Consider the following 71,859-nt stretch of genomic DNA (forward strand, 5'->3'; position numbering starts at 1 on the left):
CTGGAGAGCTGGAGAGCAGGAGAGCTGGAGAGCTGGTGGCAGTGGGTGGCCTTCCAGAGGGAGGGAACAGAGGAACAGGGCACGTTTGACAACAGCAGAGACAAAAACATTCTACCTATGACGGAAGGGTGGGAAGTCTGCCTCCGTGTAACCCCCAAACTCCAACAGTGACCAAGCCACCCAAGCACCTAGCAGGGCATCTGCCTTGCCCCCCGAGCTGGGCCGAGTGAACCTAAGCCCCCTTTGGTGGGGCAGCAGGAGGGCTGGGTCCCCTTTCTGGTCTGGAAAGGTCAGGCTCACACATTATGCCTGTTGTCCTCCCCAAGCGGAATGTCCCCTGCGACCCGGCCACCTCATGCTGCCCCCCCGGCCCGTTGCTGAGCGTCCCCAGGCCTCCGTGGTGGAGCGGGCCTCGAACGCAGCACAGACGTTAATTCCGACCACTCTGACACAAAGCAGTCAACTTGACATCATCACAGGCTTCGGCTGAAGTGCCGACCTGGGGCTTCGGCGGATGGGCCAGGTGTCTGCAGTCACGGAAGGCGGTTCCCTGCAGCCAGTGCTCCTGTCCTGCCAGGGGCCCCGGGCCACCTCCACCCGCATACGGGCGGCGTCTCAGGCTGCGCCACGATGGCCTCCTCCCTTACCCAGCCAGACACGGCCCTGCCTGCTCCTTCCGCCACCTGAGTAGTAAGTAAGCCCTGCTGGGGGCTCATTCGGCCAGCCCCACAGACACTCCATACAGCCGCACCCCTGCAACACCTCCCATCCCCGAGGGACGACAGCTTAGACTTGGCCAAACGTTCCGTGTGCACACGCGTGTGTGTGCGACGGTGTGTGGGGTCGCACCTGCCCTGGTTTCTTCTCTTTATCCAAGATGCTGAAATGCTCCTAAAAAATGACTGCAAGAAATTATGCTGAGTGAAATAAGTCAAGCAGAGAGAGTCAAGTATCATATGGTCTCACTTATTTGTGGAGCATAACAAATAACATGGAGGACATGGGGAGATGGAGAGGAGAGGGAGTTGAGGGAAACTGGAAGGGGAGATGAACCATGAGAGACTATGGACTCTGTAAAACAACCAGAGGGTTTTGAAGGGGTGGGGGGGGCTGGGAGGTTGAGGAACCAGGTGGTGGGTAATAGGGAGGGCATGTACTACATGGAGCACTGCGTGTGATGCCAAAACAATGAACACTGTTATGCTGTAAATAAACAAATAAACAAATTTAAAAAAAAAATGATACCTGCTCTCGAAATCCCTGCCAGCGGTCTCCACCCAGGCGGGCCTCGCAGGACAGCACTCCCCTCTCCACACACAAGTTTGGCCTCGCCCAAAAATACAGACTCCCTGGCGCAGAGGAGGGGCTGAGGCTTTGTTTCCAGAGAGGCTGGGCAGGACGGTGGGGGAAGGGAAAGAGCCTCATATCCGTGTGGCGATAAGCACTGAGGTCACAGGCTTGTCCTGGAGTAGCGGGTGTCTGAGACCACAGGGTGGGGCCCAGGAGGGCTGTGGCCACCGCAGGGAGAGAGAGGGACAGCCCCAGCCCATCTCTTGCCATGAGATGCTTGAGTGAAGAGCCCGGGGCTTCACAGAGGGAGGGGCCGCCTGCCAGAGTCCCCGCATTAGCACGGATGGAGCCCATGTGCAGGCTGAGCCCTGGGGCATCCCCACGGCAGAGGGAAGCCAGTCTGAGGGCACACAGCCCAGCAGATGACGCTGAGACCCACGATGGCTGCTGGCCCCTGGGACACATCAAGAACCACCTCACCCCCCCAAATTGCAGTCAGAGAGGATGAAGAATGCGGAGGTACCCACCTCTTGGCTCAGAGGGTCCCATGGGATGGCTGCAATGGGGACTCTGACCCCACGCAGGTGGGCTCAGTGCTCTGCACCCCTCCCCCCATATCAGGATCCCCGCCTGGTGGGCTGGCATCACGGGAAGCCTTGGGTTCTCTACAGACACAGCCAGCCCCAGTGGCTCTGAGCCCACAGCCACGGGGCAGCTCAGTGCCTGGAAATGTGGGATTTTCCTCCGCTACTTCGCTGACTTGGCTCTGCACTCCGACCTCTCCCCAGGGAGGCCCTAAGACATGCCTACATTCCAGCAGGCTCTGAGGCACTCAGAACAGTAATGGCAGCACGTGGGAAGGTCTTGTCCCTGTTCAGCATGGATGGCATAGTTTCTGGGTGTGTCTGTGTTACCACCGAGGACCGGCCTCTGCCCATCAGGGAAGAGCTTCTTGGGGCCGACTAGTGCCCGGCCCCTGACCTGGCTCTGCAGATACATGGCAGGAAAGCAGACAGACACCAGCACGGTCCCATGTGGGGCCTACAGTCTCGGCTCTCTTGGAAGAGTTTATGCCTGCCCTCGAGAAATGCTGACCAAGGGCCCCTCTAGCCAGACACCGCTAAGGATGACAGCCAGGCCTCGAGGTCCAGGCGGGGAGAGAAATAGTGAAGCCAGATGGTTTCAGATGTAGATTAGTACTAGAAGATATGAAAACAGCAAAAGGGCTGACACCAGGCCTCACCCCGGGGGTGGGCATGGGCCGAGATATGGACGACAAAAGGACAAAAGGCAGCCGTGGCCAGAGTTGGGGAGAATATTCCAGCTCCTGGGGACAAGCTGGACAAGTGTGAGGAATAGACAGGACCAGGTGGGGGGCACGAAGAGACTGGGGAAACGTGCTGGGGCCAGGCCAGATGGTGAGGGTGTGCCTGGGTTTGCCAAGCGCAATGGAGCCAGGTCGGACAGGAACACCAGAAGATTCATGCTTTTTAAATGGTCCCTGGGACTGCTGTGGGCAATGGACTCGGGCAGCGGTGGGGGCGTGAGGTCGTCCCAGCGGAGGGGAAGACAGGAGGAGGAGGAGGAGGAGGAGAAGGAGGACTCTGGGGATGGTGTAGAAGCGGTCATGGCAGGGTGCACCCGGACCAAGCATGGGGGGACGGAGGCATAGAGCCCTCCCCACCGCCCAGCCGGCAGAGATCTCTCCTGCAGCGAGGGTCAGGAGCGGATGTTTTTGATGGCCACTGACAACGTCCACCAGGGTGGAAAATGCACACAGCCTTGGACCCAGCCATTCTGACTCTGGGAATGGATTCTGCGGATACACTCCTGGATGCCCCAGGTCATCCCCACTAGGAAACTCCCACTCCCTGTGCCCTCTCTGGCGGGAGCTGCTATAGCCAAGTACTGAGACCCACAGGGCAAGACACCAGCAGCCACTAAATGCAACAAGGCGTTACTCTATGAACGGCCGTGGAACTTCGATCAATAACTAATCTTAAGTGAAAAAAGCAAATTCACAAGGCATTGCACGTGGTGACCCTGATCATGGGGACGGGGGCGTCCTGCCAGGGCGTGCGTGTGCCGTACCCACACGGGTTTGTCCAGGCAGCACCATGGGGCCACAGCACAGCCGTGGCACCCCCGCCGGTGTGGCAAGTGACAATGCCCTGGGGCACTGGGGTGGGGCTGTGGGATGAGACTCTCTTCCTGTCACTGCAGCCAGAGCTCGGCTGCTCTGGTGACACACAGTCCAAAGCGACCATCCAGGGTCGGCCGATGTGAGTGAGGATCTCCGGGAGGCAAACACACCCCCACCTCTGATGCCTTCACAGGGACTGGCACAGGGGAGAGACGGTGGACGTGGGAGAAGGGGGGGCTCTAGTCTCATCGCACCCGAGAGCGAGGGGTGGACTGCCTCATGACCACCTCCGCTCATGGTCTTGCGGACACTGCAGCTGTGCATGCCCAGGGGGGCCGGGAAGCACATCGCCCGCCTGCCCACCCCTCAAGCTCTAGGCCACCCAGCATGTCGTGACCCACACGGGCGTGAATCAAAACGCATGAGGCACGTGACTATTTCCACTACTTACAGAGTATAACGGGACTTCAGGCCACCGCCGGCACCGCCTAGAAAAGCCTCACTTCCTCCTTCAGCAAACTGCTGTTTAAATTAGCAATTTCATTAAAAACCAATTCAGAGTCACGTAAACCGTCTAAGGTAGGAAGTAAACACCCCCTTCTCATCCGGCTCCCCACCCCTGCTCCACAGAGGCGTGTCAGCTTCTCTTATACCCTCTGAAAACGCTCCATGGACATATACAAGCACAGACACCAGCCAAGAGAGTCCCCAACAAATACACATCTTGCGAATTTGCTTTTTCACATGACATGAACAACTAGTCAAAATCCCACAGCGGCTCATAAGATCCCACCCCCTCAAACCATGAAGGCCACCTGGCTTCCTGCTCCGTACGAGCTGAGACTATTCTTTTTTTTTTTAAATATTTTATTTATTTATTTGACAGAAAGAGATCACAACAAGGCAGAGAGGCAGGCAGAGAGAGAGAGAGAGAAGGAAGAAGGCTCCCAGCGGAGCAGAGAGCCCAATGCGGGGCTTGATCCCAGGACTCTGGGACCATGACCTGAGCTGAAGGCAGAGGCTTAACCCACCGAGCCACCCAGGTGCCCCGAGCTGAGACTGTTCTTGGCAGATGAACACTGGTCTCGTCTCCAGTTCCAGTGATCAGAACCCGCTGGTGAAGACGGCTGCCTGGGAGCACCTGCGGGGTAAGTTTCTGGAGGTGCTGTGGGACCACGGGCTGTGTCCACAGCACCATAGCCGACGCTGTCAAATGACCTCTGGAATTTTGACCGTAAACCTCCACCAGCCACCTGCACAAGGGCCAACAGCCCCACACCTCCGCATCCCGCACCCCCTTTTCCTCCCTGCCAACCCAGTTAGAGAAAGGGTGCATCACGGTTTTCATCGGCGTCGTGGTGCACGTGAGCACCTTTGGAAGTCGGCTCAAGCAGCTAAAACCCTTCTCCGTGAACCGCGGGTGCCTGAAGCCATTGCTTCTTCAACTACCCCTCCCCGCCGTCTGCACCAATATGAGCCCCTGGTCTCCTCTCATTGATTCTAAAAAGAACTTTACTTATTAAAGCACTGTCCAATATAGTAAAGACATTTTCCCCAAGTGCCTATTTTTTTCTGGAAAACTTGAGTGGTACGCTTTCGACAGTCAGGAACATTAAGTGTCACACGGTCAAATGTCACGGTCTTTCCTCACGTGGCTTCTGGGCACATGGATCTCTCAGATAAACTAGACTTCCAGCGGACGGGGCCAGGCAGCACCCCCAGGGCCCGAAGGGCCACCCCCTCCCCCTCTGTGGCGGGACCCCTGAGGGAGAGAAGGAGCAGGATGGCCACTCTCATCTGGCCACGGCGAGTCCCAAGCCTTCCAGGTGGTGAAGCCGCAGTGGACAAACCAGTCATCTGGAAATAACACACAGGAAGGCGGCAGCAGGAACGGCCAGGTCGTTGCCGCCGGCCATTTCTCGGTCCTTCATATGCTGGTGGATTACTGCGATGACAAGTCATAAGAAGCAACATGCCTTGTGTCTGGTGACATCTTCTTGCCACTGAAAACCAAATAAATTTTTCTTGCAAGGAAGTGAAAAGCCACTCATTTTTTTGTGACTGATTCATGTGACCTAATACGTAAAATGCTCTCACCCCAGAACGCTCCGGGAAGAAGTCCGCTCACCCCGTACGCAGCAACGCCGAGCCCACAGCCTGCTCCCTGGGCAGCCACGGCACCTTCCAGGATTCCTAGAAGCCTTCTGGGCCAAGGAGACAAGTTTTATAGTCAGTGTAATTTTAATACTGATTACACTTCCTTATGCGGAATCGTAGGAAGATGGTCATTTACTCCATATATTGTGACATGCTCGGGCGCCCACCCACCCCCTCCAACTGGCCCAGACAACAAACAGGCTTGCATTTCCATGGCGCTCGGAAACCACATGGCACATTGGAGAGAGAATTGTGTATTTCATGAGAATAATCCTTTTTTTTTCTCATCTAGCTTTCTGTTATGCATGCAGTTTTACATGAGTGAGCCAATATAGTTCAAAACTTGTCACTCACTCATTTATGTTTCTGATACATATTCACGGAAACCTTCCACACGCTCAACTTTGGGCAAAGCCCTTCCTAAAACAAGTCACTCATGGGAGGGGTCTGGAAGGGACCCTCACGACCACCTACACAAAGATTTCACGAGAGGAATGGAAAGGGGTGACCTCGTCCCTTCACTGTATCTGTCCCCTCAAGTTGCTGTCTGGAAACAGAAGGGGATGGCATCGTTACAGCAAGTCCCCCCTGCTCGGTGTCCCTCTGGGGTCTGTCTGGATCTTCAGAAAAGCAGCCACTTGATGTCTGACGGGCTGGCAATGGCGCCATCACCATGGGGCAGTGGGCGTGTGGGGACACGGCGTTGTGTGGACCAGGCACCACAGTGGAAAAGTAGGTTCAAGCTGTCCGATGAAACAGCTGTGACAGCAGCAAAGGCCTTGTCGAGGTTTTCTGGTAATTTCCTGACCAAGACAGTTGACACTCACAGAGGCAGCCCTACAGAGCTCATGGCTGCGGCTGCTTCACGGAAAGAGCCGCATGGAGCAGAGAAGACCAGCACCTGCATCTCTTCATACACCCAGGACGCGCCTGTGGACAGAGCACGGCACCCGCCTTCCTGTGCATGCCTCTCCCCAACCTGAGCCAGCGCTCCCGGGCCTTTGCACTTAGTGCGAGACACAAACTCTATCTCTCCACACCTGCTCCTTCGGTCCCAGACACACTGACACCATAGGCCGCTGCCAGTCCGAACTTCCTATCCCTCCTGAAACACACACGACCCCCCCACCGATGCTGCACAGTCTTACTCCTCATTCACCTTTTGTCAGAAAAGAGAAATTCCGAGGCACTGCGGTCTGCAGGTAAGGGAACATTCACGGGATTTAAAAGAGCAGCTTCACACGTGATGGGAAGTGTGTCTGTGGGTTTTCCTCATGCGGATGTGATGTGGACCCTGGGAACGTCGGGGTCCCCTGATCAGCTTCAAGAGACTCCGTGTGAGGAACACGAAAGCCAAGGCTGCTCTTTTCAGTGACCCCCCTTATTTGTGACCCACACAGGACAGTGTGTGATCTACACAGGAGTGATCCACACAGGAGTGATGCCAGGAGGCCCCCGAACCCCCAAGCCCACTGTCCTCTTTTCTGCTGGCTGACTCTGCCTGAAAACGGGCACAGCTCCTGTCCGCCTGTCTCCTTGAGGTTCTGCAGAGGCCCGGGGGGAGGGGCACAGAGCTCCTGCGGCTGATCTGAGGCCCCGGCAGACTCTGGCCCTGCCCGTGCCCCGTGAGCCCAGTGTCAGAAGCCAGGACTCACTGAGCTGCTTCCTCTACATTGAAGAGAAAAGCTCACCGGTGATCCCGTATCTCCCTATTTGATGGCCTTCTAGAGAGATCCATGGCCCAAAGCTCTCAGAGAACGAAAGGGTACACCTTCTCTGGGTGCCAGCCACTCTCCCTCTGCTCCCCTTCCACATGCAGGGAGGGGCAGGACGCTGTGTTAACAACATCTCCCCAGGTTCAGGTCCATCTGGAAGTTCAGGACGTCCGTCCTCTGCAAATATGGTCCTTGTGGATGTGACCGAATGAAGAGGAGGCCGCACCAGGTTAGGGTGGGCCACACCAGGTTAGGGTGGGCCGCGCCAGGTTAGGGTGGGCCGTGCCAGGTTAGGGTGGGCCCCAATCCAGTGAGCGGTGCCCCCGTGAGAAGAGGGAAATCTGGAGGCAGTGTCCTCTCAGCCATGGGGAGGAGGTCGCGTGCTGAGGGATGTGGGGGCCCAAGGGAAGGTCACCAGGCCAAGGGGTCGCCAGGGCCTCTGGCTGTCCCTGAAGCTGGAGAGGCAGGAAGGACCCTCCCCCGTGACTTCCAGAGGGAGCACAGCCCCGCCCACACCTTGACTTCCCAGAGTCGAAGAGCCTCCAGAGTCACAGGACAGACCACATCTGTCGTTGAAGCCACCCAACACACGGTGATGTGTTAGAGCAGCCTGGAGATGCCCATGCACTCAGTCCCAATTTGGCATCCCAGCTCCTCCAGGAAGGTCTCCCGGGCCTACGGCACAGACAGAGCCTCCATCACGGATCCCCCAAGCCTCAGGGCACCATGATCCCTCCAAAACCATCCTCCAGGACTGGCACCTGCAGGCCCGGGGACATCTGGCTATCCTGAAGCCTGTCCAGCATCTCGCACATTGTCCCAGGGAAGCGGCAGTGGGCAAGGACAAATGGGTTTTCCCACAGAGGTAAGTGGAACACGTGCTGGGTCAGGTTCCAGCTATAAACGCCTCTGTGGTCTCCCTCCAGGTGCTGACAGCAGAGCGACCATCATCCCGTGACCTCAGGAAAGCAGGCCCTGGCTAGGGGTGGGGCACACTGTGAGCTCCTCTCTCTCCCTCCATGTCTCGAGTTCGCTATTTCCCCAACAGAGAGGAATTAATTGCAATGAGCCTCTTTGAAATGCCCCAAAGATCTATGGCAGACGTAGTCTGCATATACCAAAGGTCACGAGGCTTGGGTACTCATGTGGCAGGTGTTAGGGTCCGTGATCAAAGGAACGAGACTGATACAAAGCGAAAATCAAGCAAAGTTTTATTTCGCGCCATGCATCAGAAACCAAACTGCATCAGAAACCAAACTGCATCAGAAACCAAACTGCATCAGAAACCAAACTGCATCAGAAACCAAACTGCATCAGAAACCAAACTGCATCAGAAACCAAACTGCATCAGAAACCAAACTGCATCAGAAACCAAACTGCATCAGAAACCAAACTGCATCAGAAACCAACCTGCATCAGAAACCAAACTGCATCAGAAACCAAACTGCATCAGAAACCAACCTGCATTAGAAACCAACCTGCATTAGAAACCAAACTGACCGGTAGGTGCCCGAGTCTTGCTGGGGACCACCGCCTCCCAGTCGCTGGGGTCCCTCCTGGAGGCTCCCTACCTCACCCTCACCATACCACAGACCCACTCCCGGTGTGGCTGCACCGTTGGCTCCTGAGAGGCTGCTCCTGATGGCGGCGCTGCCCGAGGTGGCGTGGCTGCTTGCGGCGGCGCTGCTGCTGTTGCTGCTGCTGATGCTCTGGCTCAGGGCGGCGTCACTGGCAGCGGCGCCGGCCACTGCTGCTGCTGCTCTGGGCGGTGCACGGGGCGGCGCCGCTTGTGGTGGCGCCGCTGCTCTTGCTAAAAAAAAAAAAACCTCCCCACTCCAGCCTCACAGACCATCTTTTATAGTGGTGGTGGAGCCCGGCCCACACACAGGTGGCCAATCGGATTTCAACCTACCACAGTTAATATATGCACACCCCTCTGACTGAATAGGGCTATCTGGCCTGGCCCGCCCCTATATCCGGGGTTTTCAAGTAACTTCTTTTTGCTAACCAGGCCCCTACACAGGCAGGCCACTCGTCTGCCCCACAGCCTCGCTGGGGACCAGGACCCAGGACAGCCACAGTCCATGTGACGCATGGTCCCCATTCAGGAATCTAGAATGAGCTCAGATGGCCTGGTGGAGCTGGTGGCTCGACCCACGTGCACACCGGCTGGTTCAGCTAGTCACCGCCTCTGGGCACAGGGGCTGTTGGGCCCGGGACACACAACAGCGTCAAGGGGACCCAAACATCAGAATCAGCGTGTTGCTGTATTCTGTGTTCAACGCACTGCTGTTCCGGTGCTCAGACTCACCCCACTGCACAGGTCTCTCCCCACAAATCCGCAAATGTGGAGGGCGTGGGCACTTGAGGCCATCCCTGCACAAGGAGCCTCCAAACCTTCATCATGTCAGGCTGACACAGGAATGCTGGAGAGTTCCAGCAGAGGCCAAGCCGAGGAGGGGGACTGACCCTGCCTTTTCCCCAGCACCCCAGAATCATGCCAGGGATCATTCTCAACGTGGACAGCAGGACACCTGGGCAATTCCGGTCCATTCCCAGACAGCTCAATGTCGCGGGGAACCCTGCCCACTCCTGGCACCCACCTGCCTCTACCAACCTTTATTAACATTCGGATGCTGGGAGGCGAGGGGCATGCTGGGCAGCAGGCGTGGGTGGACACGTGGGGCTCCCCAGGTGGACTTGAACCCACCTCTCGCCCTCATGGGTCAACCCCACACGCGCTGGGGCCCAGTGTCTGTATCTGAGGGATGCACCTAGGTGACCCGACCTCCCGACAGCCTGGCCAGCGCATCAAGGGGACGACACTGACTCATGTTGCGTCCTGCCCTGCACACGGAGCTCACCAGATATGTGCTCAGGAAGAGCATGTTCCGTGGAGACAAGCCTCCACGTCTCGCCTCCCCAGCCTCCACGTCTCGCCTCCCCAGCCTTCACGTCTCACCTCCCCAGCCTCCCTCCAGCCTCCAGCCTCCTCCCCGCACTTGAAACACAGCTGGGCCGCCTCCTCCTCGTGCTTTCCTGTCTCGCTCTGTGGGTGAGTGCTCTGTCCGGAACCCTACCCTGAGGAGAGGCAGGGGGGAAGGCACCGCACTGTGTGGCTGGCACGCGCCCCCGTCCGGAAGGGGTGTGGGACTCTGGGAACGAAGCTACTCAGTGCACAGCTGCGTCTTGCCTCAGCCCATACCAGGGCCTCACCTACTGCAGGGACACACAGGACGGGGTCCCAAGTATGGAAGAGGGGGCCTATCATGAACCCCAGGACTCATCCTGAGGGGCACACCATGTCACCATGTGACATTTCACGTGGACCAGCCTTTGTCAAGGGACACCAGTGTGCGGCTGTACCATCCAGTCGTGGCAATAGCCAGACGCAACAGAGCCAGGAGCCCTGTGTTCTCCACACGGTCTGCGTGGAGGTGTCAGCGTGCAGCATGGTCAAGAGTCAGGAAGTCACACAGCGTCTCCCAGATCAACTCGCTCTGGGTAGAAATCCCCACGTTCGCACACATATATGCACATGCACACACACACACATGCATGCAAATGCGCACACACATTCACATGTATGCACACGTGTATGCACACGCAGTAACATACATGCACACAACCACACTTGCATACACACATGCAAACACACAACATGCACGCACACACATGCCCACATGCACCTACATGCGCATACATACACATGTGCATGCAAATGTATGTACGTGCACTTGCACACATGTGCATACATTCGCATTTATGCAGACGTGTACATATGCACGTCTACGCATGTGCATGCATATGTGCATGTATGCAATTATCTGTGCAGATGCACACACAGGTATGCACACGTGTGTGTACACACAGCCACAGGCACACGTGCAACCACATGCACACCGACACACACACACTTGCCTGCACATGCACACACATAAGCACATACATGCATGCACGCACACACACATGCACACGTACAACTGTTCATATTTCTAAATCTGCTAAGAGAATCTTAGCACCATCAGCATTTCAAAGTCCTACATTTTAGAAGACCTGGAAAAAGAGAAAAGCAAAATGGCTGCGATGACTGTGGCATTTTTGGTGAAAAAGTGATCACCTTCAGAATTCACGGGATCAGCTGTGCTTCCGCTCTGTGCTCCCCAGGGAAGCTGCAGTTCCCTAGGTTGTCGAGCAGACTAGATTCGTTTCCCAGGACACTAACAGGTGTAATTTGCAGAGTTAAATAAATGTCAGAGATCTCCGACCTCAATCAACCCCCGTTGAGACCACAGAGCCCTCACCCCGCCCCGCCCCCACCCCACACCTCTCTCTCTGAGAATATGCAGTGAGGCTAGTTGTAGTTTTTAACCAGCCAGGTCACACTGCCTCATGGAGGACGCTGGTGTCTGGGACCTTGGAGGAACCAGTGAGTACGAAGCTGGGGGCCGACAAGGCAAGCGCACCGGCCAGACCAGAGGCCACTCCCCAAAGTCTCCCACCCACATGTCCCTTTCTCAAAGCACGGTGCCCACCCCTCCAGCCACATGGCCATTTTTCCAGTTCCTGTTCAGCCATGTTCCCCCCACCACAGGACCTTGGCATGGGAAACTTGCTTCCCTCTTCGTGTACTTGGTTCCTATTCATCTTTTGGAACTCAGCTAAAGCCGGGCTTTCTGAAGCTCTGCACGAGGAACACGTTGTGCGGATAATTCTGTATTGAGGCATCCTGGTACTGTAGTATGTTGGCCAGCATCCCTGGCCTCCACCCACAGGATGCACACAGGACCCCGCCCCCAGTCTGACTCGAGGAGTTACCAAGTGTCCCCGCCCCAGCCCCTGGAAGAGGCCAGAGCCTCCAGGTTGACCCTGTCTCCTGTCCATCCCAGCCCTGCGGTCTTCATGGTACCCTCGCCAAGCTCAAGTTCTCCCTTCACGGGCGAGGGCTCTTCCGGCCCCGGGCTTCGAGCTCCCAGGACAGGAAGCACCACGTTAGTCCCTGTGAGAGCGACGTCTAACGCTAAGAAGCTCGAAAATGCTGAATGACTGTCTGAGTGTCCATGGAGCCAACACCAGAACCAAACAAGGAACCAGAAGGACACACACGCTCAGCCCCCGAGAGGCTCGGGAGCCCTCTCCTGGGAACCCTCTGGTGGCCGAATCAGCCACGCAGAGCCCCAATCCATCCCGGCCTTCACCTCGGCCCACCCCGAGGCACTGCAAAAACAGCTTTTTATAACTGCAGAAAGAACGCGCAGCAGGAGACCTATTCTCCCACCAAGTTCCAGGTGCCCAGCCGCGCCGACTGCAGCGCCTGGTGGCAGAGCCCTGGAACACAGTCGTCCTGCACCACCGCAGCTCCGCTCCCGCAGACGGCACCTCCCCACTCCCCACTCCAGCCGCCGGCGGCCACCACTGACCACAGCATCCAGCAATCCCACTTCCAGTACTTCTCCAAAATAATGGAAATCGGGATCTCAAAGACATCCACACTCCCAGGTCCACCGCGGCGCTGTTCACTACAGCCAGGACCCAGAAAGAACCCAGAGTCCGCCGATGGATGAACGGCAGGTGCGATGTCAGTCGGCCGGGGTGACACACACTGACGGCGTGATCTGGCCCTACCTCCTGGCACAGCGGTGAAAGAAATCGGCAACAGCCCAACCATCCGACTTGGGAAGCATGAGAAATGTCCATGTGTCCTGCTGCCCCGAACACGTGCCTGCACCCGTCAGCAGGACCTGCAGTGAGACCAGTGACGGTAGCCAACGAGGGGGCTTCTGCTCATCCCCCAACCCCCACCCACGTCCAGGGGCAGGCACAGGACAAGCAGACGTGTGCTGCATGAGTACATGAGTGAGTACAGGAAACATTGCACACTGTAAACTCGACGTGATTCAGTGAACATCTGGGGCCTTCGTCCCTATCCCAAACGCACACTAGTAACTGATCACCTAAAGGAAAACAGGCTGGGCTCGTTTCTGGGCATTACGGAACTCACAATCTCCTCGCTGGGTGCTGGGCACCAAGCAGGTGCCCCAACTCAATCATCACAGACCCCCATCTTCCCGGGCTGGAGGCATGTCTCTGGCTCTGCCGGGTCCCATACACAGCACATTCCCACCCTGCCAACATGCACCCAGCGGCCCACTCGCCACCCAGGAATAAAGCTACTGGAGGGACAGGCTTCCTTGGGAGACATACAACATGAGTTCCAAGAGATAAGCCTAGGGACAAAGGCAAAGGGAATGCGAGTAATTTTCACACACTTAGTTTTTTTTTTTTTTTTTTTAAAGATTTATTTATTTATTTGACAGAGAGAGATCACAAGTAGATAGAGAGGCAGGCAGAGAGAGAGAGAGAGGGAAGCAGGCTCCCTGCTGAGCAGAGAGCCCAATGCGGGACTCGATCCCAGGACCCTGAGATCATGACCTGAGCCGAAGGCAGCGGCTTAACCCACTGAGCCACCCAGGCGCCCCACACACTTAGGTTTTTAAATCATCCATAGCACATCTGGGTGGATCCCAACAAGGGACAAGACTGCTTCCCTTGTGGGGACCACGGTCATCTCCACGCTAAGTCCCGGAGCTTCACCCTGATGGAGAGAGACACACACGAAGGCAGACGATGGAACCAGGGCCAGTATTCTTACTGTCTTCAGGGTGTCCAGGGCTGGTTTTTGAAGACATTGCGCAGATGCAGAGAGCCAAGCATACACGCCTCGCCCCTCACGTGAGGTCCAGATAAAACCATCTGCAGCCCAGATGGTGGGACTCTTTCAGGGCAGCACCCTCGAGGGGCAGCACCCGTCCCCTCAGGCTCGCTGGGAACCAACCCGCCAGCAAAGTGCTCCCAATGCCTCCCCTTGCAGGCACAACTGGGACATTCTCTTTTTTCCCCCAAATGCCACGGGCATTCCACTTTTATGCGACTTTCAGACCTATCCCCTCATAGAAAGCCAGCAGACTGCCCCCTGCCTGGCGGGACAGACACCCACGAGGAGACTCAAACATGTTCCTCCCTGGTCGGCTGTCGCGAGGGGGTCCCCTAGAGCCATCGCCCGCCAGCTGACCCCCGGGCAACGGAGGCCCAGGAAACGGAGGCCCCTCACCCCTCCGCTGCCCCTGGGCGGCGGCGCTGCCCAGCCTCCCTCCCCACCCCCCATCTGGAGCTTCCCAAGGACTCAGCCTGAACAGGGCGTGTGGCCCTGAGACCACGTGGGCCGAACAGTGGCCAAGCTCAGTCCAGGCCTCTCTGCAAACTCAAGGTTCTGCAGGCAGGGCAGGCCCTCCTCGTCTCCCGGCCACCCACGCCGGGCCTCACAAGGCAGCGCCCCCGCTTCTTTACCGGCACCTACCTACGCTTTCCTTGCTTTTTGTGGATGGGGCCAGTTTCCGAACCAACACCAGCCCTGTATCTAGAGCTGCAGTTCTTGGCCAAAGAAATACCTGCCCCCAGGTGACCCTGGGCCATGTCTGGAGGCGTGTTTGGTTGTCACAACTGGGGAAGGGGCTGACACTGGCACGGAGTGAGCAGAGACCGAGGACGATGCTGGGCATCCTGCAGAGACACCCTAAACCAGAATTATCCAGTGCTCGTAGGCTGAGAAACCCAGTCTTGAGCCAAGACGGGGCCTCTGGCCGCGTGGGTCGGCCAGCAGAAGGCACAGCGGCTGCAGCCCCCTTCCCACGGGGTGGGAGGTCCGGCCTCACTCACCCACACGCCAGGTGAGGCACGGTCTGACAGAATGTACAGCCCAGGTGCTCAGGGACCCTGCTGCCTGGGCATCCAGTTCTGGAAATAACGGAGCCTCCAGAGACGTCCAGCTGTTCTCTGCAGGAGGCTGGGAACGTGCAGGTGAGATGCCGTGCTCACCCAAGGGGGACCCTGAGGACCCGCATCTAGACCTCGGGGGACTGCTGGGACCCACGTCCAGCATGAGCTCACAGAACCCCGCCCCATGGAGCCAAGCGAGGGCATGTGGTGCCAGGTTCTTTCATGCCCTTGTCGGGTCAACGTGCACCCAGCATCAATTAGCCCGCCTGTCGGATCCCACCCCACTCCCGGCAGTCAGCAACACCGTGGCCTCCTACTCAGTTAATTGCACTGAGAAATGTCCACTTTTCCTTTAACAGATGATGCGATGCTGGCTCAGAAGACGCCGCATACGGTGCACGGGCGCGGGTGAGAGGCCGCGAGACCTGGTAAGGCCGCGGACGGCTCGTTCTCCCTTCCAGCCGAAGCTTTCCTCTGTGCCGCTGGGACAACACATTTGTTTTGCTCCTGAGTCTGGTTTAGGACTTTCTCAAACTCCGCTTAGCCTTCGGATTATCGACTTCACGACCGGCGGTCCCCATCTGCGAGGAGCAGGGTCTTTTCCACCCCTGATGTTCCAGAAAACCAGATTTTTCTTTTTGTAACCTCTCCTGATGGAACAGATTTTGAAAAAATGCAGATGCATCAGAAACCTTACCTGGAAACACCCTTCCGCTTGGAAGCTGAGCTTCCACTTCTCTTCTCATGGCTTCCCTGCCACGCACCCGTCCCCGCCCTCATAGACCGGCTGGTACCGGGAGGGAGTGGAGCAGCACGCTTGTCCTCCACCCGCAAGAACCCCTCGCCACCGAGGCCTCTGAAGGAGCATCTTTCCACGGAAACGCTCAGCCTTCCCTGGGGACTGACCACGACGTCCTAGATAACGGGTCCAGCCCGGGGCTCCTTCACCCGCCTCCCCCTGCCTGGCCCCGGGCAGGTGCTGGACTCCTTCACTGCTCATGCCCTGCACCTGTTTCTGCAGTACGAGATTGGAAACTGGAACCCAGCCTGCTTCCGCTGACTCGGTGTGCTTCTGAGAACCCAGACCTGGGCCAGCTTCTACCCGCTGTGACCCCTGTCGCTGGGACCTGCTTTCTCTCTCAGCTCTGAGCTCTGTGCTCCCTAAAGCATCACTTCCAGGGGCCAGACAGGAGGAGCTTCGGGCCCAGGCATCTGGAAGCTGAACCCCCTCACGGCCTGGTCCGATCACAGGCCCGCCCCCATGCCATGTCCATGTCCCAGAAAGACAGGTGCTGCTGGACCAGGCAGCATCCCACATGGGCACCTGAGCTATGCGGACCCTCCACAGGGCACGTGGGCTGGGAGAGGCCACCCTCAGACACGCGTCAAAGCTCTGGGACCAAAGATTGGCAAATGGGCAAGGAATGAATGAACCCCCAGTTCCTAAGGAGCGGATCAAATTCCTCGGAGCACAAGGGGTACATCCACGGCCACCATGCCCTAGGCATTGACACCTCTTGGTTCCCTCCCTCTGTGGTCTTTCTTGTCAGCCAAAGAAAATCAGAGCCTGTTACGTTTGCAAGGGAGTTCTTTGGGGCTCCCAGCGCAAAGGCCCTTCTCCCACACACAGGTAGTCAGCTGCCACTCATCACTTCCTATGTCTGGAAGAAAAAGGCTCATCGGTTTAAAAAAAGAAAACAGACAAAACCACTTCCCGGATAGCCCACAGGCCAGGCGGTAGATCGTCCTGGCTGTCTCACTTGGCCGCAAACAGCTCTCCCTTAAATTGCACATGAAATTAACAGCTCCCTCTGTCTGGCCCTAAAAACATGATCACACAGGTTTATGCACCATGAGGAGTGACTGGGAGCTTCCCAACAGGGTCTGTCTACGCTGGAAACACTGTGCCAAGGGCAATCCAGGGGCAAGCGAACACATCAGAGGGAAGGATGCCTTGGATGAAGGCGATCATGCAGCTGCCCCGGCAGGGCTCCTGGCAGCCACCTGGGGCTCCCCCTTAAACCCACTCCCCAGCCCAGCCCCAAGGCTCCCGGCATTGTGGGCAGCAGGCGAGTTGCCGCCAAGCATCAGGCATGATGATCGCTTAGCAGGTCCCTTATCTGACACTCGGGCTGAGCCAGTCGCCGGCAGTACGGGGTTAAGAAGGATGAAATAAAGACTTTAAACACAGCTGGGCCTCGGTAAGTCAGTACATGAAAGTCACCCCGAGCAGGGCCAGCCTGTGAGATGGCTTTTCCTCCGCACCTGGTGAGTCATGTCCGTCGTGCACGGGCCCCACTTCAGTCCTGCACTCAGTGTGGGTGAAGTGGGGACGGGAGCACGGCGGGTGGGAAAGACCAGCAGGTGCAGGCCCAGCAGGGCTGGGGCACCAGAGAGGCCGGGCCCACGCCCTCCCCACTGCACAACCAGTAAGACCCCGTCCACGTTCCCGTTTCTCCGTTCACGGAGGGCTGGACCTGGAATTCCTGAGTGAAAGCACAGAATAGTTGCTCTGGTGCTTGACGGATTTCGTCAACTTCCTCTGTGTCTCCTTATAGCACGTCTCCAGACCACGTAAAAATGCCAGCTCGCCAGGTACTGGGCCAGTGGTCGGTAAGGTCGCTTACAAGGGGAAGAAAACAGTTTGTTTCACTGGTTCGACAAAAGTGGAAAATTACCATTTTCAGGTCATTCCCCTGGTTACCCATAAAACTGAACGTTTTCCCCATTAGTTAATATCTGCTGTTTGTTAAGTTTCCTTTCTCGCTCTGGCCCCTCTTCTCACCCACCGACATCATCTCCTTGTATTTAAAGTTGAGAAATTCTCCGTTGTGTTTATCACAGTTCTTTTTCCCAATCTGTTTACCTTTCAGTGGAAAAACATTTCTTTAATCAAAAGGTTTTTTAATCTTTACTTTTTCCCAATCCAAATGTCTTTTCCTTTCTGATTTCACTCCAGGCTTTTCTGTTCAGCAAACACTTCCTACCCCTACTCAGAATCCAGACAAACACACATCCCTCCTGTTTTCTGGGGTTTGTTTTATAATGGGCTACCTCTAAGTGTCTGTGTAGGGAGGCTCTGTCCCATCCCTGGTGGGTGGCCAGAGAAGCATTGTGGGCTTCTCAGATGCTGCCTTGTTCCCTGCCGTACTCAGGGCCTGGCACTTGGCACACGTTGGGGAAATATTTGTGGGATGCGTGAACAGAGCAATCCACAAATTAATCTTTCTGCTACTGCAGCTGCCAGATAGTGTCAGTAAGGTCATGGGTTCCCTTCCAGCTCGTAGTGTTTCTGAATGTTTTGTAAGGTCTACAAATCGTTGCCCTTCCTTTCCTGGCTGTTACATTTCTTTGTTTTACTTTGCCTCCAAAGTGTTGCCTTGTTCATGACAGCCTGCCCACCCCTCCCTAAAGCCCCTCCAACAAAGGTCCAGAGGAGAGCAAGGTGGGGCCCACCCCCAGGGCCGCTGGAGAGAGGAGAGGACAGCCCTGCCCTGTGTGACTAGTGCTGGGAGCCCCACAATCATTTCTCGCAGTTCAGGAGAAGCGTTGGCAGATGCCCATGCCTGAGCTCCCTGGCACCCCGTCCCCAGCCAGAAGATCCAAGGAGAGCCAAGGGTCTCCTGGGCCCTGGCCGGCCCTCACATGGCCGGGCTCAAGACTGTGCACTGAGCTCGGTTCAAGGCTCTGCCATCTTGAAACTCCTCATCATTATATAACTAGGGACCCCAAATTTATCACCAGGCCCTCCAGTTTGCAGCCAATCCTGCTCCAGCCAAGAGCTGTCTGATGGGAGCAGTCCGGGCACTTGCCCAGCTGTCAGAACCCAGATCCAGCAGGGATCAACTCTCCTGCCAGTTGCGGGCCGCCAGCCTGCTCGCCTGGCCCAGCCTCTGATCAGTTCTGAGAGGATTCAGATGTGTGCGGGGGCTATTTCGGGCACAGGGACGGGTTTCTGGCAGCAAAGCCTGACCTCCAGAAGCCAGAGCACCAGTCGCTCCTCCACCAGCCATCAGCAAATGCACTTTTAAGGCAAGACCTTGGGGAGCTGCCCGAACGGGTTCCCATTATGCAATGCAAGCCAGGCCCCCGGTAACAGGATGCGCTGCCCGTTTTATCTGGCTCGTGCCAAACAGTGAGCCCTGGCTCTCCCCACCGCCACCGAGCCCCCGGCTCAAGCGATTATTCCAATGAACAAAAGTGGCAGAAAATTCTCAAGACGCTGCCGGCGTGTCTGACTTTTGCCAGGATTTGCAGGTGGACAAAGATTAATTGCGCAGCTTTCCACATAATGGGGCAGGAAGGAGGGTGTCGCAGAGGCCACCACTCTCCGCCTTCCCCTCCCCACAGAGGACAGTGGATCCCACTAATTCAGTCTCCGCCAAACCAGTCCCACTCCCGAACCTTGCGACTCAGGGTGGTTTCGTGACAGCTTTGGTTAAGTGTGTGTATGCATACAGTGTTTAATATTAAAGGCAGCCTCTGCAGAGCCCTTGGAAACCACACGCCCCTAGTGTGGTCCAGATGTGTGGGAAAATACTCCACATACACTTAAAAGCAAGAGGCTGAAGAGGCAGCAGGCAAAAGAGGCAGAAGCTGCGTCCTCCCCGGCACTGAAGCTCAACGCTGACACACCCCATGGTCGCCGCTGCGATGTGCACTCTGCTTCCGGAGTCCCGGCCACTCTGTTGATGCAGGGAATGTGTTCCCAAGGGCCACTGCAGAGGCGTGGCACAAGGCTGGGCCGTGGGCCCCACGTGCCATCACCTGCCATGGCACTGCCCATGGAGACGGGGCAGAAGGGCGTGGCGCCTCTGCAGGAAGGCAGGCTCCACAGGAGGAGGGGACCCAGAACACACAGAAGCCGTCATCTCGGTGATCCCGAGGGACCAGAGAAGCCAGATGCAGGAGAGTCGAGGCCAGGGGCCTCCAGTGACCTGAAGTTCAAAATCAGGCCACACGCAGGTGGCGCAGACCCTCCAGGAGGGGAGACTCTGGAGAAGGGCCTGGAGGGTGGGTCCCACTCTGCCCCTTAATACGTCGGTGCTGGTTACACGGTGTGCTCAGGTGGTGAGGTTTTGTAGTCCAGACACTTGGGACGTGCCCCCCGCCCTTTTGTCTTGCATATAGCAATACATCAGTCCAAAGTTTTAAAAACTCTGTGACATCATGGCCACATGGCCAATCAACCACTTCCTGTAACTGGAAGTTTCCAAGGAACCCGGGATGTTTTTGCCAACCATGTTCTAAGGCTACTTGTTGAGTCCAGATTCATGATCATTGCCCCTCCCAGCATGCTCTGCAAGGCTCTTAAATTCAATAGGCAGAATGAAACCCAAGCAATGAAAATACCACAAGCTCTCAAACTTCTGACGAGTGACAGCGAGGGACAGAGCAGACGCACAGTCTCCTCCTGCTTGGACCTGGAGGCATAGCAGCGTGGCCAGCCACATCCTTAAACCATGAACAGACCAGAGAATGGCAGGATGGCGCCGTTAGAGGACCCATGGGGCTCAGGAGGAATGGCAGGCCCGTCTACTTACGACCCCGTGGGATCAGTCTGTGCCCGTGCCCACACTTGAAGCCAGATGCAGCCACACATGAGCTCGGAGTGCCCACACGTCTCCCTGCAGGTCCCTGCTGAAGTGTGTGCCGAGCCCTGGGGACGCGGACACATCCTTCATTCCGTCTTTGGCCTCTTCTTGACCTGTGGGAAATGACGATGCCAAGTCTTGATGGCTTGTTCTCATCTTTATGTAACACCAGCCACGCTGTTGGTTCTGAGCGATCAGACCGCCCTCCAAAGAGGGTGCGGTACCTTCATTCAGACCAATGGGGAGAGAGAAACTGAAGGCCAGAGAATCAGAAGGAGTCGGGGGTGGTTACAGTCTCGCGGGAATTGACACAGGGACTTGGAATGATGCCAGGAGGTTCACAACTGCGGGTGGCACCTTCCAGATCCCTGCGGCCTAAAGGGGGCTCCCCACCCAGCAGCAGCGGGCGGTACAGACCCTCAGGCCCTGGCCCAGAACCTCGGAGTCAGAATCAGCGTCTTAACTGGATTCTGATAGGATCTGTAGACATTTAACCTTAGAAATTAAGGTTGTGGCAACGGATCCAAAGGCCTGTGTTGCACTCAGCCCTGCAACACTCACTCCGGATACAAAGTTTCTTTCTCCCCGAGATGGAGGGAAACATCACAGATGCAAAGACAAGATGTAAAGCACGGAATATGTACACAGGGATTGTCCGGCTCAACCTCAGATGTCGCCGGAAAATACAGACACAGAAACACACTCATAGAACACACACACACCTGCACACACACCTGCGTGCACACACCTGCACACACACACCTGCGCGTGCACACACACACACATCTCCTGTCCTCCAGCAGCTCAAGGTTTCAGGAGAAGACGGGGAAGCATAAGGTGTAAATCTAAGATAATAGAACGTCACAGAAAACCAGTTTCAGAATGAATGAAAGTGACAAATATTGAACAGGTCAGTTGTGACCTGGGCCAGACACCCAGCCCCAGATGTTCGCCACAAATCAAGGCCCAAAGGGATGATGCTGGCCAATCTCACCCAGATTTCAAAGGGCCACCGACACTTCCCGCAGGCCGCTGTTTGGGGCTTTAGTCCCTGCACAGAATGTGCTATGACGAAGCTCCCGCCAGGCGGGGTGCGGAGGAACCAAACCAAGGAGATGAGGGTGGAGTGCTGTGAGTGTCCGGGAGGCTCTGGGGGATGACATGCCTCTTGTGGGGCCACCAGGAAACCCAGAGATTCCGGACACAAGGCCCGCTGCCTGGACGGGGCAGCTGCTCCATCTCAGAGTGAGCGGGGACAGAGCACACCCCCCACCCCCCCGGCAGACGGTCCCTTCTCACTGAGACGGGACGTCAGCAGCACACAGGAGGACCAACACCTTCGTGCTTGGCTTTCCAGTGCACCCATGACTGAAACACCGCCACGGACACGGCAGCTTAAAGCAGAACGTACCATTCCCAGCTCTGGAGGCCGGAAGCCAAGTTGGGCCTATTCTCTCTGACACCTGTGGCAGGGTCCCGCCCACTCCTTCGAGGGAACCCCCTGCTCCCCTGTTTGCAGACGCCTCACTCCAGTCTTGGCGTCCACTGTGACCCGCCAGACCACTGGAGGTAACGTCCTTTCTCGTAGACGCCGCTCATGGGTGTAGAGACCGTCCTAATCCAGGAGTACCTCATGTTAACTTAAATAAATTTGCATAGACCCTTCTCTCCCCAAATAAAGCTACACCCCAGGCGGGGAAGACAGCAGCACATCTGTCTAGGAGACTCCGTTCGGCCCGTTATACTCCGTGACGTTCTCACCGCAATCTCTGCCACCAGGGCTATGAGTCCGCAATTGTCAGAACCCGCTCTGCCCGTCCTGAGCCTGTGTCAGCTGCAGACTCAGGAGCACTGTCCTGTTCAGGGCACACTCACACACACACTGGCACACTGTCCTGTTCAGCGCACACTCACACACACACGCACACACACCGGCACACTGTCCTGTTCAGCACACACTCACACGTACCCCGGCACACTATCCTGTTCAATGCACACTCACAAACACCAGCACACTGTCCTGTGCAGTGCACACTCACACACACACACGGGGTGTCCCTGTGACATCACGCTGCAGTGGAAAGGGACAGGGCTCAGGGCTCACAGCCCCGTCAGTGTCCATCATGGTCTTCATTTTCAAGACGAGCTCCTGCAGGCTGAGTGAGGACCGCCTGTCCCTGGGTGTGTGGCAAGGTCACGGGCATGCACCCACTCGCACACACTCGCACACATGTGCACACATATTCTCATGCACACACACATGACTTTGACTTCTGGACACCGAGAGCACTGCGACCCCTGAGAAGGCCGACTCATGGAGGGAACTCGGTGCCAGGGCCATGAGTGGGGAGCAGGGACCCCACGTCTGCATCCCACCTGGAACGACTGTTTTACACCAAGCCTGATGTTTCAAGAAGCACAGTTAAGGAGTGTGACGTCAGCCGTGTGTAAAATGACGTGGGCCGGCCGTTCTGGTGTCAGCACTGCCATCCTTCCACCTGGACCCCTGACCACGACTCCTGGGCTGATATCAGTCCCACTGCGCCCCAGGAAGTGGGCCCAGAAGATGGCTGCGTGTTCCTGGAGAAGTAACAGATGCAGCTCTGAAATCTGCTCAGCGAAAATGAACCTGTCAGCGATTCGGGGGTTCTTCGCTGCAAGCTGGCACACACATCCCTCCTCATTGTTTTATTTTCGGTTCTCAGTGTCTTGTGAACCAGACCAACATGCAGGGGTGTTGAGAAGCGTTTCTGCAGCCATATGTTTATTTTCACGATGTTGCCGAGCAGAAGTGTTTGTTCATAATTTCTCTCCTTGAGTAAAAGCATTAGCTACCAAACACTCTTGGCTTCTGAACTGCCACCAGCAGCTCCCCGCCCTCCGTCTCAAGTCATGCGAGAAGAACACGCCAGCTTCAGTCACTTGATCTGGAAGGTTCTATCCAGTCCTGTGCAGAATGGCTAAAAAACCTGGACTCCTAAAGTCCTGTTGTGGGACGAGTGTGGTGCTGGAAGGGGGGGGGGTGCAGTGCTCCTCCCTCACACCCTTGCAGCACAGCTGGGGGCCTGGCTTTGGAGGAGGGTGCCCACCCCAGCTGCCTATGGAACAGAGCCCAGGCGGCTTCCCCCCCTCAGCTCTCTGCACAAGGGTGTGGGGAAGGAGAGGACCCAGCTGCATGCAATTTAGTCAACACGCCATCAACCCAAACGCTTGTCCCCTCATCTCTCAGTGCCCTGCCAGGAAAGCGGGAATGGGCAGTGCCAACACCCACCGCCACAGGTCTGGGGTGCCCCCCACCCCACCCCCCCCGCCAGCCCACGCCACCTTGCTGGCCGGGAGGGAAGGGATGCTTGGGCGTGGGAAGGAGGAGTGGCGGGAAGGGTCTAGGGCCCTGGAGAGGAGCTGGCTTCCAGCACCGGGGGACAACCTCCCTGTGAAGGCTCCCATGCCCCCACGAGCAGCCCCCACTCCGAGCAGGTGAGCTGCGCGACATCACCCCCATGGTGCAGGCTTTCAGAGGAGTCGCGCCCGCGTCTCTAACGAGGCAGAACATTGACATTTGGATCACACGACTGTGGAGTAATCCTTTCATTTCCTTACCTGGGATGAACAGAGCAAAAAGGATGTGAGAAATTGGTTCATTCTTAACCCTGGATTTGCAGTTGCAGATCATTAAATTGGAAACTGAATACACTATCCATCAGTGGTTAATAATGTTCCATTTCCTTTCTCTCACTGTTCCAGCGCCGTTAGGGGTCTGCCCAACACGAAGCACCTTGGCAGGGCTGGAGGGGCCTGGCCGGGCTCGGGGTGGCTCCGTGTCTGCGTGTCCTCGTGTCCTCCAAGGCCCCTCCAGCCGGCTCAGGCCTTGGGGGACACACACTATGGCCTCTGGCCCCAAGACCAGACCCCGCTCTGAGCCACACTTTCCACGGGCAGCCATGGTTCCTCATGACCTTGGCCACGTCCTCCCAGCTTGCTGGTCTCAGCTTCCTCATCTGTCGAATGGGACTGAAAACACCAAGCTTCAGGTGGTGGCTAGGAAGACCGAAGAATGAGGCCTTTGGGGCACGAGGTCCTGGCCAGGGGCCCTTCTCTCCACGTGTCCAGGAGAAAGGAAAGTGAAAACAGGAGGGTCTGGCAGGAAAGCAGGAAGAGGGGACTCTGTGTCATGTCGGGTCCAGTCCCTGGCCTGGAGATGTGGATAACGTTTCCCTGGAACAGAGCCACCTTTCCTTACCACCTGTCCACGGCTGGTTTTGTGCCACAAGAGCAGTCGTGTGGGTCCTCCAACATCCGGACAGCAGAGCCTGAAAGAATGACCATCAGGCCCTCTCCAGAACACTTGGGCCACCGGGTCCCGTGGCTGGTTAAACTCTCAGCTCCGGGCCTTAGGGAGCGACACTGCCTTTCACAGAACCTGTGGAGGGGCTCCAGCCGGTCCGGATGGGTTTTGCTTACTTATTAATACAAACAAAGGGTCTGGATGAGAGAGATCCATCAACCACCCGCTGCAGCACCTCTGAGCCGGGTGCACACGAAGCCCACGTCGGCACACACTAAGCAACCAGGGCAGATGAAGAATGCACTGAGACTAGCCGAGTAAGAGACCACAGGACCCCCCTGAGGAATGCCAGTGACAAGGGGCTCCCAGAAATGCAAGCGTGTTTGCAGCCTAAAGACAGAGGTCGGGTTTCCCCAAAGGAATCCCTACATCCGTGTCAGCCACGCCCAACACCCCACAGTCACCTGCAGCGGGAATAGGAACAAATGCGGACGTGCCATTTTGAAAAAGAAAGAGGAGGGAAAAACAGACTTTCTGAATGGCCAGCCTCTCCACTGACTAAGCAAATGCAGGGCAGTTGATGCCACCCCTGTCACTCTGGTCACACCGGTCACATCGGTCACACCGGGACACAGTTTTAAAAGAGTGGTCCCACTAGTGCATGGACACACACGTCCCCAGCGTCCTCCCCAGGAACACAGATCAGCACCAAGTCTCGTCTTTTAACCAAGTGCGTCCTGGACGGTGTCACAAACACAGGCTCTAACCAGAAACTCTGAATTCTCTTCCTAATGACCTGTCGCGAAGAAACGAGAGCCGTGCCGTAAAAGGAGTTTGCAAAGATCTTCGCTGCAGCGTCAAGTCTGGCCGCAAAGACCTGGGAACATCCTGTCCCACCACATGCAGGCCGTACATGCGTGTGGCAAGCCATGCGTGTGCACACTCAACCACACCACGCGTACACATGTTTGTGAGCACCACACACAGCACCCACATCTTCGCACACACGCTAACACGTTCGAGCCCACGAACACACCACAGAGGCACTCCCATGCACAAAACACATGCGTGTGTGTCTGTGCACACACACGTGGAAACAGGAACATGCCGGTCACATGAAAACTTGCACACACAGCACACATGCACCTACGACACATCCCAACTGTGCAAGTCTGTGCACACACACGCGCACACATACACACGCATGCACACATACGACACGCCAAATGAGAAAGTGCTTTCTTCAGGCGTGGGAGATAAAGTTACGCTGAATTTTCTTTGTATTTTTCTCTTTTTCAAGTTTCCAAAAAATTTTTTTGGCATTTTAAAAATACAAAGTGTTATGTTAATATAAAAGGGAGAGATGAAAGGCACTTTTTAAACGAAACTGTCTTCTCCGAAGTGTGTTATGTTCATTCTTGCCTTACTTCATCCTCCGTCCCACTCCTGCCGGGCCGCCTGCTCCATGCCCCTCCCCCATCCCGGAGCAGTGGGGGTTTTCAAAGAAAGGTTCAAATAGGTGGGAAGTGTGGACAGAACCTGCGGGGTCTGCAGAGGCCGAGCGTTCTCCCGTGTTTATCATGTGGGCGGTCGGGCTGGGAGAGTCGACGGGGGGCCCGTGATGAACGCACAGGTCTGGGGTCTATCCCCTGACATGGTTACAAGCACGTGTCCCCTCCGGCTTTGGGGTCGGCTGCGTGGACAACCCTGCCATGGTTCGTGGTGCTGTCATCGAGGGGGTGACACGTGCACATGGGGCCACACGCCACTGCCTGGATCCCGGCATGCAAGGGGGAGCCCTGCCCACCACAAACTTTGGGTCAGAGCAGGTGGACTGCTCAGAGCCACGTGTCCAGGCGGAGAGAGCATCATGTGCCCTGGATTCCAGCCGAGGGAGAGACCCTCGGAACCATCATCCCTCCTATTCTCTTTAGCACTCGTGACTTGCATGGGGAACACCTCATCCCCATGGGAAATCAGCCACGGGGGCTCACCACCAAGAGCATGGAGACGGAACAGAGCTGGGAGGCTGCCGCCTGCTCACCCGTGCAAGGTCAGACCCCTGGGGAGGTCATCCAGGGCCCCAGCCCCACCAGGGTGGCAAGCACGCACGTCATACATGGACGCCACGCCCTGCGGTCCCCCCACGTCCCCTCTCAAGTTGGACCCTGCTTCTGTTCTCAGGGACCGCTCAGCGTACGGAAGTACGTGTGTTCAACAGGGAGATTTATAACAATGCCTGATCTGCTCTTACACAAGCCCGGTAAAAGCAAAAAACACCATTAAATCTGTGCTGCACACCTGGCCCCACTCTCTCCATGAGAAATCAGGTTTGCAGGAATCAGGACGTGCAGACGCTGTCCTCAACGCTGGGAGAGAAGATGGGGGTCTCCGTCACTGGAGGACCCCGTCCCTGGCACTGCAGGCATTGTGGGCACTATGACAGTCCCCCAGCTGTGCCACAGGCCCCACACGCAGACCTGATGCTTGGGGGCCTTCAGGCGCCAACAGCCTGGGTTTGAACTACACTTGTTCAAAGTGTAGTTCAAACCCACTTTTCCTCCTTCATGGTAATTTAACACCAAAATAAGGTTCCTACTCTTGCTATCTACCTGCACCCCTGCCCCTGCTTTCTCTGCACCAGGCTTCTCCCCTCACCTCCTTCTCACGTGCAGCCCCAGGGAACAGCCACCTCAGCCCAGCCATCCCCAGCAGCGAAGGCTCACGGCTAGTGGTGGGGGGTGTCCCCAGAGCATGTCACAGGTCCAGGGCACAGTGGGGGGCTACGATCAGTGTGGATGTCTATTCAATGACCCCAGGCCTGGACTCTACCCACTGGAGGAGGGTTTCTGCCTTGCAATCATGGCCCTAAGATATCCCCTTCTCTCCAGTTACCTGTCTTCAAGACCAGAGTCAGAGCCTCCCATTGGTGCTGGCCTCCACACAGCCACTGTGTTACTGGAAACAGAGCTGGACCCACAATCATATGTGGAGGCCTGCAACTTGGCCAGCGACCTGCTGGGGGCTTGACTCCCAGAACATCACAGGCTAGAGATGTTCACATCAGGGTTCACATCAGGGTTCGCTCTGCTCACAATCCCTGGGCATTGGGAGCTCAGGCTACATCTGTGTTCCCCCACAGGGCCTGGCGAGGGCACTACCTCGGAGGGGATGCTCCCGTTCCCAGACCTCCCCCTCTGTCTCCCTCCAGCCGTGGGTGACCAGCCCCACAGGGGCTCGATGGTGGGGGGCGGGAAAAGGAAGAGTGGGCCCCTGACCTCCCCAGGCTGCGCCCCAAGGAGGCCCCACCACAGCAGAGGAGCCCTCTCCACAGGTGTGGGGAGGGGGTCCTGGCCACCGGCGGGGGCCGGGGCTCTGGAGCAGACTTGACACCAGAGACTAGGCGAGGTGGGAACTCCCCAGGGAAGAGCAGAGAAAAGGAATGAAGGGCCGAGAGAGCGTGCAGGGGTCAGGGAAGCAGGGATGTGCACACAAACCCCGCTGGGGAGCACAGGCCCCATCACCCGCTCAGCCATCAGCCCTGACTGGCTGTCCCCGTGGGCTCAGCCTGCTTCAGGCTGGGGTGCAGCCAGAAGTGGGTGTGTGTCTCTGGGAGACCATGTCACGGTGCAGGGAGGGTGACAGGTGACGGGCTCTGAACAGCAACCCTGCCGCATGGGTGTGGGGGCCGAGGGGGCGGAGCACAGCTCTGAGCAGAGGCACAGGGTGCCTGGCTGGGATGTGGTCCCAGCAGAGGCCCCCACACAATATGAAGCAGGAACCAGGAAAGCACCGGGAGCTCGGTGTCGCAGAGAGCCTGACGGAGCAGGGAGAGGGTGCGTGGGGCCTGCGGCAGCACGCCACAAGTGCCCCTGGAACCCACTCCAGCTCGGCCTCCGAAGCCTCTTCTGGCTGCACCTGACAGTGAGAGCCAACAGGCGGCAAGATGCTGTGAGGACACCATGAGCTAGCAGGACGTGTCTGCCTATGCCAGCCCCGGCCCACCTTCTAGAATGTTCCTGGCTGCACTCTCTGCTTTGGAGGGATGGCTCTTGGGAATGGCAGTCATGGCCACGTGGCTTCTCAACCTGGAAGTAAAGGAATGCAGGGCGGCCCCGGGAGGGAGGAGGGGGCCAGCACAGAGACCTCCACCCCAGGCCTCAGCCCTCGACCCTTGCAAGTCTCAGTATTTCTGCTGCAACAGAGGCTCTGACCATCTGTCTCAAAACGTCCACCAGTAAGGAATGATCCCTCCGCTGGGACATGAAGCCAGCCCCCACTTGGGAAGTGAGTGCATCAATTCAGCATTGATCAGTGACTGTGAGTGCCTGGGGCGCTGTCCTTTTTCGGAGGCCTCTCAGACTCCACAGGCCATCATCAGAGACCCAGCAGAGCCTGGACTCCATCCTTCTACAGCAGAGAGAACATGCTTCCTGGCACTCCCACTCCCCTCCACATTGCCTGTCTCTCGTGCCTTCTGAACTTGTCTCCTGGGAAAAGCAAGTGAGCCCTGGGCAGACGTGCTCCTGTGGGCTGAGCACCAGGATGGGACGCTGCCCCAGCCCAGCGGCCACCATGCAAGGCAACTGTAGACAGTACACAAACACATCCTTGATGCAGAAGGAACACGCTTCAGTATCTAGAATGAGTGTGTGCATAGCGCTGAAACACCACATCACTGCCTCATCTCAGTAGGCCTCTGGCTCGACAAGCCCAGGAGAGGGAACGGATTGATGAAATGGGGTCAGTCAAGCAGCTTGACTCCTGTACATGCAGACACACAGGTGTCTCCAGATCTCCACTCCCTGAGACCGACATCGCTTGGCAGAACTACCGCATCCTCCAGAGAAGTGCTACCCGCAGACAGGGCCACGGTGGCAGGCAGGATGAAGAGTCAGGTAACTAAAAACCTAAGGCAGAGATCAACAGGTGGGCCTCCTTGGCACCCTGACCCTCAGATGTGGAACTTTCTGCTTTGCCGACATCCAGACCAGCCAAGTAACCCAGCAGGAAAAGTTTACCAAATGGCAGCCCGTGTGCTTTATAGCTGGGTCACAGCACAGGCCCCGAGTTGGAGAAAGGCACTGGGGCCTGAAATGTGAAGACTCTGTCAGGCTTCTGGCCGGCACCTACCCTGGGGTTCTAAGTCGGAACCGGAGCTGGAAAAGTCAGCCTCGTGTACTGCGTTGTGTGGATAAAGGGTGGGGCGGTCTGGCCCGAAGACCACGTAATAACCACCGCTGTTATCCAGTTATGCTCTGGACACCTGCAGCTAACACAGCCCACAGAGGGGCAAGTTCATTAGACAAAGACCCACTTGTCTTACTTGGCTTTGATAATGGCTTAATAAATACACTGAATGAGCCCTAACACAGAGGTGCAAAATGAAAAACACTTTTGACTTTTCCACTCGATGCCCACCCTTCTCTAATGATCATGCTCTCACATTTTCTTGCTTATCAATTCCAGCCTCTGCCCCTCCAAGAGGTGCGAGAAAGCTCGTCTCCTTTTCCTGCAAAGAATCCTTCCTGGGAGGGAGGCTTCGTAGGTGATCTGGGGAACTGGCACCGCTCTCCAGCTCCCTAGCACACCTCCTCCCACACATCTGTAGCTCTAATGCCACACACATACATGTGCACACACACTCACATTCATAGCATGACCACAATTCTGTCAGACGTGGAGGAGAACCCAAGAAACTCCACATCATCACATACTTTAATAAAGCTATGAAACAACGGAGGTGAAAATAATTAATCTCACTTAGCTCAGGCAGAGGGACAGGAGAAGGCAGCAGAATGGGGCTCCATGGAGAAATGGGATTGGAGGCAGCAGCCCTGGAAGGTTCCCACAGATCAAAGGGCAGCTAGGGCAGCCAAAACAAAGGAGCAGAGCAGCAAAGGAAGGGATGTCAAGTTCCAGCTGGTCCAGCAGGTGGCTCCATGCTGGCCCCAGAGGGGGTGGGCGTGGTGTGGAGAAAAAGGGAAAGGGGCCCTGGGACCATGGCCTGGAGAGCCTAAGACCCCCGGGACCCCTAACTAATGGGCCAAAGAGTGATGCAGCCGCTCTGGTATCTGTGGATCTGGTATCCAAAGATCCACATGCATTTCTGAAGCTAGATGTCACCACCAACAGCAAAATAAACAATGTGGAATATTAATGAGGTGTGGCATCTTGGGACGCCCACGCCTTTCTCTGTCCAACAGCCCTTGACCCCATGGCCTTCTAGAATAACAGGCCCAGTCTCCATTATCAAGCATCGTTTAACCACCACCTGGGGCCTCCACGGATATCCATCCCACAAAACACCAGACGTGGCCACAAGGGAAACAGCAGTGTGGGTGAGCCTGTGTGAACACCGGCCCCGTCATTGCCCTGTGAGGAAGAAGGGGACGGCGGGAATATGGGATCACACTGATCCACTGAACAAATGTGGCCTCTAATCCTCTCTCCCCCAATCCCCAGGTAAGACACCAAGATTCACACCTGGATCAGGAAAATCCTCCACAGATCAAGCTACTTAGCAGAGTCTAACCAGATTACAGTACATCTAATCTCAGCCCTGGAGATCATTTACAAGCAAAGGCATCAGCTCATGATTGGTGTAGAGTCCTGGAAACATGTTTAGGTCGGCACTGCAGACATGCACTTCTGGCCCCACGTTCTAACTGAAGAGTTCAAGTAGGAATGAGGCTTTAATTTATGCTCAGGAAAATAAAAATAGATTAAGAGGATCCAAGTCAAGCCGCTAGAAGAGGTTTTTCTGTGCCAAAAGACAGGCACTGTGAGTTTCCCTAAACAAGTTATCATTTTAACATTGTAAAGCACTAGACTTATTTTTTAAATAGCAAAACTACAATTCTCTCTGCACACCCGTATTGCCGCTCCGCTGTGCTCCCGTGTAACGAACCGACTCAGCGATACGGGCAGGACAAGCATGTCTGTGCCACACTAGACGGCCGGCCTTATCAAAATCCAGCGGCATTAATCCCTCCCTTACATCAAAAATCAAATACCTTTCTGGAGAGAGGCTCCTGTCTCATGAAGAGCAGTTCCCCTGGGAGACAGTGAGTGGAGATGAACGGCACAATACGTTTGGAAATAAATAGATAAGGGTTTGCCTCCACAGCTCCTGCCTGGCTCTTGGAACTCGGGACTCTTTGCAGGAAGACACAGACGAGCGGCCAGAGTCCCAGGCGCCCTCCCCATCAATCTGCCCTCCTCGAGAGTGACTGGGGTCTCTGGCAATAAACAAGGCCATCATCTGGAGTGTCATTTACAACAACAGAAATTTGAACCTGTGTGGCATTTAAGTAAGACGGAAACAATATTATTTCAGAACCAATAAGGGAGAAATGCAGTGAGGCAATTTCTAGATAACCGCCAGGAGGGGGTGGCTTCCTGATGAAATAACCACCTTCCAGAGGGAGGAAACAATGCAATTTTCTGCCTGTGTGGAGAGCGGACAGACAGAGGGTGGGCTGCTGCCTCCTGGTCTTGGGAGCGGCCCCGGCTCCCCCGTAGTTGCTGGACATGATTAATTAGTGCCTCCTTGAAGCGGCAACCTAAGGAAGCCACCGGGGGACTTTTGTGGGCACATCCCAGAATGATATCCTTCCAGAATCCTCCTTTTAGAGGCCAACAATGGGGCATGTCTCCAGCAGTCCCAAGCCCCACGCCAGCGCTCCCGAGAGCGTGGAGGCCTGGCTTAGAAAGAACTCTCTTCTCGCTGCCTCTTTTTTAAAGGGAGGAAACACCACTCAGGACAGAATCCAAGAGAAAGGAGGCAACCGAGTCCTATTCCCAAGTACCCCTGCTCTCGGGCCGCCATCCTTCGGCCCCCTTCCCCCACCCCCTGCCCCCAGTCAGCCCACGTAAACCCAAGTGGGTCGGTCCCAAGAGCCCCAACCTATCCGGACCCAAACCTTGGTGTGTTGGTGAGGCCCCAGCTGCCCTCTGTTTTAATGTTTCCCCTGGGAAAAGGCAAAAGTAAGATTCTCTTATGTTGGGACGGGCCCATCCAGGGAGTGACACCTCCTCTCCCATCCCCGGGGGAGGTACAATCTCTCCAGGCTCACCCTGCTGGAAAATCAAGTTCCTTTCCTAGATTCTCAAGGCCTCATGCACCATGCGACGAGGACAGGTGAGAGGCACCAGCGCCATGTCAGGGAGGCCGAGAGACCTTCAGACACGGGAGCCTCTCTGCTGCGGCGTCACAACAAGCTGGAATTCAGCCCACGGCTCCGTGCCCACCCAAGGGGAATGTAAGGAATCAGGAAGGTGGCCCACAAGACCCTCCGCTGCACTGAGTCAGCCAGGCTGGAAGCGAGGGCTGTCGTCCATCGCTCCAGGAGAAGCGGCTCCCTTGTCGAGAGCCTTGATTAAATCCAGCAGAAGACGCAGGACCTGCAGGACCCCGGGGAAAGTAACACCTGACGAGCACTTCTTCTCCCCGCTGGTTTTCTCTAGGTGCCCAGGCATCTGCTCTGCCCACTCAAACTTGCATCCAAGGAAAGCAAACAGGACAGGGGATGTGTAGAGGCTAAGATGAGGAGACCCTGAGTCTCCAGTCTCCCAGGTTCTCCCCGGGAGACTCCAGGAAGTTCCAGAATCTCTGTGTGCTGGAATCCCTACCCAAAGAGCGGAGACAAGCCCATTCTAATTTTAGGGGCTGTCACAAAAGGCTGTCGCCGTCATCATGTTTAAAAAACCAGAGGTTTTTCTTGGAACACTGAAAAAATATAATAAAGCTTAAAAAAAATAAAAAAGAAATCAGAGGTTTTTAGGGACTACCGTGCTTACAGTGTTTCGAACGCAAATCCCCGACGCAGGGCCATCTCAAAGACCCACCAGCACAGGACACCTGTGCGGCGGTGGACAGGGCTGCCCAAGCAAAGACTCCAGGCCTAGGAATGCAGAGCGCCTGTTCCTTTTCGACCAAAAATTCCCAGAGAAAGACCCCGCCCCTTCGGAGACGCTGCGCCTTCCCGCAAAGGTGCCATCACTCCACCAGGAAGGAAAAGACCTGAAGCTCTCACCCTCCCCCCCAGTCATTTTCAAAGGATCCAAGACTTCAAATGGATTTCAAAGGCCTCTGTAATTTTGGCAGCATGATGTTTTCTGTCTCATAACGTATTTTTATTAGCCAGGATTGTAGAAAATTGACGTTTACCAGCCATTAACCTTTTAAGCGTGTATTTTTTTCCCCACATGGAAGCGTATCTCACACTTCTCTGCAGATCAATCCTTAAGCTGTCCAGCTCCTTTAATGGAAAAAACCAGTCATCCTGGAGCCTCCCTGTTCTCCAGAAAACATAGGTTCTATCGTTTTACAGACGTTTGATCACAGTCTTCTCTTCTGCAGCCCTTCCTGGTAATCTGTTGTTATCTTAGGATGTTAGGACGAGATGAGGTAAGTGGCATGATCCCTTCTCCGCACAAGGGAAGGTCAGAAAGCACAAGGTGGTTTAAGAAACAAGCGCCCAGCTTTACAGAGGGCGACCCTGTGCGCCAACACCTAGCTCGGTCAGCTTCCCACCCCCCTGGTCCTTCCCCACCCCAGCACCAAAAACACCCTGAAGATCTAATCACACCAGAACCCTGTTAACAAGTAACCACAGTGAACAACTCAGGCTCCCGTGGCCCTCCCTGAGCCGACAGAGCTTTCAAGAAGCCGTAATTTGTTTATTCAATTTTTAAAAACATGCCTTTTGCCGAAAGGTCTCTGGCTGCACATAAAACACGAAAGGCCAAGAAGGAAAATGTTCCCCAACACATCCATAAAGACCTATTGAACAGAGCTGCGTCTAACAGAAAACTGACGGCATCAAAGGCTGGGTCCCCGCATCTCAGGGCTCGACCCTCAAGACGAGCATCTGAGCTCATCCACCTACAACTGGGGCTGCACCGAAAAGAGAGGCGCCCACGGCCACGGAGGTCCGGGCCCCGCATCAGGAATGCGGTGTTGTCTCAGAGGGTCTACTCCTGGCTAGGGCCTGCATGTGGGCTCCCCAGGGCCTCCAGGAAGCAGAGCTTCTGCCGACCAGGCTCTACTTGGCTGAGCGGCGGCAGCAGCAGCGGTGTGGCCCGGTGTTCATGCTCCCCAGGCCGGGCACCGCCCACCTGCATTACCCCACCGGCCCTCCAGACCTGCACCTGCCATCGGAACCACATGTCTTCTTACAGTGGGCACTCTGGAAGGTTCCCCGGGACGTACACCTGCGGCCACACAGTGGATGGGAGTCCGGGCCCTTGGAAGCCGCTCAGACATGGACCACAGGGTGCCCCGTGTCCACGGGGAACATCCGAGGCTGCGGTGCCCACGGCAGGGGTGGCCTCAGGCGACAGTCTGCCCACCTCCACCCGGGCTCCTCGGCACCAGCGCAGGACCGCGAACGAGGGGCCCCAAAGCGGAACACATCGGCGTCCCCAAGCAGGGGAAGGGGGCCTGCCTCACAGGGTGGTTGTGCGGATGGGTCTGGCAGGCCCCAGGGAGGCACCAGCGCGGTCCCCAGCACAGAGGAGCCTCAACCTGTGGGACGGGTGGCAGTCCTACGACACCGGGACAAGGGCCAGACACCAGGACCAGCATGGGGCTTCCCGTGCTCGCCAAAGGCAGCCACACATGAGGCTCATCCTACGCACGGTGTTCAAACGCCCGTAGGTGTCCCGTCCGACCAGCCAGCCGAGGCTTCCCTCTGCCAGCATCTCACTGAAGAAAAATAAGAAAGGGAAATAGGGCGTCTTTCTCCTTGAAATCCCTCCAGACTGCGAACTGGCCTGAGCCTGGGACGGAGCAAGAAAGCAGCCCCTGGCAGTCCCAGCGAGGGCCCTTTCCCCTCGGCCCCTGCGACCAGAGGCACTCGTGGAGAACAGAAGACGTGACCCTGGGGCCCAGTGCGAGCAGAGCTTGGGGACCCAAGACATCGTGAGTCCAGCTGCCACAGTTCTTCTCAGGGAGGGATGGGCCAGTCCCACCCCAGACCCCACAAGAGTCAGGACAGCCAGGCTGCAGGACACAGCAGCCGCTGACTCTCCGAGGGGCCCTGAGCTCCCCCAGCACCCACACACCTGCGGACAGGGAAGCGACGGTCCCCAAGGATACACAAGGCCATCCCCATGCAGCAGTAGGAAAGGGCGGTGGCAGGGACTGGCCCAGAACAAGCGTGCGAACCTCTGCTTTTGGAGAAACCGAGCAGCCAGGCAGCAAAAATGCGGCTGCTGGAAGCACAGGGAACTCAACTCGCGGAGCCAGAAATAAGGCCTTTTTGCATTTGCTGGGCAAAGCAGTTTTAGGGAGAGAAGAGGCACGTTCTGTAAACGCCCGTGCCTTCCCGCCGGCCTCGGCGTCTGGACAGCAGCAGAAGCGAGCCCTCCTCCCCTGGAGCCCGGGGTTCCGCTGACCATGCCCACAGACAGACCAACAAAGCATTGATGACGTCACCACGCGATCTGCTCCCAGCTCTGACCCTCGTGATGATGGCATCTGACCAGGGATGCTAATGGGATGAGAGCAACTGTTCCATGGACATTTCAGTCCTGATGGCGTTGTTCCAGGTCACACTTTTGAAGACAGGACAGGGGTCTCTGCCACAAAGGGCCTTGTGCACCATCCCTGTGGGGTGGACGCTCCCAGCATTTTGCCTGCCGCCCGCCCGAGCTGTGCGCTCAGACGCCACCTACCACCCGGCAGACGCCCTTGGGAATAACGTGGTTTCTGCTGACCCTGGGATTCTGAGGCTAAAATCCCTCTTGACCTGAGGTCTTCGGCTTGAAGCAGCACCAACTTCCCTGGGGGACAGATCAATCCTGCAGCTCCCCAGGGCCCAGCCCTAGATTTCTGATGCACCGGGTGTCTGAGCATCCCGGGGCTCCTGTAGCAAATGACCACAAGCTCAGGGGGTTAAAATAACAGGAACTTATTCTCTTGATGTTCCAGAAGCTGGCGTCTGAGGTTCAAGCTGTGGGAAGGGTGATGCTGCCCCCGGGAGGCTCCAGGGCAGGGTCCCTCCTGCCTCTTCGAGCTCCCGGCCTCTCCAGCCATCCTGAGGTCGTGGCGGCATCTCTCTCCCTCTGCCTCCCTTCCTGTGGCTCCTCCTGTGTCTGTGTCTCTGCTCTTCTGTGTCTTATGAGGACACCTGTCCTTGGATTGGGCCCCCAGACCATCCGGGACAATCTCATCTCAGGAACCTTACTTAATTATGTCTGCCAAGACCTCTTCTCCAAACAAAGTGCCGATAGATGACTCTCGGGGTGTCCACCATTAGACCCACTATGGTAGGTCTGGGAGGGGATGCAGGGGCCTGCGGGTGTCACCAGTGTCCCCAGGCACGCAGCTCCCCAACCACGCTTGGACGTGCTAGGCCTCTGCTCTTCAGATAAGGAAGCTGAGGCCCACAGAGAGGAGGGCAGCCAGCCAGGCCCCTGTCCCAAGGATGCCCGTGACTTCCCCCCCTTCTCCCTCAGCCTTGCAGGCAGCAGAAGCCTGGGACCGCGTGCTTAGCAAACACGGACACTGAGGCCCCCCTCAGCTTTCCAGCAGATCAGCGTCAACAGTGTTCAAAGTTACATTTGGCAGCAAAATCAACGCGAGACAAAGATCCAACATTTCTCCATGTCGGGTGAACAAACAGGTGCACAGCCCCGAAGGAGGACTCGGGGGTGGGGGGCACCGCCCTCCTCCGTCCTGCTCAGAGAGAAAAGGATCCTTCATGGACAGACACGGGTTTGCACCCCCCACCCAGGGGCTGGAACATAACGAATCTGGATTCCAAATGGAAAATGCACCCATGGCAGGCCAGGAAGTCCTCCCTCCGCCCCTGCGGCTTCTCCTGGGGCCTCGGCCTGGGCAGGGAAGCTCCCGTCCTCCACCACAAGGACTGTCCTCCCCTCCTCCCATCCGAGGCAGGGGGAGGGACTCTTGTGCTAGTGGATATTTATCTGTGGATATTTATCTGTCAGCTGAAGGCTTACCTTAATCCTTCCTAAATCCCCACATGCTGCCGGCAGGAAATCAGTGAAGCCAAACAAGGAGCCTTTGGAAGCCTTGAGCTGCTGTGGGCTCTGCAGCCTGCTCCCCCCATGGCTCCCAGCGGCACTAGGGACACGGGGCATGGTGGGGAGCGGGGTGGGAGCCCCAGGAACGAGGCGGGACTGGATGAGCGGCACGGGGTGTCCGAGCACTGGCATGTCCTGACCACAGACTCTGCCCCGGGACCGCCAGGAAGAATGAGCTCAGCCCACGCCTTCACGGCCGCCTGGAGATTGGCCCTGCTGGACTTCCGGTTTCCAGAACAGCAAGCAGCTAAATTTGTGTCTATCAAGCCACTAACTATGCGGGCTAACTACGGAACAGCCGGATCCGCGACGCAAGAGAACTCCTGCCTGCGAAGGCGGGCGGGGGATTGCACAGTCACAGGGTGCTCTGCGCAGACCCAGCAGGGCTAGGGCAGGACCTGCAAATGCCCCAAGGCCCCAGGTGTCTCGGAGGCGTCAAGGGAGCAGGTGTGTCAGTGCCCGGGAAGACCTCACATGCACCAGCTTGCCCCGATGGAAGTCAGGAAGGGGAATGGGAGAAAGAACACACCCACCAAAGATAACTACCTAGCTTTGTTGTTTTGTTCTCTTTTGTTGAAGTGCGGAAGTCAGGGAGCCAGCCTGAAACACCAGGAGAGGGCAGCCTAAAGCCAGGGCAAAAAGTCACCCAAATTCTGAACCTTGTGACAAAAGCAGGCCAGCGGGCAACTTTCCACGTCCCCCTCTGGGAACTAAAAGCAGGGAGCCTGTCCCATGAGGCTTCATAACACGTGAGGTGGGGAGCTCTACCGCCCTTGGTGCACAGGAACCCGCACGCAGTATGGTGTTTTGTCGTGATGGAATTCACTCGAAGTCAAACTTGCTCCTTCAAATAGAATAACCAGCACATTCTTTGGAAGGACGAACCCTTGCTTGTTCCCTTGTTCTCAGCTGGTGATTAGTTCTGGCATCTGCTTAAGCATGTTTCAAAGATGCAGAGATGGAGGGATTGCAGGGAGCGAGGGGGTAGACCTGGAGACCTATCATGGGGGGCCCTGGAGACACCCGGGCAGCCAGACCTGAGAGCCCAAGCGACCGCGAAATGGCAAGGCTGGCCCCAAAGACAGCCAGAGGGGCATCACCGTCTCCAGCGAGCGCTCCACAGAAGGTTCTGGGGGCTCCTTCTCGGGGACCCCGGAGACGGCTGCCAACAGAAGCCAAGCAGGTCTCAGTGCAGGTCTCCAAAAGGAGGGTTCCTCCGGCTTCCAGAGCAAGAGATGTGCTGGTGTGAGGCCAGTGGAGCCGCCGGTCAGGAAGCAGTCCTGCGTGGCCGCCCTCACCTCCACCCCTCGTGCAGCCGAGATCCCCCGGAGCTAGTCAGCACTGCAGTCAGAGACCCCAGGCCTGCTCCCCTTGCTTCCTGGAGGAGGGCGGCTAAGAGAGCCAGTGGAGACTGCACATTCCCCGATGGGCGGGGCAGACAGGCAGCCTGGCTTCCTACATTGAATGATTCATCCACATCCTGGCCCGGACACGAACGTGGTTGACTGTTCATTTCATCCGCTCGGCAAACATGTACCGAGCACCACGGTGTATGCTCTGCGATCCGGGGTGCTGGACATGGATTCGAGACCACAAGGAGCAGAGCCGCTACAGAAAGAGTAAGACCGAGGCCCAAGGAACAAAGGATGGGTAGCGGGTCCCCCCAAAGCTGGGCTCAAGTCAGAGGATGAAACGTGTTCCAGGCTTCCAGAGGGAAGGACAGCTACTTGCTGCCGGGCACCGCACTCGCTTCCCTCACCCAGGATCGCCTTCACTAAAAAGGACAAAAAACCCAACTGAGGTATTTCAGCCTTGGTTTTCTCACCTCTCAGGGGGACAACGAGCCCAGAGGTTATCTGGATGTGGTTCAAGCACGCCACCTAGGATCTAGTTCCCGCTCCACCATCCTCACAGTCACAAGATGGCTGCTGTGTCTCACACATCATGTCTGTCTTCCAGGCAGGAGGAAGAGGTAAGGGAAAAAGGCAGAGGGCAAGGCCAGATGAATAGGTTTCTCTCTACCAGGAGGAAAGAAGGAAAAAGGAAAAATCCTTTCCCAGAAGCCTCGTCGAACAGAGTAACCTAACCAGATGGTCCTAGCCGTAGCAGGCCATATTGCCACCGCGGTGTAACAGAGTCCACCTGTCGTGTGAGCATCGTGGACAGGACTGTGCGTACGCTGAACACAGAGTAGGAGTCTGAGGAAGACAGGGAGAGTGGACGCGGGACAGGCAGCCCGTGCGGGTGGCTTCTTATTAGTACTACCAGCTGAGTGTCCAAGCAGCTCCCCCTCCCCGGCAGGTGAACCAAGGGGGTCCAGATGTGTTACAGTGTCCACGTTCTTGGGCTCATTCACGACTTCATTTGAGACTTTCACTGCACAGCCACCACCGCACGGGTCAGGCCCAAAGCCAGGTGTGGCTCGGCAGCAGACCAGCTGAGCCTCTTGTCCTGTGTCTCCTGACGCCTTCTTCCCCAGTAAGAGCGACCCGTCTCACAGGGGTCAAGCCCACCTGCCTGGAGAAGAGGCTAGTGTCGCTATACTTGTCAAGATAAGATAGTGGTACCTCTGGCCTTGCCCATAACACTGTGCACAATTCTTAGGTGCTGATGCCAAACATCTGCATGTGGGCTCTTCCCCCATCCCTCCCTCTCCCATCCCTCCCTGTTCCATCTCTCCCTCTCCCATCCCTCCCTCCCTCTCCCATCCCTCCCTCTCTGGGCCTTAGTATGCAAATGAGTCATTCATTCCAGAGTACATTTAGGGACTGTGCTGGAAGCCACAGCCTTAAAGGGCAGACACCCATGCTTATCTCCTCCATATCCATTCCTCCCTCCTTCCTTCCTAAAACAGAATCTTACTTGCTCCAAGGAGATGGATCTACCAGGTGGTGGATCAAAATAGCTCTAACCCAAATACGACGACACAATTCTCTGCTTCCCAGCAATTCTCTGCATCCCAGCCTCCCCCTCCCTCTCAGCTGGGAGTGGCATGTGACCTAGTTGTAGCCAAGGAGAACAGCAAGCATCTCAAGAAAGTGCTTGATCTCCTCCCACAGGGAAGGGATGCAAATGGTGCCCCTCCTCCCTCCTTTATCCTGCTCCAAACTCAAATGCAATGGCCGGAGCCACAGCAGCCAGTTTACAACTTACAACTAGGAGGTAGTAAACCGGGCTGACAAGCCACAGACAGCAGAATAAAGATCAGGTAGTGATAATGGCGGTCACAAGCTGCTCCAGCCCCTGACCATCTCTCTTCACCATCACATGAGAAAAATTAAGCCCCTTCATTTAAGGTTCTGGTAATGGGGTTTAATCCTGTTGGCTGAGCACACTCTGAGATGATCTAAAACAGCACAGCAGAGTGCCGGAGCTGCTGCCTTCATGAACCCTCCTGTTTCAGCAAGAGAGATGCTGACCCAGAGAGCAGAAGTTCTCCAAGGAGGAAGCAGAGTGTGGCTGGGCTGCCCAGGACTGCCCTGAGCTAAGGCAGAGTGGGAGCACAAAGGCTTCCCGAGGCAGTCTTCAGAAACAGCACTCCCCTCTTCTCTGTATTGTGAGGTTACCATCCAGACTCCACGCCCTCCTGCCCCCAGCAGACATGGCTACTCACACACCAACTCCTGTCCAGGACCCAGGGTTAATAGGACCCACGCGTCCTGGGCTCCCACTATACAGCCTATCACTCTCCCATCTTTGGGGGGTTTGCCACGAAGCTGGTCTGGGTTTTCCAGGACTCTGCTCACCTTGAGAGAGCAATGCAGTTCACTGCCTCAGCTGTGGGCAGGCTGTCAATTAGTAACAAAGCCGAGAAAAAGACAGCAGCTCAGGAAATGCCCCACACTGAACTAGGGCGCACGGAACGTCCCATTTTGGCCTAAGGAAAACGGCTTAACCATCCTCCTTTAGATATTACCACGCACCAGTGACCATGGCCGTAAGTGAACGATCCTGAAAACAACACTACTGCTAATGGTACGGGGCTACGCTTGCGAGCTGGCCAGAGAAAGCAGGCACAGGAAACCCAGCTCGGAAGGGATCCAAGAACACTACAAATCAGCCCAGCGGATGCCCCACACGGCTGGACTTAGAGGCTCTGCTGCTGACAAGGTTCACAATACCGTAGCGCCCGCTACCCTATTGGGGAAAACTATTTTAAGCCTAATTAGCATGAAATTTTTAGAATGCAAATGCTTTTCATTTAGACATAAAACAAAATGCCACGACATTTCTTCCATCCATTTATCATAAATAAGTTAATTACTGTGTAACAAATCGCTCCTTCTGGAATCTGGATGTTCGGGGCTGCTGGTAAGCTGACCTCAGGCAAAGAGAAGAAGCCACCAAGCAGCCGTTAATGGCTTTCAGGACACTTACAATAAAACCCTGACTATGGGAAGCTTCGCCTGTCAAATTAAGGTTAAGCTCTCTCTGTTGGAATAACTCAATTATAAGCAATCTATTTAACTTGATTCCTACCAGAATAACAGAAATATCGTGGCTTTATTTTATTTTGGATGTACACATCTTCCCTGTGGTCTTGTGGTTTGCAGAGAGCGTACATAAAAAGAGAAATTTTTATCTGCCCTGATTTGAGTGTGTGTCTGCGTCAGCTTTTGCCTCCATATAAAAAATTATTTCTAAGATATAAAACATCTTGGTCCCTGAGAACAGTGGGGGGAAGAGGATACACACAGGTGCAGGAGAAGCAACGGGGCTCTAGCCTGTCCCACAGGAGGGGGAGAGAAGGTCCCGATGCCTGGGAGACACCTGCACCTCCCCCCTCCACCTGGGTGGGGCTGGGCCTCGTCTAAGGGATAAGTACATGCCCCCACATGAGTGGTGCATCCTCAAGGGATGAAGGCTGGTCCAGGTTCACCTTCTCCGTTCCACACTGGGTGAAGCCTGTCCAGTTTAGGGGGCTGGCCAAGGTCCAGCCAGTAGCCAAGATTTCCCCTGACACCCGCCAAGAGCAGAAGTCAGTTCAGCCTGGAAGCACAAAGCAGCCAGGACGGAGACCATATGCCTGTTAGAAATCCCACATTTCATCATAAAAGGTATGAGAATCTGCCATTCGCTTCCACAGTAGGTAGCATTTGGCTTTACTAAGAGGTACTTTTCCTTAGGTTCCTGAATAAAACTGATACCCACGATCTTATCAAGAGCGGCTCCATCCCCAGAGAGGCCCAGGATGCCAGCTTCTGGACAAGGAAACGGGGGTACCATGTGTCCCTTGCCACGTGTGACACTACAACACTGAGTGTGAGAGCATCTTCTGGGCCTTCCCCGAGCGCACACACTGGGACACTCAGTAGGCTAATACACCCTGAAAGGTGGCCCACCCTCCTAAAATTCACAGAGCAGCACCTAAAACTCTTACCAATATAAGCCTCCTTGTGCAACACAACCATTCTGCTTCTGGTCAACGGCTGGGAATTTCATTTTCATTTTTATTTTGGGGGGGGGAATAAACGAAAGAGTCAACAGCATCATACCCTTAGCAGCCAACGCAGACGACACCGAGCACATAAGAAGAGCTGCACTTGGGGGGCGCCTGGGTGGCTCGGCGGGTTGAAGCCTCTGCCTTCGGCTCGGGTCGTGGTCCCAGGGTCCTGGGATCGAGCCCCGCATCGGGCTCTCTGCTTAGCGGGGAGCCTGCTTCCTCCTCTCTCTCTCTCTGCCTGCCTCTCTGCCTACTTGTGGTCTCTGTCAAATAAATAAATCTTTAAAAAAAAAAAGAAATCTGTTAAAAGAAGAGCTGCACTTGGAACCGCTCACAATCCTGATTCATACAACCAGGTGCAAACGAGGGAAGCCCATGAAGCCCCACCTCCGAGGAAGAGGACCTGGAAATTCGCCTCCTGCTGTGTGCGTGTTCTCACCCTCTCCCCACCCAGAGGAGCCTGTCAGCTCTTAAGGGAAAATCCCAGATTTCCTAAAACACAAAACTGGGGAGAAAGTCAGCCGCGTGAGGATTATTTAGTCATGAGCGCCGAAATTTAGCTCTCAAGCCTTATCCAAAGTTTGCTCCCTCCATCCCTCTGAAATCAGCTAAAAGCTGCTACTTCTGGGAAGGCGCACAGCTGCAGTGTTCGTGGTAGGATTTGGAATCCTCAGAAGGAAGAACGGATTTATTTCCCCTCCCATGCAAATGGAAAGTTTAATTAGTTTGTCTGGAAAGGGAAACAGATCAACATTCAGAATGATCTACTGTCACTTGACTTCTGAAGCTGCCTCTGATGTTCCCATCACAAATGTGGATTTAATCCTACAATTACGAGAAAGCTAATTGGTAGTTCCCTCCTGCATGTGTGTTTTCATGTTGTCAGTGGGGCAGTAATGAAAATGAATGCCACATTTGTGAACAGAACGTCTGTGGGCTTATTTATCGCATCTCCAACAACGTCTGCTTTATCATGCATTTTAAAGCAGGGATAATTTAAGAATCCAGAATTTCATACATAAAAATACTTAGCAAGAAAGTCTCTCCCTGCACATTATTTGGGTGACGTTACATCCGAATTCCAGTTTGTTGCCCAGGAAATGATTCACCTCACTCAAAAATGACAGGCATGCTGAATGCAAAATACCTGCGATGCAAAATGCTTTTGAGGTCCCGACTCCCCATCTCACTGACCTCGGAGCCATCATCTTGCAAAAAGCCCAGCTCAAAGGCAGCCCCACCTTGCCTGTTCCTGGAAAGGTCTCCCCCATCCAGAGCACGACGCGCAATTTCTTCTCACCCATCCCCAAGCCCCCTACCTTTGAGTAGACTCTCTCCTTCCAGAATGTTCTCCAAGATTAATGCGGTGTAGTCTTCTTCAGAGAATCCAGCCTTGCAGGTCTCCCTGGCTGTAAGATCCCCATTATGGGCCTGAGAACAGAAAGAAAAAAGGTTGGAACAAATATGAAGCGGACAGAAATTTAATCCAAAGCCTATGTTTACCAGGGGTTGCTACTGGCTGGGCCTTGCCTCTGACTAGGACAGAAACGCACAAGCCACAGTCTCTGCGGAAACCCAGCGCTCATCTGCTTCCCTGCTCTCACGCCTCACCTGGTTCAGCAGCCACCCCAGGCCCCATGGACCCGGGAAGTCAAGGGCAGAGCCACAGCCTGCAGGCAAGGTGAGCTCCCCTCCGCATGCAGGAGCTAGGCCGCGGTCAGGTGTCAGTGATGAACACGGCACAGCCAGGGATTGTCAGGAACCACGGAAGCCACAGGACAGCTGTCACCCTGTGCGGTGACCAAAGTTGTGCGAATGTGGTCTCTGGCTCTGGAAACCCCTTCTTGTCCTGTGCTCACACCCAGGTGTGGGCAGGAGGAACTGACCTGAGCGATGGGGCTGGGACCAGCAGGAGGCAGCACCTGACTTAGACCCCTCTGACCCTGCGTCGCGGAGAGGGGTCTCTGCTCCCGCAAGGGGCAGGCGGGAGCCCAGCTTGCATAAGGGGGCCCTGCAGGCTTGGCCTGGGGTCAGGGTGCTGGGTGAGGAGGAGGGCCAGCTGACGGGAGGAGGGCTGCCTGGGAGGACCTCTCCCGCTCCACAGAGGGCAGCATGTGAGGAGCACAGGAAGCCTCAGAGAGCAGGGAGCAGCGGCCAGCGGCAGCCTGAGGACCACGCTGGGCTCTGGGTGCCGAGGGCCTGTAGGCTCACGTGTTCTCCGTGGGTCACCAGGACAGGAGGCGGCGGCAGAGCAAGAAAGGAGGACCTCCCAGGGGCGCTCAGCTCTGAGCAAGGAGGGAGGCTTCCCAAAGACCGGGCTCCACCCTCCAGGCCTCCCGCCTCTGCTCCGCTGAACACTGGTCCGCCCTCGGAGCACCCATCTCTAGCGCAACCAGGCGAGACAGCGCCTCGAACTGACCCGAAAGGGTGGGTGTCCGCCTGTCCTGGAGCACCCAAGGACCCTGCCCCGCGGAAGGCGCCGGAGGCAGCAAGGCGCCCCGGCCGGGCTGTGGGGAGTGGCGGCTCCAGGCCGGCCAGGCCGGGTGGGGAGCCATCGAAGAGACCGCGCGGCGCGGCAGGGACGCTGGGCCGAGACGACGGGAGCGCCGCAGTCCCCTTCCCCAGCCAGCGCACAGGGGCACCAGGGGCGCTGCTCGCAGTTCTGCCTCTGCGGGGCCTCCGCCCTCAAGGCCTCAACTCCACACTCCGCCGCCGGCCGGGGCGCCCCCCAAAAGCGCCATGGGGAGGGCGAGGGGTGCGGGTTCCTTCCTAGGGAAAGCTCCAAACCGCGGCTCGACTCCTCGGGAACGGAGCTGCACGGAGGGCCGGATCCCCGGAGGCGAGCTCGCCGGGGAAAGTTTCGTCCCGCCCGGGCGAGTGGCGAGGCGCAGCCTCGGAGCGGGCCCGGAGGCGCCGCACTTGTTCCTCTCGAGGTTACAGCTTGTGCCGCCTGAAGAGCAGCGAGGCTGATCTGCCACGAGAGGGGGTTCCTGCAACTCCCGCCGCCCCGCCGCCTCTCCGGGGGCGCCACCCGGCACAGCCCAGCATGCCGCCCCCGGGGGCCGGCACCCGCCGCGCACAGTGGGTCTGGGGGCCAGGCTCTCCCGCTCTGCGGGAAGGGGGCAGACGCCTGGACCACGCTCCCAGGCTCCCTCAGCAGGGAGCCTGCTTCCTCCTCTCTCTCTCTGCCTCTCTGCCTACTTGTGATCTCTGTCTGTCAAATAAATAAAAAATCTTTAAAAGAAAAAAAAATTGAAAAGAAAATCTGTTCCAATCCTTCTCAATTGCTCCAAAAAATTAAAGAGATTGGAATACTTCCAAAATCATTTTATGAGGTCAGCGTTACCCTGACATCAAAACCAGAAAGAGACACAAGAAAGTTGTTTTCACCAGGTAATATCCCTGGCAAATATGGATTAGCAAACTGAATACAACAGCACATTGAAAAGATGGGACAGGACACCAAGTGGGTTTTGTCCCGATGCAAGGATGGTTTAGCCTACAAACATCAAGTAATGTGACCCACCACATTAACAGAACCGGGGGGGGGGGGGGAAATCATATGGCCATCTCAATAAATTTGGAAAAAGCATTTGACAAAATTCAAGTCCCTTCATCAGAGAAAACTCTCAGCAGACTAGAAATAGAAAGAAATGTCCCTCAACACAACCAGGGCCCCATATGTCAAACCCACAGCTCACACCACACTCAGGGGTGGTAAACTGAGAGCTTTTCCCTTCAGATCCGAACAAGTCAAGGATGCTTGCTCCTACTGTTGCTACTCAACATAGCACTGGGAGTCCAAGCCAGAGCAATCTGGCAAAAGAAAGAGATGAAGTCATCCAAACTTCAAAGTTATCTGTTTGCAGATGACACGATCTTATATGGAGAAAACTTTAGAGACCACCCCACCCCCATGCACAAAGTAAAAGTTATAAGATAAAAAAATTCACATGCAGAAATCAGCTGAGATAGCCTTAAGCAAACTGTGTGCAAGCCAGGCTCCGTCTCAGGCTCTGCTTTCAGTAAATCCACCAGAGGCCAGAGGACCTAGTGGGTTTTCAGACGGGACCTCCTCCCAGAAGCACCCCTGCGTCGGGAAAGACTAGTCCCGGGTCTTGCACAAGTATACCAACAGACTCGGGAAAACCCCGTGCGCTGTCTTCCCTGAAGGTCATGGGAAGCACACATTTGGGCAGAAGGCAGGCAGAGGGTTTTAACTACATCGGCATAAAATCATAACGAAGCCCTCATTTCCAACCCTGCAGCTGACATTGGGCTTTTTCCCTTCCAGCATCATCAGAGTCAGGGAAAGCTCCCACAGAAATGGGAGACACAGGGTCTCCAACCCAGACCGTGTTTTCTGTTGTAATCAGAAACCCAAGCATTGTCTGAGCTTTGGCTGTTTCCCTGGGGTCTAGAAGGAAGTCAGGATCGGGCCTCCCATGCTACAGGATTCAGTGGCAGCCCGGCCACATCCGGGGGCACGTGTCGGCACAGCTTTCTACATAATTGTGTGTGTTCATTTACATAGATTTTCCTGTTGTGTGCAAAACACCATTGACTCCACCTATGTAAAGTAAAGTAAAATTAATAGTTCAACCTAAGCCAAGTGTATTCACACATATTATTCATGGCCGCTGGGAGAGGGGAGCCAGTGGCACGCAGCTGGGCAAAGGGCTCAGCCATCTGCCCGAGCTCTGAATCTGAGGGTGGGCGTCGACTCAGCTGGGAAGAAAGGCTGCTGGATGCTGGGGGAATATCTACTTGCCTCTAAATCAGTAACACAGCGGGGGGGGGGGGGGGGAGCTGAAAATGCTGGAAGAGGTGACATACAGTTTCAAAGAAAAGACCTTAGAGAAAACCCGCTTTCCGTTTTCATTTTAAAATGATACATTTCCTCCATATAATCAGAACACTTCGCACTCTGACAACCTGAGAGATTGCTTTTTACAAAGCAGAGCACTTGAAGGAATTCAAAGACTACCATTAACTCTGAAGCAGACTCTGTGGCTATAGGAGAGCCAAACCATTGCAGGAAGGGGTGGGGAGACTATGGCCCTCAGTATCCAGGGTCTCAGTTGTATTATCAAGATATCACCCTCCAGTTAGAAGAGAGTAAATTCCACCTCGTACTGGCTTATGCTAAAAAAAATAGAATATCATCTATTGACTCAGGTAACTCAAAAGCCCAGACATTCTTTGTCTTCAGGCATGGCTGGATCCAGGGGCTAAATAGGTTTCTTTTGACCTCTGGCCTTTGTTTGGTTCTATACTGCACATATTAGCTTCATTTTGAATTACCGTTCTCCTTCTATTAGCAAGATGGCCACTGGCAGCCCTTTTGTACCCTCGTCAATAGCCCAAGCAACAGAAGACCTGACCTGACCAGTCATCTGAATACGAGTCCTGAAAGGACCAACCTGGTCTTTGTAGCCCTCCGAACTAGACACTGTGTGGGACGAGTCAGTGCTGATTGGCTGTGTCTGTGTCTCATGACCACACAGAAGGTGGGGTCGCTCCACCTGCCCCTTGCTGATGAGGAGTGGAATCCCCAGGTGCACACAGAGGGTCTGTTACCAGCAGAAGGGGTGGGGGTGGGTGCTGGGAAGGCAGAAACCACAGAGCTCCCCAAAAAGAGGGCAGCTGAGCCCAGCTCTCCAACCTGGGCCTGGGCTCCTGCCTTCAGAGCCCAGGACCTGTCTTCCCTTGAATGTGTGTCATCTGTGCATGCGTATGCCCGTGGCCCTGGAGGATACATTTTGGGAAATGAGGCTGTTGTCAAAAGGTCCATATATCTGTAATGTTCTTATATTCCATCTCACTTTCCTTAGATGCAGCATTAAAGAGAAGCAGGTTTGCTGTCTGCAAGCAGCTTGCCTCTTTAATGATTCACACAACCTGCTCTGGGGGCCCCGTCAGTGACTCCAGACAACCTTGGGGGGCAGCGTGTGAAGGGATTCTGCCCTTTCCTGGGGCAGCACTGCCTCTGTGTACTCACCTTGTGCGGGGAGATGTGGGTCCTTCTCCTGTCACCGAGCGGGACCTCGCAGGAGCCTGGGGGCTGGCGGGCAGCTCCTCTAAATCACGAGGTTGGTGACACAGCGACACGTCACCTTCACAGGGTGCGGCGCCCACAGAGCTGGCTTTGAGCAGTGAAATTGAAACTAAATGGAATTTCAGGGGTGACGGTGGCAGGGGCTCGGGGTGGTGAGGCTGTCTTTGTGGTGTAAATTCAGATGTGTTATAAAAAAATACTGCCCGCCTCTAAAGAACTTGGCACGGGTCCAGGAGACAGGCAGACACCAGATTCCTGTTTACCCAGCATGTTTCAGCAATCTTTCGATCTATTTCCAGGTATGCATGACAAACTGCCTTGAATGCATGAGTTATTGGTTCTGCTATAAATGAAATTAATAATATGAGGTGGGAGGGTGGAGGGACAACACGTCACCCAAGCCAGCTGAGCTCGGAGACCGGAGACCAGCCTTCAAGTGAGGCAGTGGGCACACAGGAAGATCAGTAGTGGAAGCTATGTTGTTGTCCTCAAGCCAAGAAGGGTAGAAGGAACCTCATGGGATCTTCTTTCAACCAGATTCTTAAAGATTTCAACACCCAAGATGTAAAAGTATAATAAAGAAGGCAAGCAGAGGAGAACAGGGATTTGGAAAACTGGTTGGTTGCATTCTCTGGGTTTGGGAAAGATTCCTTCCTGTTAGCTGTATGATCTGCAGAGGGAAAGATCAGGCAGAGGAGAACATGTCAGATGCGCTTCCACTGGAAGTCAGCCCCAGGCCCTGCTGTGTGTGTCTGTGTGTGTGCACTGCACGTGCGTGTGCGTGAGTGTGTGTGTGTGTGTGTGTGTGTGTGTGTGTATGATGCCCGCCTCCTGCCAGAGAACGGAGGATTTTAAGGCTGGTGAGGAGTGAAATAGCTAGCATTACACATGTGACTTGCTCTGTGCCAAGCACATTTTTTAGTTAGCTTTAAAATTATCTACAGCTACCACCAATGACCAACCCCCTGGTGGGACAGATACACAAAGAAATAAACAGGCTTACTGAAAAGCCCACAGCGGTCACGTGAAAGAGTAGCACTGACACCCAGCACTCCTGCTGCCATCTCAGTAGCTGCCTCACCATTTGGCCTGAATCTTCATTTTTTTTTTTTTAAAGATTTTATTTATTTATTTGACAGAGAGAAATCACAACTAGGCAGAGAGGCAGGCAGAGAGAGAGAGGAGGAAGCAGGCTCCCCGCTTGAGCAGAGAGCCCGACGTGGGGCTCGATCCCAGGACCCTGGGATCATGACCTGAGCCGAAGGCAGAGGCTTTAACCCACTGAGCCACCCAGGCGCCCCTGAATCTTCATTTTTAATGGAAAATGCAAAACTGTCCATGAAGATTATGACTGGCGCAGTGTCCCAAAGACTGCCACTGACACTTCATCCCCTGTGTATAAGGGATACTGTGCTGCTCCGTGGAGAGGGGGGCCTGTCCCCCACCCCTTGAATACAGGCTGGGGGATTGCTTTGATGCCTGGCCACAGGGGGCATCCCTGACTGACAGAACCAGATCTAGACTCTGCAGCCCCAGCTGAAGCTCCAGCTTTCTTTGAACTCAGGTGTGGTGCTGTAAGGGAGCTGAAGTAGCCTTCTAGAGGAAGAGCCTCATGAGAACAACGAGAAAAGTACATAGAATTGACTCAACTTTAAAATAGAGAAGTACAGGGGCACCTGGGTTGTACAGTTCGTTAAGCATCAAACTCTTGGTTTCAGCTCAGGTTGTGATCTCTGGGTCTGGAGAATGAGCTCTGTATTGGACTTCCAGCTCAATTTGGAGTCTTCTTAGGACTCTTCTTCTCCCTCTGCCCCTTGCCCCCTCAAATAAACAAAGAAACCTTTAAAAAATAAAGACGTACCTAGTTCTTATTTTCTTCAGGTTGGGTAAAGAGGAGTGATTATGTGGACATAAAACATTTCAGAATTCAGGTGGTACAGAATTGCACTTCCAGCAGCCAGCCCATTACCCAAGAGATGACCTGGGAACCTGCCTCCTGAGGGTCATAGCCCTGGGGTCCCTGAGGCCAAAGCCATCCTTTCTGCCTCCTGGAAACATATCTTCCATGACTAGAACCAAGTGGAGCCACTGTCCACCTGCCCCAGCCATATTCCCCAGGCTGCTTCCCTGCTGCCCCAGTGGTGCTGTGAGAGCAGCCAACCATCCAGGCAGAGCTGGTTACATGTTCTCCCAACAGGCCCCTGGGCAAAGTCCTCAGCACTGAAATCTGTTCATTGGCTTGTGCAGAAGTAGGGAGGCCTGGGAGGTTTCCCATGGGAAGCTGGGGCTTGCTTTACATTGTAGGCCTGATGTTCATGTTGGAGGCTATAATCCACCAACGCCGCCTTTGACTCTTGCCTCCTTATATCCAACCACCTACATTACTCAGAGCACGTGGGTGCTCCTAGAAACAGCTTTGTTGGTAATGGACCTGGGAGAACTGCCTGCCCCCTATCAGCAAGACCTAGCCCTGAGTCACAAAATCTGTAAATCAGGTGCTTCCACAAAAGCCTTCAAAGCACTCTGCTTACCCACTCTACACTTGTCTTCAATGACATGCAGAGGTGATCTGTGGAGCCCCTCCTGTGTGCACAGCCCAGGGCTAAGGGCTGACAGCTTGACAAGGATGACCCCAACACAGCCCCTGAGCTCAAGCTTACCATGGGGGGAACAGGGAGAGGCAGAGAGACAGACAGTCACTCAAAGGAGTGAAATGCAAAATAAAACCCAAACAAAAATTCCATAATAGGAGGCTTGAACCAGATCTGAAGGAGGAGAACACTCGGTGGGCGGGGAGTCTAGAAGTGCTTTCAGAAGGGTGTCAGGGAAAGCTTCCCCCCAGGCTCCCACTTTGCAGTGTTGCCATGACGACATCTGGGGAGGTTTGTATCCATCCCCTTTGGCAGTGGGGGCTCAAGGATTCTCATACAGATGCAGCACAACTTTTGTCTCCCATCCTGTAACACTGCACACCACATCCCTGTGGATGAGCTGCCTGACCCCATGCCCTGTGGATTTAACCTGATGATACACAGCAACTACAGGGTGGGAGCACTCCCTACCAAAGAGCAGCACAGGAGGTGAAAACCAGGAAGAACTCCAGGGCTCCAAAGGAGACATACCATCTGCCACAGCTCACACCTGACTGATGCAGTCAGTAGCACGGTCTGCAGCTTTCTTTAAAGCTGGCCCACCTAGAATTGGCTTTGTCCTGTACAGAAGTGCCATCAGGGATGGACAGTCTGATGGGTTTCTGGTCCAGCAGCTTCTGAGAATGGCAGCCAGTTCTGCCTGGGAAGGTTTGTATTTCAACTTGGATGAAACAAAAAAATTAAGGGGGGTGGACAACTAGGGAAGGCTCTGAGCTCACTCTTGGGGTTCCCATTGAGCTCAACTGGTGACTCAGTGGGGAGGTAACAGGAGGATCAGGAGGCTTATACTCCAGAGGGCAAAGTGGATGAGACAGCCAAGTGCAACACTGTTCAGAGAAGCCACCTCCCAAACTAGGACAGCCATCCTGAACAGTGTGTGGATTTCCTGCATGTGCCGGAAAGGCCCAGGGACCACTTGTCCTCATGGTTCATCCCGTGGGTTTATCCTCTGGCACAGGCTTGCAGAGTCTACTCACTCCTCTTCAAAGACCCTGATGCCCACTAGGAGCCCACCCTGTCCCCTTCATGGTCTCAGTGCAGTGTGTATCCTTACTCAGATACTAGTCTGGCAGTGATCATTCTGGATGCTTGGGTTCTCCATCACAAGAGTCTCTGGGGGAGGAAGGGCATCCAGGGAGCAGTCTTTGAGCAGGTCTGTGCTATCGGGCCCATTTTCTTGCCCCAAGAAGGCAAAAGGCAGCTGAAACCACTCTTGCTATCTCTGCCTGTGGCAACAGGAATGCTTCCATGGGCTCCCCAGCCTCTCACCTCAATCAACCCAAATATGAGGTTTTACATACAGCACAACTTTGAGACAAACACCCTGAAAACAGAGGGCTCAGCCAGCAAACAGGTGCTGGCCACCTGGGGAGGACACTGCTTTCTCTGGGGGAAGACACTGCTTTCTCTGGGTGCTGGTTCCAAAGACAGATTAAACAGGACCCCAACCCTGAAAGCACCAGCTGATAATACAGGAGGATGTATACTCATTGACTTGTTCAGAAAACCAGTGGTAGAAAATATAAATCTGGTAGCACCAGACATCTGATGCATGGTGTTTGGAGAAATTTAAAGCCGACCTACACTGCCACCTGGCGATGAATTCTTCATTTAACTTTTTTCATTATTAAGTCTAGTCTTTAATCCCAGTCCCCCTTTTTACCCATTCTCCCCACACACCTCCTTCCCCTCTGGTAATCGTCCTTTTGTTCTCTATAATTAAGAGTATGTTTCTTGGTTTTGCTCCCCCCCTTCTTTGCTCATTTGTTTTGTTTCTTTAATTCCACACATTAAAAAAAAAAAAAGTCCACATATAATTATAAGGTATTTGTCTTTTTCTCGTTGATGTAATTCACTTAGCATAATACTCTCTAGATCCATCTATGTTGTTGCAAATGACAAGATATTCTTTTTTATGGGAAGTCTACATTTAATGTTAACGTTACTTCCTATCCTGTCTGGGAAACCCAATTATTTGTACTACAAGACAGGTCAACCAGATGACCACAATACATTCTTTGAAATCATGTCATCATCAAAGGAAATTCAAGAGGGTCTTCTGAATAATGAGACCCCTTGAAATAGTTTTTGTCTCTTTAGTGAGTTCCTGAGCAAAGATTGATTGTGTCCAAGGCAGTGTGGCAGTCTTGAACTCAAAGGACACACCCTCTGGCTAAGGACATGAAACATCTGTCATATATGGTAGGGAGAAAGAGAGAGAGAGAGAGATCATGGTGATGGACTGGGTATATGAAATAATCAAAATAATTTATTTTTAAATTCTGATAAAATGGGAAAAATAAGCTTCATGTCTCAGTCCATTTGGGCTGCTATAACAAGTACGACCAACTGGATGACTTCAACACAGAAGTTAATTTCTCAGTGTTCTGGAGTCCCAAGATGAGGCATTGGCAGATTCAGTGCCAGAACCCTCTTCCTGACTCATAAACAGCCATCATTTCACTGTGCCCTCACATGGTGGGAGGGACAAGCAATCACTCTAGGGTCTCATTTACAAGGGCACTAAATCCAACCTGGGGGCTCCACCCTCATGACCTCAGCATCTCCCAAAGGCTTCACCTCCTAATGTCAGCACGCTGGGGTTAGGATCTCAACACACGAGTTTTGGAGGCACACAAACATTTGATCCATAACACCATGGTTGAAGAAAAATCCCGAGGAGGAACCCCTGCCAGATGGAAGGCAAATGGTGGAATTTGGAGAAGAAACTATAGCCCAAACACACATAGAGTATGCTTTTAGAAATCAGAAATAATTCTAGAAAACTAGAAATAGAGAATGTAACTACAAACCATTGGTGAAGGAAATGGAACAAAAGTTGGCCAATCAAAATACAAAAACAAACAAACAAATAAACAAAAAACAAGCTGGATTGAGTAACATGGGAAAGGACAAAGCAAGAAAGGTAAGTTAGAAAATATAAAACAAGATCAGGGATGTATGTCCAAACATCTTACTTGTAATATCTATAACTAATCAAATTTTATCCATTAAATATGTTGCATAGAGTCAAAAGGATAGAAAATTTGAAAAAGAGGATGCAAGACATGCAGTGTGGCACGCGCACGTGCACACACACACACACACACACACACACACACACACTTGAAGTTCCAGAGGAGAGAATAAGAAGAGGCAATATTCATTGATTTAAAAGCTGCACATTTTCCAGAATTAGCGAAAGACATACTCAGTCTCTAAAGTGCACAAGTCAAAGCAGGTTAAGTAAAATGAAATCAACACCTACACACATCATAGTAAAATTGTCAGAAAACAAAGACAAGACAAGCAGCAGGTCATAAAAACAGAAAGAAAAGATGGATTGCCTACACAGGAATGGTGATTAAATTGACATCTGGCACTGGTGGGATATCTTTAAATTATTATGGGAAAATAATTGCCAACTGTGAATAGTGTAGTTAGTGAAATCATTTTTCAAGAACAAGTGCAAAGTACAAAACAAAAACTAATAGAGTGCTCCACTCGACTCCCTCACTAATGAATTCCTTCAGGAGAAAGAGAAATTAGCCCCAAATGAAGACCGAGAATTCAAGAGGGCCATAAGAAGGAAGTTGTTGCACTTGTGGGTAAATCAAAAACAATCATTAGCTATATAACTGGAACAGCAATGTCTACGTGGTGGAGTGAATCAGAGAGGGAAACAAAATCCTGAACAACAAGACTGTACAAGTGGATGGGAGTAGCATCCTATAATCCTTCCAGTGGTTGGGAGAGCTTTAAATTTAAGTAAATATGACTGTTACAATTTCTAGATTAACCACAAATAGAAACACAACTTTTAATATAGTAGCAGGGAAAGTAAAATAAGAGAATCTGAGCAATCTGAGCTATAGAAAGAAAGGAGAAACACATTTAAAAGAAACAAAAGAAAGAAAAGGTGAGAAGTTTGTCCACACACATAAAAAAGAATTAGTGAAAACAAATTCAAAACAGTCAATAATTATATTCCAAGTAAATGGAGTAAATTCTTTTGTTGAAGACAAAGATTGTTGACATGGATAAAAAAATCCCAACTAGATGCTTTTTCAAGAGATATACCTCAACCTAAAAGTGTAATTATGAGGAACTATTGATACTGAAAGCATGGAAAATATTTACCAAATAAATATGAATTAAATACCAGAGAAAATGGGCTATAGTTCAAAATAGGATGGGAGATCAAGAATAAAATTACATATGGTAAATACTCATGAGGAAAATTCAGGAATTCTTAACCTGTGTACACCTAAAAACACAACTCCAAAAGAATAAAGTAAAAATTGACAGAAATACAAGGAGAAACTAACAAATTGACTTTCATAATGTTCAGACCATGTATACACAATCCCAAAAACCAGCACATAAAATTTGGGACAGTAACTGGATATCGTTTTGACTGACAAAAATGGCTGTTTGATTGGATTCAAGCTTTGTTTACAAAACTGAATTCAGTAAATCCAGTCTGTGGGCAGATGGAATTACATTTATTTTATTTTTTATTATGTGATGTTAGTCACCATACAGTACATCAATAGTTTTTGATGTAATGTTCCAAGATTCATTGCTTATGTACAACACCATGAAATACATGCCCTCCTTAATACCCATCACCAAGCCAACACATCCCCCACCTCCCTCAACTCTAAAACCCTCAGTGTGTTTCTCAGAGTCCACAGTCTCTCATGGTTTGTCTCCCCCTCTTATGACCTCCCCTTCATTTTTCCCTTTCTTCTCCTAATGTCTCCCATGCTATTCCTCAAGTTCCACAAGTAAGTGAAACTATATGATAATCAACTTTCTCTGCTTGACTTATTTCACTCAGCATAATATATCCTCCAGTCCCATCCATGTTGATGCAAAAGTTAGGTATTCATCATTTCTTATGGCTGAGTAATATTCCATTCTGTATATGGATCACACCTTCTTTATCCATTTGTCTGTTGAAGGGCATCTAGGCTCTTTCCTCAGCTTGGCTATTGTAGACATGGCTGCTATGAACATTGGAGTTCACATGGCCCTTCTTTTCACTACATCTGTACCTTTGGGATAAATACCCAGTAATGCAATTGCTGGGTCATAGGGTAGCTCTCTTTCCAACTTTTTGAAGAAACACTACACTGTTTTCCAAAGTGGTGCACCAAGTTGCATTCCCACCAACAGTGTAAGAGGGTTCCCTTTTCTCCATATCCTCTCCCACATTTGTTGTTTCTTGCCTTGTTAATTTTGAATTTTGCTAATTTTTAAATTTTAATTTAAATCTAATTTAATTTTTATTCTGGCTGGTGTAAGGATGTATCTCAATGTGGTTTTGATTTGAATTTCCCTGATGGCTAATGATGATGAACAATTTTTCATGTGTCTGTTAGCCATTGGTATGTCTTCTTTAGGAGAGTGTCTACTCATGTCTTCTGCCCATTTATTGACTTGATTATTTGTTTTTTGGGTGTTGAATTTGAGAAGTTCTTTATAAATCTTGGGTATCAGCCCTTTGTCTGTGGTGTCATTTGCAAGTATCTTCTCCAATTCTCTGTGTTGCCTCTTCATTTAGTTGACTGGTTCCTTTGCTGTGCAGAAGCTTTTGATCTTGACGAAGTCCCAAAAGTTCATTTTCACTTTTGTTTCCTTTGCTTTTACTCTATGGTCAAATAATCTTTGACAAAGCAGGAAAAAATAGCCAATGGGAAAAAAAAAAACTGTCTCTTCAATGAATGGTGCTGGGAGAATTGGACAGCTATATACAGAAGAATGAAACGCGACCATTCTCTTATAGCATACAAAAAGATAAACTCAAAATGGATGAAAGACCTCAATATGAGACAGGAACCCATCAAAATCCTAGAGGAGAACATAGGCAGTAATCTCTCCGACATTGGCAGAGCAACTTCTTTCAAGACATGTCTCCAAAGGCAAAGGAATTTTAGATCATAAGAGTTCTTTGTGGGAAGCCACGGTAAGGCTCGAGACGAGAACCAAACCGGGCTCTGACTTATGCCTCCTCCAATGTCTCACTGCCTGATTCAAGGCAGAGGATAATGGAGTTGAGTTGCATTTGAGAAAGAGCCTGTGCCATGCGCTGCTTGCTCGCCTACGTGACTTCTCACATGCCCTCTAGATATTTGACCTTCAAAACAACCCAGATGCACTCGTTAATCTTCTAATGGTTCTTGCTGTCCTGTTAGAAGCTATGAGATAATCTTTCAAGTGTGTTTCTAGTGGATGATGTTTACCATCCACCACCTGGCGCTGGTATGTCTGTAGTGAAAAATATTATGAAGCTGGTGTGTGAACCTTTAATCCTGCAGCAACACTTAGATAAGTCACCCTTTCACTGTAAGACTTCTATATACTCTCTTGTTTTTACTAATAAAGCGGAATTTGGTGGAAATCATCCCCTGTGCTCCTCCTGCCCCCATTTCTTTGTCTCTTTGATTTCTTTTCACCATCCTCTTACCCTCGTGTTTCCTGGTCGATTTGTCATGTGGGCCATGACAGTTCTTTTATTTTTTTTTAAGATTTTGTTTACTTACTTGACAGAGAGAGGGAGAGCGATCACAAGTAGGCAGAGAGGCAGGCAGGGAGAGAGGGGGAAGCAGGGTCCCTGCTGAGCAGAGAGCCTGATGCGGGTCCAATCCCAAAACTCTGAGTTCATGACCAGAGCCGAAGGCAGAGGCTCAAGCCACTGAGCCACCCAGGTGCTCCTTAAGAGTTATTTTAGATTCCACTATAATTCTGTCATGGCTAAGATGTGGACCCATCCCACCTCACCTGAGACTCTTGAGGGCTTGTGAGCACATGGCTTGACTTGGGAGGACACCTAGGGAAAGGAGAAGAGAGATGGCAGAGGACCACGAGACAGGAAAAAGAAGGAAATTCCACAGCAAGGGTCCATTCTCCAACTGGCCACCCCTGTGGGCCACTAGGGCCAGGGTCCCACCAAGACCTTCAGGTTTCTTTATGGGATGCACATTAGAGTTGCCGTCATAGAGGTGGAAAGGGGAACATTCATTCTCAAGGATTCAACCCCCACCTCTCAAACCACTGGTCATGAGTTGTGACTCTTGGCACTTCCAAGTCTCACAGGTGAGAGTACCAGGTGAGCTCCCAGAAGGACCCATACCTCAGTGTCTGAGAAGCCCAGATGGAAAGCAAGAGACTGAGACTCTCCATGCAGCAGCCAGACTTGCAAAGCCAGTTGATGCAGCCAGAGTAAGAAATGTTGAAGAAGATGTGATGTGTGTCTCAGGAGTATCTCAATCAGGAATTTCTTGAAGGACTCTTCATTGCATTACTTGGCAAAAGAAATGGATTTCTCTCCCCCACCCCCCACACACGTGAAAACACACTTCCTTGCAATATTCATTTTTATGGAATTCCAGCCCCTTCACATGCTCTCTGCCCATGATATGTAAAGAGATCCCAGAATCTCCCCACCTCCCACACTCAGCTGCATCCCTAGTGCCTTTGCTCAGGATTTAGTGCAACTTTAGTCATTGCACAAAACTGACGTTGTGTTGAAGAGGGAATGAGAAAAGAGGTAATGCAGGCGGCCTTGGGTGGAAGGGAGTGAAAGAGGAAGTCTTAAAACGGTAAGTGAGGCTGAACCACAGGCCAGAAAAATGGCTAACAGGAAAATGATGTGAACAGAGATATTTCAAAGATCAGCAGTTAATGAGAAGACTGCCACAGCTGCTGATTTAGAGGGCAAGTTGGAAAAATGAAGGTAGAACAACAATAATTCCTTCACATAAAAATGTCCAAGCTGTGAATTTAGATGGATACTAAGCTAAAAACAAGGCATAAGCATATCAATGTAATTGCCAACAGGGGCACCAGTGTGCAAACTTCTGATGCTTATGTGTTGTTTGCGCCTTTCTGTCTTTCTCTTTCTTTCTTTCTTTCTTTCTTTCTTTCTTCCTTTCTTTCTTCTTTTTCTTTCTTTCTTCTTTCACCTTTTATTGTATTATGTTAGCCATAAAACACATCATCAGTTTTTGATGCAGTGCTTCAAGATTCATTGTTGATGTACAACAACACCCTGTGCCCCATAAAATACATGAGATTCTCCACCCCCCATGGTTAAAGCTATGTTTTTTTAAAATTCCTTTTCAGCATAACAGAATTCGTTGTTTATGCACCACACCCAGTGCTCCATGCAATACATGTCCTCCATAATACCCACCACCTGGCTCCCCCAACCTCCCATCCCTCACCCCCAAAACACCCTCAGATTGTTTTTCAGAGCCCATAGTCTCTCATGGTTCATCTCCCCTTCCAATTTCCCTCAACTCCCTTCTCTTCTCCATCTCCCCATGTCCTCCATGTTATTTGTTATGCTCCACAAATAAGTGAAACCTTATGACACTTGACTCTCTCTGCTTGATTTATTTCACTCAGCATAATCTCTTCCAGTCCCATCCATGTTGCTACAAAAGTTGGGTATTCATCCTTTCTGATGGAGGCATAATACTCCATAGTGTATATGGACCACATCTTCCTTATCCATTCATCCGCTGAAGGGCATCTTGGTTCTTTCCCCACAGTTTGGCGACTGTGGCCATTGCTACTATAAACATTGGGGGTACTGATGGCCCTTCTTTTCACTACATCTGTATCTTTGGGGTAAATTCCCAGCAGTGCAATTGCAGGGTCATAGGGAAGCTCTATGCTTAATTCTTAGGGAATCTCCACAGTGTTCTCCAAAGTGGCTGTACCAACTTGCATTCCCACCAACAGTGTAAGAGAGTTCCCCTTCTCTCCAACCCACATTATTTCCTGTCTTGCTAATTTTGGCCATTCTAACTGGTGTAAGGTGGTATCTCTATGTGCTTTTAATTTGAATCTCCCTGATGGCTAGTGATGATGAACATGTTTTCATGTGTCTGATAGCCATTTGTATGTCTTCATTGGAGAATTGTCTGTTTATGTCTTCTGGCCATTTTTTGACATGATTATCTGTTTTGTGTGTGTTGAGTTTGAGAAGTTCTTTATAGATCCCGGATATCAGCCTTTTGTCTGTACTGTCATTTGCAAATATCTTCTCCCATTGTGTGGGTGGCCTCCTTGTTTTGTTGACCGTTTCCTTTGCTGTGCAGAAGCTTTTGATCTTGATGAAGTCCCAAAATTCATTTTCACTTTTGTTTCCTTTGCCTTTGGAGACATATCTTGAAAGAAGTTGCTGTGGCTGATATCGAAGAGGTTACTGCCTATGTTCTCCTCTAGGATTCTGATGGATTCCTGTCTCACGTTGAGGTCTTTTATGCATTTCAAGTTATCTTTGTGTATGGTGTAAGAGATGGCCGAGTTTCATTCTTCTACATATAGCTGTCCAATTTTCCCAGCACCATTTATTGAAGAGACTGTCTTTTTCCCACTGCATATTTTTTCCTGCTTTGTCAAAGATTATTTGACCATAGAGTTGAGGGTCCATATCTTGGCTCTCTACTCTGTTCCACTGGCCTAAGTGTCTGTTTTTATGCCAGGACCATGCTGTCTTGGTGATCACAGCTTTGTCGTAAAGCTTGAAATCAGGTAACATGATGCCCCCAATTTTGTTTTTCTTTTAAAACAGTTCCTTAGCAATTTGGGGTCTCTTCTGATTCCATACAAATTTTAGGATTATTTGCTCCAGCTCTTTGAAAAATACCAGTGGAATTTTGATTGGAATGGCATTAAAAGTATAGATTGTTCTAGGCAGTATAGACATTTTAACAATGTTTATTCTTCCAATCCAAATCATGGAAAGGTCTTCCATCTTTTTGTGTCTTCTTTGATTTCTTTCATGAGTGTTCTGTAGGTCCTCGAGTACAGATCCTTTACCTCTTTGGTTAGGTTTATTCCCAGGTATCTCATGTTTCTTGGTGCTACAATAAATGGAATAGCTTCTCTAAATTCCCTTTCTTTATTTTCATTGTTTCATAGGTTTTGGACCGAAGTGTCTTCATTCTCATTGGTTACCATGAATTGTTTAAGTTCTTCTTTGATCTCCTGGTTTATCCAAGCATTCTTCTTTTTTTTTTTTTTTAGATTTTTATTTATTTATTTGACAGAGAGAGATCACAAGTAGGCAGAAAGGCAGGCAGAGAGAGAGAAAGAGAGGAGAAAGCAGGCTCCCTGCCAAGCAGACACCCCGATGAGGGACTCGATCCCAGGACCCTGAGATCATGACCTGAGCCAAAGGCAGAGGCTTAACCCACTGAGCCACCCAGGTGCCCTGATCCAAGCATTCTTAAGCAAGGTGGTCTTTAGCTTCCAGGTGTTTGAGTTCCTTCCAAACTTTTCCTTGTGATTGAGCTCCAGTTTCAAAGCATTGTGATCTGAGAATAGGCAGAGAATAATCTCAGTCTTTTGGTATCAGTTGAGTCCTGATTTGTGACCCAGTACGTGGTCTATTCCATAAAAGGTTCCATGTACACTTGAGAAGAATGAGTATTCTGTTGTTTTAGGGTGGAATGTTCTGTATATGTCTATGAGATCCATCTGGTCCAATGTGTCATTCAATACTCTTTTTTCTTTATTGATTTTCTGCTTGGACAATCTGTCTATTACTGAGAGAGGCGTGTTAAGATCTCCTACTATTAATGTCTTCATATCAATATGACTCTTTATCTTTATTAATAGTTTTCTTATGTGATGGGCTGTTCCCATATTGGGGGCATAAATATTTACAATTGTTAGATCTTCTTGGTGGATAGTCCCTTTAAGAATTATGTCATGTCCTTCTTTATCTCTGACTACAGTTTTGGTTTAAAATCTAATTTATCTGATATGACAATTGCTACCACGGCCTTCTTTTGAGTCCCACTGGCATGAAAAATGCTTTTCCATCCCTTCACTTTCAGTCTGGGTGTATCCTTAGGTTCGAAGTATGTCTCTTATAGACAACATATGGATGGGTTCTGTTGTTTTATACAGTCTGCAACCCTGTGTCATTTTATGGGCGCCTCTAAGCCATTCACATTGAGAGTGATTATTGATAGATATGTTTTTATTGACATCATGTTACCTTTGAAGTCTTTCTTTCTGTATTGTCTCCATATATTTCTGTTCAATGCTATTTTTAGGATTTTCCTCTTTTATAGAACCCCCCCCTTAATATTTCCTGCAGTGTCAGCTTGGTGGTCAAATACTCTTTTAAGCCTTGCCAGTCTTGGAAACTCTTTATGTCTCCATCCATTTTGAATTTCAGCCTTGCTAGATAAAGTATTCTTGGCTGCATGTTCTTCTCATTTAGTGTCCTTAATACATTTTCCAGCCCTTTCTGGGTTGCCAGATTTCTGTGGTCAGCTCTGATGTTATTCTGATGGGCTTTCCTCTGTATGTAAGGAGCTTCTTTGTCCTAGCTTCTTTCAAAAGATCCTGTCTACAATTATGATTCCTCATTCTTACTATCAGGTGCCTTGAGGTCTTTCTACATTCTATAATCTTCGGGGTGACTGTTCTACCTCTAGTACATGAATGCTGTTTCTACTCGTGAGGTTGGGAAATTTTTTATGGAGACTATTTTCCACTGTATCTTCTAGTCTTCTTTCTTTCTCATCCCCCTCAGGGATTCCAATAATTCTGATGTTGGAACATTTCATGGCATCATGTATTTCTCTAATTCTGTTTTCGTGGCATCTAAGCTGTTCGTTCCAGGCTTCCTCCTGATCCTTTCTCTCTATCTGTTTGTCCTCTAGATCACTAATTCTATCTTCTGTCTCAGTTACCCTAGCTTTTACAGAATTTAGATTATATTGGAACTCATTGAGAACATTGTGAACATCATCCCTAGTGGCTTTCCATTCTGCCCTAATCAATTCCATTTTGTTGTCTATGGCTTTCTCCAACCTAGCTATTGCCTGGATAATTGTTAGCCTGAATTCCTTTTCCGACATATTGTCTATGTCGATAGCCATTAGCTCTGTTGCAGAAGACCCAGCCTCTGAATTTTCTTCTGTTGGGCATTCCTCCTCCTAGTCATTTTGGTGAGAGATGGCTGAATGGCTACAGCTGGATGTATCCACCATGGTGCAGTCAAGGTGCACCCTGGAACACTTCTGAGCAATCAAGAGTCCCCACCCAAATGAAAGAAAGAAAGAGAGAAAAAAGAAAAAAAAAGAGAGAGAGAGAGACAGGCAGGAAAGAAAAGAAAGATAAAATAAAAGAGAAGGCCCAGCCCAAAAGGGCCCAAGGTAAGATTTATGATGTATACAAACAAAAACAGACAAACAAAAAGACTGATAAAAGTACATGACAAGAGAATATATATGTAAAAGAAAAACAAAAATGAGCCTCGTCAAAAAGAACCCCAAGTATAAGATTTATACACTACCAGGACAAACACAAATACACAGAAACACTGGCAGAAAGAAAAGATGGGAGAGTGGTTATAAATTCTCAGTGTGGGCAAGGAAGGTTATTTTGATTCTTCCTGGGTGTATCTTGATATCTTTGTTAAAGGACTCAACTTTCCTAAGATAAAGGGGGATTAAAAAATGGTTTACCTATAGGGGTAGCATTGATTGGGGAAAAGGGATTACACTTCAGGATTACCCTGAAGCTTAACTCTATATGAATATTAAAAAATAAAAACAAAAAAAGAATAAACTAAACTAAAGTAAAATTTAAAAAAAATTTAAAAATAGAAAAGCAAAAAAAAAAAACAACAACAAAAACACAGGTACATTTATCAAAAAGTTCAGGTTAAAAGGTTATGATGGAGCCAGAGGAGTCAAGATGGCGGAGAAGTAGCAGCCTGAGACTACATCAGGTAACAGGAGATCAGCTCGATAGCTTATCTAAACATAGCAAACACCTACAAATCCAACGGGAGAGCGAAGAGAAGAAGAACAGCAACTCTAGAAACAGAAAATCAACCACTTTCTGAAAGGTAGGACTGGCGGAGAAGTGAATCTAAAACGACGGGAAGATAGACCGCGGGGGGAGGGGCCGGCTCCCGGCAAGCGGCGGAGGAACGGAGCACAAAATCAGGACTTTTAAAAGTCTGTTCCACTGAGGGACATTGCTCCAGGGGCTAAACCGGGGTGAAGCCCACGCGGGGCCAGCGTGGCCCCAGGCCCCGCAAGGTCACAGAAGGATCGGGGGTGTCAGAGTGTCGGAGAGCTCGCAGGTATTAGAACGGAGAAACCGGCTGCAGAGACAGAGCCGAGGACTGAACTCTCAGCTCGGGGTTACCTTGAACTGGTCGCGGGCTGGGTGAGCTCGGAGCGCGGCTAGAGGCTGGGGATACGGGAGTGATTGGGTGCTGTCCTCTGGGGGCGCACTGAGGAGTGGGGCCCCAGGCTCTCGGCTCCTCCGGGCCGGAGACTGGGAGGCCGCCATTTTCATTCCCGTCCTCCGGAACTCTACGGAAAGCGTTCAGGGAACAGAAGCTCCCAAAAGCGAACCCGAGCCGATTACTTAGTCCGGCCGCCGGTAAGGGCGGTGCAATCCCGCCTCGGGCAAAGACACTCGAGAGTCACTACAACAGGCCCCTCCCCCAGAAGATCAACAAAATATCCAGCCAGGACGAAGTTCATCTATCAAGGAGAAAGCAGATTCAATTCCTAAGACAGCAGAGCAATTCCAGAGGAGGAGAAAGCAAAGCACGGAACTCATGGCTTTCTCCCCATGATTCTTTAGTCTTGCGGCTACTTCAATTTTTTTTTCTTTTTTCAATTTTTTTTCTTTTTTCTTTTTTCTTCTTCTGCTAAATTTTTTTAAAACTTTTACCCTTTTCTTTTTTAACGTTTTTTGACTAGTTCATCTAAATATATATATTTTTTCTTTCTTTTTTATATTTTTTTATTTGTTTTATTTTTTAAATTTTTTTCTTTTTTTTTTTTTTTCTTTTTTTTTCAGAACCTGTTTTTTATCCCCTTTCTCCCCCCCACAATTTGGGGTCTCTTCTGATTTGGTTACAGCGCATTTTTCCGGGGTCTTTGCCACCCTATTAGTAGTTTATTTGCTCCTTCATATCCTCTTATCTGGACAAAATGACAAGGCGGAAAAAATCACCACAAACAAAAGAACAAGAGACAGTACCGAAGGCTAGGGACCTAATCAACACAGACATTGGTACTATGTCAGATCAAGAGTTCAGAATGATGATTCTGAACATTCTAGCCGGGCTCGAAAAAGGCATGGAAGATATTAGAGAAACCCTCTCTGGAGATATTAAAGCCCTTTCTGGAGAAATTAAAGAACTAAAGTCTAACCAAGCTGAAATCAAAAAAGCTATCAATGAGGTGCAATCAAAAATGGAGGCTCTCACTGCTAGGATCAATGAGGCAGAAGAAAGAATTAGTGATATAGAAGACCAAATGACAGAGAATAAGGAAGCCGAGCAAAAGAGGGACAAACAGCTACTGGACCATGAGGGGAGAATTCGAGAGATAAGTGACACCATAAGACGAAACAACATTAGAATAATTGGGATTCCAGAAGAAGAAGAAACAGAGAGGGGAGCAGAAGGTCTATTGGAGAGAATCATTGGAGAGAATTTCCCTAATATGGCAAAGGGAACAAGCATCAAAAGCCAGGAGATGCAGAGAACCCCCCTCAAAGTCAACAAGAATAGGTCCACACCCCGTCACCTCATAGTAAAATTGACAAGTCTTAGTGACAAAGAGAAAATCCTGAAAGCAGCCCGAGAAAAGAAGTCTGTAACATACAATGGTAAAAATATAAGATTGGCAGCAGACTTATCCACAGAGACCTGGCAGGCCAGAAAGAGCTGGCATGATATATTCAGAGCACTCAACGAGAAAAACATGCAGCCAAGAATACTCTATCCAGCTAGGCTATCATTGAAAATAGAAGGAGAGATCAAAATCTTCCAGGACAAACAAAAACTGAAAGAATTTGCAAACACCAAACCAGCTCTACAGGAAATATTGAAAGGGGTCCTCTAAGCCAAGAGAGAGCCTAAAAGTAGTAGATCAGAAAGGTACAGAGACAATATACAGTAACAGTCACCTTACAGTCTAATAATGGCACTAAATTCATATCTCTCAATAGTTACCCTGAATGTTAATGGGCTAAATGCCCCAATCAAAAGACACAGGGTATCAGAATGGATAAAAAAACAAAACCCATCAGTATGTTGCCTACAAGAAACTCATTTTAGACGCGAAGACACCTCCAGATTGAAAGTGAGGGGGTGGAAAACAATTTACCATGCTAATGGGCATCAGAAGAAAGCTGGGGTGGCAATCCTTATATCAGATCAATTAGATTTTAAGCCAAAGACTATAATAAGAGATGAGGAAGGACACTATATCCTACTCAAAGGGTCTGTCCAACAAGAAGATCTAACAATTTTAAATATCTATGCCCCTAACGTGGGAGCAGCCAACTATATCAACCAATTAATAACAAAATCAAAGAAACACATCAATAATAATACAATAATAGTTGGGGACTTTAACACTCCCCTCACTGAAATGGACAGATCATCCAAGCAAAAGATCAACAAGGAAATAAAGGCCTTAAATGACACACTGGACCAGATGGACATCACAGATATATTCAGAACATTTCATCCCAAAGCAACAGAATACACATTCTTCTCTAGTGCACATGGAACCTTCTCCAGAATAGATCACATCCACATCCTGGGTCACAAATCAGGTCTCAACCGGTATCAAAAGATTAGGATTATTCCCTGCATATTTTCAGACCACAATGCTCTGATGCTAGAACTCAATCACAAGATGAAAGCTGGAAAGAACCCAAATACATGGAGACTAAACAGCATCCTTCTAAAGAATGAATGGACTAACCAGGAAATTAAAGAAGAATTGAAAAAATTCATGGAAACAAATGATAATGAAAACACAACAGTTCAAAATCTGTGGGACACAGCAAAGGCAGTCCTGAGAGGAAAATATATAGCGGTACAAGCCTTTCTCAAGAAACAAGAAAGGTCTCAAGTACACAACCTAACCCTACGCGTAAAGGAGCTGGAGAAAGAACAAGAAAGAAACCCTAAACCCAGCAGGAGAAGAGAAATCATAAAGATCAGAGCAGAAATCAATGAAATAGAAACCAAGAAAACAATAGAAAAAATCAATGAAACTAGGAGCTGGTTCTTTGAAAGAATCAATAGGATTGATAAACCCCTGGCCAGACTCATCAAGAAGAAAAGAGAAAGGACCCAAATCAATAAAATCATGAATGAAAGAGGAGAGATCACAACTAACACCAAAGAAATACAGACAATTATAAGAACATACTATGAGCAACTCTATGCCAACAAATTGGACAATCTGGAAGAAATGGATGCATTCCTAGAGACATATAAACTACCACAACTGAACCAGGAAGAAATAGAAAACCTGAACAGGCCCATAACCAGTAAGGAGATTGAAACAGTCATCAAAAATCTCCAAACAAACAAAAGCCCAGGGCCAGATGGCTTCCCAGGGGAATTCTACCAAACATTTAAAGAAGAACTCATTCCTATTCTCCTGAAACTGTTCCAAAAAATAGAAATGGAAGGAAAACTTCCAAACTCATTCTATGAGGCCAGCATCACCTTGATCCCAAAACCAGACAAGGATCCCACCAAAAAAGAGAACTACAGACCAATATCCTTGATGAACACAGACGCAAAAATTCTCGCCAAAATACTAGCCAATAGGATTCAACAGTACATTAAAAGGATTATTCACCACGATCAAGTGGGATTTATTCCAGGGCTGCAGGGTTGGTTCAACATCCACAAATCAATCAATGTGATAGAACACATTAATAAAAGAAAGAACAAGAACCATATGATACTCTCAATAGATGCTGAAAAAGCATTTGACAAAGTACAGCATCCCTTCCTGATCAAAACTCTTCAAAGTGTAGGGATAGAGGGCACATACCTCAATATTATCAAAGCCATCTATGAAAAACCCACCGCAAATATCATTCTCAATGGAGAAAAACTGAAAGCTTTTCCATTAAGGTCAGGAACACGGCAGGGATGTCCATTATCACCACTGCTATTCAACATAGTATTAGAAGTCCTAGCCTCAGCAATCAGACAACAAAAAGAAATTAAAGGCATCCAAATTGGTAAAGAAGAAGTCAACTATCACTCTTCGCAGGTGATATGATACTATATGTGGAAAACCCAAAAGACTCCACTCCAAAACTGCTAGAACTTGTACAGGAATTCAGTAAAGTGTCAGGATATAAAATCAATGCACAGAAATCAGTTGCATTTCTGTACACCAACAACAAGACTGAAGAAAGAGAAATTAAGGAGTCAATCCCATTCACAATTGTACCCAAAACTATAAGATACCTAGGAATAAACCTAACCAAAGAGACTAAGAATCTATACACAGAAAATTATAAAGTACTCATGAAAGAAATTGAGGAAGACACAAAAAAATGGAAAAATGTTCCATGCTCCTGGATTGGAAGAATAAATATTGTGAAAATGTCTATGCTACCTAAAGCAATCTACACATTTAATGCAATCCCTATCAAAATACCATCCATTTTTTTCAAAGAAATGGAACAAATAATCCTAAAATTTATATGGAACCAGAAAAGACCTCGAATAGCCAAAGGAATATTGAAGAACAAAGCCAAAGTTGGTGGCATCACAATTCCGGACTTCAAGCTCTATTACAAAGCTGTCATCATCAAGACAGCATGGTACTGGCACAAAAACAGACACATAGATCAGTGGAACAGAATAGAGAGCCCAGAAATCGATCCTCAACTCTATGGCCAACTCATCTTCGACAAAGCAGGAAAGAATGTCCAATGGAAAAAAGACAGCCTCTTCAATAAATGGTGCTGGGAAAATTGGACAGCCACATGCAGAAAAATGAAATTGGACCACTTCCTTACACCACACACGAAAATAGACTCCAAATGGATGAAGGACCTCAATGTGAGAAAGGAATCCATCAAAATCCTTGAGGAGAATGCAGGCAGCAACCTCTTCGACCTCAGCCGCAGCAACATCTTCCTAGGAACAACGGCAAAGGCAAAGGAAGCAAGGGCGAAAATGAACTGTTGGGATTTCATCAAGATCAAAAGCTTTTGCACAGCAAAGGAAACAGTTCACAAAACCAAAAGACAGCTGACAGAATGGGAGAAGATATTTGCAAACGACATATCAGATAAAGGGCTAGTATCCAAAATCTATAAGGAACTTAGCAAACTCAACACCCAAAGAACAAACAATCCAATCAAGAAATGGGCAGAGGACATGAACAGACATTTCTGCAAAGAAGACATCCAGATGGCCAACAGACACATGAAAAAGTGCTCCACGTCACTCGGCATCAGGGAAATACAAATCAAAACCACAATGAGATATCACCTCACACCAGTCAGAATGGCTAAAATTAACAAGTCAGGAAATGACAGATGCTGGCGAGGATGTGGAGAAAGGGGAACCCTCCTCCACTGTTGGTGGGAATGCAAGCTGGTCCAACCACTCTGGAAAACAGCATGGAGGTTCCTCAAAATGTTGAAAATAGAACTACCCTATGACCCAGCAATTGCACTACTGGGTATTTACCCTAAAGATACAAACATAGTGATCAGAAGGGGCACGTGTACCCGAATGTTTATAGCAGCAATGTCTACAATAGCCAGACTATGGAAAGAACCTAGATGTCCATCAACAGATGAATGGATCAAGAAGATGTGGTATATATACACAATGGAATACTATGCAGCCATCAAAAGAAATGAAATCTTGCCATTTGCGACGACGTGGATGGAGCTAGAGCGTATCATGCTTAGTGAAATAAGTCAATCCGAGAAAGACAACTATCATATGATCTCCCTGATATGAGGACATGGAGAAGCAACATGGGGGGGTAGGGGGATAGGAGAAGAATAAATGAAACAAGATGGGATTGGGAGGGAGACAAACCATAAATGATTCTTAATCTCACAAAACAAACTGGGGGTTGCTTGGGGGAGGTGGGATTGGGAGAGGGGGAGCGGGCTATGGACATTGGGGAGGGGAGGCGAACCATAAGAGACTATGGACTCTGAAAAACAACCTGAGGGTTTTGAAGGGTCAGGGGTGGGAGGTTGGGGGAACAGGTGGTGGGTAATGGGGAGGGCACGTTTTGCATGGAGCACTGGGTGTTGTGCAAAAAGAATGAATACTGTTACGCTGAAAAAATAAATAAAATGGAAACAAAATTAAAAAAAAAAAAGAATAAATGAAACAAGATGGGATTGGGAGGGAGACAAATCATAAATGACTCTTAATCTCACAAAACAAACTGGGGGTTGCTGGGGGGAGATGGGGTTGGGAGAGGGGGAGGGGGTTATGGACATTGGGGAGGGTATGTGCTATCGTGAGTGCTGTGAAGTGTGTAAACCTGGCGATTCACAGACCTGTACCCCTGGGGATAAAAATACATTATATGTTTATAAAAAAAAAAATTTGAAGGGGACGTGAACCATAAGAAACTATGGACTCTGAAAAACAACCTGAGGGTTTTGAAGGGGTGGGGGTGGGAGGCTGAGGGAACCAGGTGGTGGGTAATAGGGAGGGCACATATTGCATGGAGCACTGGGTGTGGTGCAAAAACAATGAATACTGTTACACTGAAAAAAAAATAAATAAATTTTTTTAAAAAAAAAAAAGAAATATACTTTTCAAATGAATAAAACATCCGGCTCCTGTTAGTTTGCTGTGTATTAGCCATACCAGAAGT

At 51.6% G+C, this 71,859-nt stretch overlaps 2 long non-coding RNA genes across 3 annotated transcripts; both read right to left on the bottom strand.

Moving 5' to 3' along the window:
- Nucleotides 1-5,386: 5,386 nt before the first annotated feature.
- On the bottom strand, nt 5,387-6,895 carry LOC123927189. Its single transcript, XR_006815377.1, has 3 exons — nt 6,750-6,895; nt 5,531-5,637; nt 5,387-5,436 (listed from the first exon to the last, which is right to left on the bottom strand). It is a non-coding gene; the product is annotated as an uncharacterized LOC123927189 (long non-coding RNA).
- A 13,686-nt stretch (nt 6,896-20,581) lies between these two features.
- Nucleotides 20,582-46,062, bottom strand: LOC123927186. 2 transcript variants are annotated; one of them, XR_006815373.1, is made up of 3 exons: nt 45,879-46,062; nt 44,779-44,890; nt 20,582-20,788 (listed from the first exon to the last, which is right to left on the bottom strand). It is a non-coding gene; the product is annotated as an uncharacterized LOC123927186 (long non-coding RNA). The 2 variants fall into 2 exon arrangements; XR_006815374.1 differs by lacking the exon at nt 45,879-46,062 and adding an exon at nt 45,346-45,862.
- Between the last annotated feature and the right edge of the window lie 25,797 nt (nt 46,063-71,859).

The sequence above is a fragment of the Meles meles genome, chromosome 16, assembly GCF_922984935.1.
Source record: "Meles meles chromosome 16, mMelMel3.1 paternal haplotype, whole genome shotgun sequence".
Taxonomy (NCBI): Eukaryota; Metazoa; Chordata; class Mammalia; order Carnivora; family Mustelidae; genus Meles; species Meles meles.